Here is a 72089-nt window from a genome sequence, read left to right on the forward strand (position 1 = left end):
GGATTGGTTTATGCTGTTAATATTTTGTCACAATGTGGTGTTATATCATATTCCATGGCGAAACAAACCTTATTCTCTCTGGGATTAAACAAAAACAACTATAAATGGTGACAACTAAAAAAATCAAATGAAACACAAGGTGGCACTAGATACCTTGACCCTAACAATTTCCTCCAAATTATTTTTATTATTATATTTTTTTAGCATTTGTGTATTTGCATGTGTGTCAGTTGTTGTCTCCATTGTAGGACACTGATTACCAGATTGTCTTAAATAATCATAGTGATAGAAAATAATAAACTTTTTCTTACAAACATAGACATTTTATGACTTTTATCTGTCTGGAACAGGGAAAATGGATCAGGAAAATGACAAATAAATCCCCTTGTTTAATATTTCCATAATTTCATCTTAATTCCTCCCTGACGTAAAAATCTATTGTAATTCCAAGAGCATTTCCATGATGAACAGTCAACATTAACCTATTCTTAAACCAATAGCCTACTAAATCACTGTCACTAATACCATTGAACTGGCTATCAATCATTATCACCATGTTAACAATTCCATATAAAAAACAAACAAGTTTATTTATTATTTTCTCCCCATGAAGGGTTCAAATTGTTTATTCATTTAAAGTGATATCTATGGTTTTTGTTGACCTCTTTAGCCCACTGCTCAATATTTTTTGTCCCAAAACTCACCCAGACCCATTTGATTCAAATACTCTGCTTTGAAACATCACCTAAACTAGTGATTTTTATTTAATTGTGTCAAATCTGTCTCTCTTATGTCTATGTCCACAATATTTATTTTTTATTTTTTGCGTTTTATATAAAGTTGTTTACAAATAACCACTGAATATCAAACTGTTAATGTTGCTTTTATAAACATGACTTTTTCTTTTAAATATGTCATACACATGAGATCAAGGGAAATCAAATCAAAGAGAATGACCAATGAGCCTGTGTGTTCTTACTTATAGCATTCAAGCACTCACAGCTTCTATATTTAAAAGTGTTGGGGGGGGGCTGTTTTTAATTAGAATGATCAAATTATCCTTCAAACTAAATAAAAAAATATATATATATAAAGTGAATTGTAGACATCATTGTCAGAATCCTGCCCTGTGTTTGTTTGTTATCTGTCTTTCTCTGTCTCCCTCTGTCTTTCTACCTCCCTCTGTCTCTGGTTCCACGTCAGCAACCTCGCCACCTGTCTTCACCTTCCTTGTCACTCCTTGTATTTAACCTTTTCCATTCATTCACTCTGTCTCCGTCCGATCATTGTCTGTTTGTGCATACGGAATTCTCTTTTCCTATCTACTGTGTCGATTCCCTGCCTGTTCCTCGACCCTGATCCTCTGTCGGTTTCCCTAGTTCCCTGCCGATAAGTTTGCCCTTCGACTGTTCCACTGATTTTGACCCCTGCCTGTTCTTCAATAAACCCTTTACCCCTTCACCTACTCCCGAGCCTCCTCCGTGTCCTGCATTGAGGTTCGTCAGACTATATTGCAACAGAACAATCTAACCAAACAAGAACCCAGCGGAGCCGTTTTTTGTAGCTTTCACGGCGATCTCGGCCTGAACATTCACGTCCAACCTTTGGCCAAGCCTGTCTTGTTCCTGCCCCTGAGGATCCCCAGCAGTGGCCCTTCTGGGGGTCGTGTCTTGCCTATTTCTTTATTGACCCTCACAAGCCTCCCAGGAAGAGGCACAGTCCCAAGGATCCCCGAGGCCGCCCATATTCACTGCTGTCTGGCGCCCCCCAGTCTCCGTGGTCCTGCGGCCCCCCCAGTCTCTGCGGTCCAGCGCCCCCTGCTCTCTGCAGTCCGGCACCCCCCAGTCTCAGTTGTCCGGTGCCCCCCAGTCTCCGCGGCCCAGCGCCCCCCAGTCTCCGCGGTCTGGCATCGTCGGCACCCGGGGACTTCTGGTTCAGCTGGAACAATCTGGAGTTGCAGCGGTTGAAGGCCTCCGCACAGTCCCTCCGGACAGAGGTAGCCAAACTTGTTTCACTCACGCCACACCAGATGTTCTCCCCTCCCCGGGGTTCCCAGCAACTTGCTGTAGAGGCGGCTCTACCACCAGCTGTGACCAACCCCGTCTGGCAACCTCACCTCTCGCCTCCCATTCCCGAGCCGTTTGCCCCTCTCCCGAGGTCCAGCCCGTTCTTGAGGCATCGGCAGCCCCTCTAGAGGTCCAGCCCGTTCCGGTTCCGAAGCCATCAGTCGCCTCTCCAAAGGTCAAGCCCATTCGGGTTCCCGAGCCGTCTGCCACTTAAACCGAAACTCTGCCTGTTCCAAATCCATCGGCGGCACCCCAGAGGCTCCGTCCACCCCTGATCCCAAGCTATTGTTCGCCCCTGCCGACACCCAGCTTCTCAGCCGCCCTCCAAAGTGGACCCGCCTACAGTCGTCCTCTGGAGCAACTCCACTCCTCTGCCCTGAGCGGTCCCACTCCCGGGCCCTGCCCCCTGGTCGTCCTCCCGAAGGACTCCTCCTACCTGCCCTGTTCACTTGAGCAGGGTTCATCAGGCCATTCGCCTGATGCTTTGCTCCCTGGAGCCCACCTCCGGACCTCCTCCACCCACCCTGCTCAGTTCGTTCCCTCTTATTTCCCTGGCCTGCTCAGCCTGGTGGGACGTCTGGGAGCTGTCCCTAGAGGGGAGGTGCCCTGTGCTTGTTTGTTATCTGGCTCCCTCTGTCTCTAGGTCCTTATGTCCCTCTTTAGCTCCCTGTCTCTGGTTCCAGATCCCTGCTACTGTACACCTGTCACCAATCTCGCCACTTGTCTTCACCTTCCTCGTCACTCCTCTTGAATTTAACCTGTTCCCCATTCACTGTCTTTTTTAGATCGCTGTCTGTTTGTGCATATGGAATTCTCTGTCCTATCTGCTGTGTCGATTCCCTGCCTGTTCCTGGAACCCGATCCTCTGTCGGTTTCCCTGGTTCCCAGCCAATAAGTTTGCCTTTTGACTGTTCCCCTGATTTTGACCCCTGCCTGTTCTTCAATAAACCCTTCACCTTTTCACCTACTCCCGAGTCCCTCAGTGTTCAGCAGTTGGGTTCACCAGACTATATCGTAGCAATCATAACGTCATCATGTTGGCCTCTGAGAATAATTAAGCCTGCTTCACACCGAATCGAGTCCAAAATGTCCAAAAGCTGCGTAAACTACTCGCTGTTGTACTGGAAAAAACAAGCTCTCCCATATTATGTGATGCGAAACCTCTGTTCATCCTACGGCCACAAAGGGGGAGGATCAGACTGTCGAATGCGTTTTCGGATTCGGTGTGAATCTAACTTAAAATGGTCTGAAAAGTAATTAAATAGACTATCACATTATGATGACCTAAGTATGAGTTGAACTACAGACTTGGAAAAATCTTCTTAAATGCTTAAAATAAAAAATATATACAGTTATAACGTGAGTAATTGTAATTAGTTTGAGTTGTTTGTCCTGCCGTGCATATTCACCACATTAACAGACAAGTGGGTTCAAACAGAGCAGCGTGTGCCTTTTATTTTCTTTCATGAGCAATACACTGGATAAAACAAATACGATTACAACACAAATAAAAAGATTATTCTCCAAAAGCAAAATTTGGCCACCTTTATGTACAAGACACAAGAAAGGGATGGGAGGTCGTCTCGTCACATCATTTTCTCTATTTTGAATTATAAAAGAAAGCATTTCACTATTCACCAGTGGTTTCACATTCCGATAGAATGCTCGGTTCAAAGCCACCTTCATTTTTTTCTTTTTTTTTTTACCCATTTGCAAATGCAAAAAATCGTCAACAATAAATAATACTATAAAATGTACACAAAAAGGTTGACAGTCCACCACCAAGTTAAAACGTTGAACAGATAGGATTGGATTTTAATATTTTTGGGGGAAGTTTTTCCTGTCGTTTTCTTAGCAAAAATGTGACGATTTCATACAAGTTACAGAAAAAGCTGATTATCGTACATTGACACTAGCAAGATAACAAAGTTGTAATTTTTATGTATTTTGGGGGTTGTTTTTTGTACAAAGTGGGTGGGGGGAGCAAGCGTCATTGTCTTCATTGTAGAGATTATACAAGCAAGAGTTAAGGCAACTTCTCCGATATTTTCTGAAAAGTGTCATCAAGTCGTTTCTATGTCTTACTTTGTCTGTGGATCGCTTGTTTTTTTTGTCTTGTTTTTTTTTGATTGGGATGTGATATAGTTGTCATTGCATAATTCAGGCTGTTGACTACGCTTGGCCTCGTAGGAATGAATGCCGGAAAGATTCGTCAGTAGAGTCTTAACTATCGCAGGGCCTTCTACAGTGGTCCGTCGCTACCTTGGGGACAGTAGTCTTTCACATCCTACGCAACCAGTACAATGTCTCCTTGTGTGTGCCCCTTTTCTGATTGTGTCATATAAAAAAGAATAGAAATAAAAGCCCTACCTGACTCTGTGGCTCTGCTGATGGTACATGTTCTTATTGAATGCTCGGCTGACGGTGACTGTGACGTACAGTCGGTTGGACAACCACTGACAAATGTACTTCTTGTATTTAAGTCGCTTCGGATAAATGCATCAGGTAAATGAAGATGTGCGTGTGAGTTACAATTGGGTTTGCAATTTGGAGATGGACCGATTCTTCGCCCTGACAAATCTTTATCCATCTTAGGCAACAACGGCCTCGGTACCCGTCAGTCGTTAAAGGCGAACAATTTGGAAACCGTGTTCGATCCGCTGTCAAATAAAGGACAGGGTTGCTTTTTTCATGACTCCCAGGAAATAAATAATCTCTTGTGTCCAGTTTTGAAGGCTACATCTATGACCCGGACGCTGGGCTTTCAGTGAAAGACTAAGCAGCAGCAGTGGCCACAACACGGGTGGGCCCAGAAGTCTGCCTTGAGCAACGGCGGCAATGTCGCCGCTGTTGTCGTTGTCTCGTCTGTTTTGAAGTTGTGCTTATGGCACAAGGAGGGAAATACATAAAGTGACACGAACGTAGGGACCTGGGAAAACTACACGTGAAGACCAAACACCCGACTCGCTGGATACAGAATTTCCCAGTACGTCAACTGTGAACCAACACTCTAATATCAAGCAGACTTTCTCCTTGCACCTGCTTAGCACACACACATGCACAGGCTCGGATATGCTATGTATGTCGCACAAAGATGGTAGATTAAGGTGTGTGTATGTGTATGTGTGTGTGTGTGTACGTGCGTGCGTGTGTGTGTGTGTGTGTGTGTGTGTGTGTTCTGCAGGGTGTGCATGCAAGTGTGTATACATGTGAGTGTAAGTCCATAGACACGAGACTCGGATTCAACAAATGACCGTGACTGATCAAGACAAAATAAATAAAACAAACGATGGTTACGAATGTATGGATTGCGTTGAGGGAAGATCCTGGTATATTTTATGTAATGCTAACACTGCATTGAAATTGACTAATGGTCGGCTAATAATTTCATTTTGCCCGATTTCACAGTGCTTTAAATAAGAGTTTTTTTTATTTGGCAACTATAACCCGATTGAACGTTTAGGATTCACAATTCACAATCCTATCTCCACTATAAGAAAAACACAGCTCACAAGTTTTAGCAACCATTAGAAGTCTTTGGCAATTGGTAATGATATTAATTGGTCCATTGTTTGGACAACCTATTTCAAATAGTATCGAGGCTTTTGGATTTATTTGTTTGCTAAATTGATTAGAATTGGGTTTACTGTTGATAAAGTCGTTTATCTGTGTAGTTTCATTATTGCCTCTGTACTGCAGTGCACAGACAACCAAATACCAAATGTATAAAACTGGAGCTTGGACTATAGACTAAATGTACTTATGTGCTTATGTAGCTCCATTAACACACCACCAAAATGGTCTTTTACTGACCAATAGGACTGTGATGAACGTGAATAACCAAAATGAACATGATTTGGATTTGATTGGAGTGTTTGATGTATGTTAACAATTGTTAACTGTCTGTAAATGGGTTATTTGACGAGCTGCTGGGTCCGATCCCGGTATGTCCATGTGAAGCTCTATCTCCTTCACGATAAAATAAAAATCAGGCAACCTCAGGGGGAAAAATGGTAGCGGCTGCGTCATTCCATTCGTTTGCTGGTGATTTTCTACCCTGTTGTACTTCACTCACTTATCTCTTATTTAGAAAGATAATGGCACCCCGCAAGGAAGCCAAAAACCACCATAACCATCGCTCCAACATGCAAAAAAGTACGCCATTGAACAGAACGTGGGCACTTTCTTTTACAATGAAAACTTTGCAACCTCTGCATTTGCTAGTTACACGTTGTGTGACAAGAACGCAAGTGCAGACATATAACACAACTACTTCATTATTTGCTTATCCTTGATGTGACACCGGGTGGGTAGAACCTCTGGATGAAGTGAAGTTTTCTCCTCCACAGATCCCACAGCAGTAGCACTCAAATTGTAGGATAGCTGCAAAAAGGCATGGGGGGAGGGGCTGTAATTCTCCAAATAAGAAGCATCCTTCCGGGCTCTGTGTCTGCAGCTCTGGAGGTTCGAGGAATCCGTTTGGGCCGGCGTTGGAATTCAGTCAACATATATATAGAATGGATGCAAGTTCCGTGTGGTCCGCTATGTTACAGATCAACAAGTTTGGGTCAGACTCCCGTTGGGCCTCCCATCAGGCTGTTTGCAATGCTGGTAGAATGGCCTAAAGAAGAGGTGGTGTAGTGGGGTGCTGTGTGGTGCTGGAGATGGGGTTTGCGGTGAGGGGGTGAAGGACTAGGGTTGGGTGGACAGTAGACAGGCGAGGGTCGTTGATGACACGTCGTTACCTCAGAGAATATGCCTGTGGAAATATAATATATGAGTCACGTGAGTCACACAGAGAACTCCAAGAAGGTGTTTAATTGGCAGTTTCAATGCACCCTTTATCTCAAGGTAAGTGAGGTCGCTCATAGTGAGGACAATGAATGAGATCAGACAATGGAATCAGACAATGGTCCAGAACCACGCTAATGCTGGGTTTTAAGGGTTTTAAATTAAAGGTGCAGTGTGTTGAATTAAGTGGCATCTAGTGGTGGGATTGCAGATTGAAAACAACTGAGTACCCCTCCGCATGGCGGTGTAACATGGCGGCCTTTGTGGAAGAGACGGTGGCCGCGAAACTCGCGAAAGGCCCTCTCTAGAGCCAGTGTTTGTCTGTTCTGGGCTACTGTAGATACATAGCGGTGCAACATGGCGGCGCCATGAAGCATACCCACTCCCTATGTAACACCAAGACAACGATTCCTATTTCCATGGGATAAAACACAAATTAAAACCTAATTAAGAATATTTTATTCCATTTCTGCTAACGCCATTCCATAAATTCTACACAGTGCACCTTTAAAATACAATTGGCTGGCATTCATCGAATTCCTTCAGTCCATCTGAATCATCTGAATTCATATGCAGGACATAGAGATTTGTTTGGAACGCTTGGGGGCAAATTGAATATGAAATATTCAGTAAGTGAGTGTCTTTCTGAATGCTTACATTTCAATCTTTTTTGTCTTTTTGTTAATAAATGTCTTCTGAATCTGAATTGAAATTTGTTACCAACATGGTCAAACCCTAACCCAACAGCGAGAGGAAGCTTTGAATGCTTTTCCGTTCCACTAGCCATTTTTTTTTATTTTGCCTTAAATAATACTTTTTGGCCAGACCTAGACCTCTACAGGGCATACAAGTAATCTGCCAATGAACTGTCGCAAGTAATTCACTTTCACACATACACATCCAGTATTTATGGTCGAAGAGCAACCCACCTCATTTGTTCTGATTGCGAATCCGCAGGCACCTCCTCTTCAGTGGTGGCTCCAGGTCGGGGCTCCCAGCAGCTGACAACGGTCCGCTGATAGAGCAGGACAAGATCGCCGTCTTGTCTGCGTCAGGCTTTGGCACAGGCTGGATGACCACGCAGCCTCCGGCGGGCAGCAGCGGCAGGGCGTAGGCATGTTCGCCCTCCTCCAGGCCAGAGTCTGGGTCGGGCTTGCCCTCCCCTGTGCCCACTGCCTGCTCCTCCACTGAGCACCACTTCCCCTGCTCCCAGTCTGCCACCGAGCAGCTGTTCTCCTTCAGCGCCTCCCGCTCCAGCTCCCCATTGGCTGGCTCGTCCCCGACGACTGCTACTGCTACTGAGACTCCTCCTCCTTCTGTTGCCGCTCCGTCTCTTCTTCGGTCTGCGCAGGGTTCAGAGGTGGGCACAAGAACATTGTGCCATCCTGTGCCATTGACAATGACGTTACACGGGGTGGCGGGGCTTGCCTGGACCTGGGACAGGGACTGGGGTTGTGCTGTGCTAGGTAAAGGTGGTCCAGGGTTGTTGGGAAAGCCAAGGTCACAGGGCCTTGCCTGGGCCACTGGGAGCTCAGCAACGCAGGTCGAGCTGTCACCGCCACAGGGTGGGCAAGACAACTCCATTGTTCTTGGATTTATAGCCCCTTCCAGCTTCTCTGGCCCGAGGCACTGCAAGAGGGCCCCCTCCCTCCCCTCCAGTACATCACTCCCCATCCCAGCAGCATGTGGAGATCTTGAGTCTGCCTCTGCCTCCACCTTGACCTGAACCCCAGGCAATGTTTTCTGTATGACAGGCTGTTGGCATGAGCGATGGCCCACAGTTAAATCGATCACACCGTCCATTAGCTCCCGCCTGCTAGAAAGGCACAGGCCCCCCGAACCATCCTCTGCTTTTATAGTCAAGTCCACTACTGTCCTACTTCTGTCTGAGCCATTGTTGTCATGTACGGGGCTTTTACCAGGAGAAAGGGGCCTCTGGCCTACTTTCTGGTCCCTGCCGTCTCCTTCAGATGATTCTGAGGATTGGGGCCGAGAAGTGTGGGGTTCTGAGGACTCTTGTGCACTGGAGACATGGCCGCTGCTGTCAGGGTGGGCCCTGGACATACTTGGTAATGGGATGGGAATGGGTATGGGGATTGGGACTGGTAGGGGTACAATGACAGGATAAGGGACCAAGAGAGTGGGCGGGGGCACCAGGGGTGCTAGAGATGGCATACCAACGTTCATCATTGGAGGCATGGGGATGTGTCCGTTGGGTAGCATATTGACTGGGGGGAAATGCGGCAAGCCAGACATTGGGAAACCAGGGTATGGTGGTAGCATGCCTGAGTTAGGGTTAGTTGAGGTGTAGACATGCGGAGACAACAGAGACCTGTGCATGGGGCTGGGCGGTGGACCAAGAGTCCTGGGGGGTGGTGGGGGACCAATGCCAGGGATGATGGGGTTCGATAGGGGGCTATTGGGGCCGCCAGGGTGGGCAGAGGGGCGAAGGAAAGGCGGACGTATGTGCTGCATCATCTGATGCTCCATAAACAGAGGCAGCGGCATGGGTCCGCGTGGTGTCATCACCATTGGTGGGCTGCCTGGGGGGACCCCCATGGGCCCGTGAAGACCGGGGACATGCGGTGGTGGTAGAGTGGGACTCTCATGGGGCCTGGGCGTGGGCACCTTGGCTGAGGCGGAGGAAGATGGGGAGTAGACGGTGCCATTGTCCGAGGGAGAGGTGGCGGACGAGGTGGAGGGGGCCAGAGTAGAGGTGGCGGTGGGGCCCCCGGGTGACGGGGCTTTGCGTCGGAGGTCTGTCAACGGCGCCCCCCAGGATTCTGGAGTGAGCAGCTGCACCCCACCACCACAGTCTACTTTGCCCTCCCCACCACCGCCGTGTCCGGGGTTGCAGAGTGCCGCGGGCAGGGCGGCCTGGGTCTCCTTGTAGAAAATGTCCATCTTGTATTGGTTCAGGCATTTGGCACTGCAGAACTGCAACCTCCGCTCACCAGCACCAAAGTCCAGATATTCCTTGGTGTGGCGTATGTGTTTGCACCAGTCACACACCTGCAGCAGAAAACACACATGAGACAAACAACCCATAAGTACTTCTCACCTTGCATGCAAAGGAGTTACAATATGTTGTTGATGATATCCAATACAATCTTCTTTTGACGACAACGATAAAAGATCTCAGCCCATCTGGAAATTAACACATCAAAAACAGATTTTATTGTTCTCTATAGAGAACAGCTTGTGTCTAAGTACGCACAATATCCGAGTATGTGTGTGTATGCGGTTGGCATTGAACTAATTCCATTTACAGGAATTTAAATGTGCTGCTTTGTCTTAGTTTGGGTAAATATTGGTAAACAACTTTCTACTCTAAAAGATAACATACGTCCTTACCAGGAACATTTAGCTACAACCTTCTGCTCGCAATCATAAAACAGCCCTTCTCCGTTTAACGCTTATTGGAATTTGGCACCCACCACAGGCAGAGAAATATATAATTTACTTTTTTCTAATCCTAACTACTGCAGCTCATTGACATTGACACATCACATTGACATCATATGTGACATGGTCAGGTATTTATATATTTGAACAGCAATGCGTTCAGTGCTTACAAATGTGAAATTCGCATGGTGGTCTTTATGTTATAGTTCAAAATCCAATTCAGCTTCATGTTGACGGGGCACCAAATTACAAGACTACCTTATTTTTCTAAGTTAACGTTTTTAAACATTGGCTAAAACTGCATACATCTCATTAGTACTTCTTACTTACAAAGGCATTATCTCGGTTCTTTAATATTCTGGACAATATCGTTTTCCTTGTGAAGACTACCCTTAATTGGGAAGATTAGATAACAACTTTTAGTGGCGGTGGAATTTCATCAAAACTTGAATCAAAACATTAGCATATAGCATATAGTGAAATAACAAGGTCTATTGACAGTATTTTAACAGGTTGAAACGTCAAGCTAAAGCGACACCTAGGCACACTGTTCAGAAGGTCACACAGGAATTGAAACATCATTTGAGGCATGGAGCCACATGTACAATGTGAGATTGGATTGGTCTTTTTCTGTCATCGCAGAGCCTAAGACCCCCAAAACCCACTGCTGAACTGTTTCGCAACTGATACTGATGAAGGTACAAATATTTTTTTTCCACTGGAGGGAAAATGAATGTGACCCCCGCGAGGTGGATAGTAGTGGGCGAGCCCTGAAGACGCCGTTATTCGTTAGGCCACACACAGCTCACTCTGTCAGCTCTGGAAGGAGTGGCGGGTCCTCGCCGGAGATAATTAAGGCATTAATCAGCTTTCAGAGCCCTCAACGACATCCATCCATCACATGGACCCTTAATCCCCCTTGCTGAATGTTAATAAATTGACAGGATGCAACCAGGAAGAAGCATAAACTCATTTGAAGACCGCATAGCGGCATTGGCTAATTTGGTATGTTTGGGTCCGAGGCAAGCGGGGTGGACTCGCATAAACCGCTCGGCCGAATCCATCGTAGTCTTGGAGCGGACTTACGAAGTACACGGCACACGGTTTCAAAAGGCTGTTTCCTCACCGTGGTTGCCCTCGATGAGTGCAATGTACGCAGTAAGAAGAGTTAGACAAGTTATTGATCCCCATGGGGAACTTAGTCTTCTTGCATTTTACCCATCCTAGCTATATACTGTAGGAGCAGTGGGCAGGAGTGCAGGAGGGCAGTGTGGTGTGTCTAACCCTGACATGCATGTCTTCAGCGTGAGGAACATGAACATGGGAAGAACATGCAAACTCCACACAGAAAGGCAGCAGTCGGGTTCAACCCAGAAACGACCTGCCGTGAGGCAGCAGTGCTAACCACCACGACCATTAGTCACAACCATTAGGCCTCAAATGGACCTATGTGAGGTCTGGATGACGTTCTAGTGGCCCTTGGTGATGTCTAGGGTACCTCTCAAAGAAGGAAAGGAAAAGTTCCGCTCTTTAAGTGTCAGACACACGTTAACAACGGTTCAAAAGGGGACGGATCGGGAAGAATTTCTTCAAATAGCGCCCGTCTGACAGCATTCACAGCCAAACGGAACAGGTCTAATAAATGACCATACAGGTAGATCTTCGTGCCTCACTCACCGGGATCACCTCCATCCACAAAATGGTGACTATGACTTAGTCACCAAAAAAAAGTTGTTTTGCAAAAAAACTCACCGACAGGGGTGTTTTAAATAATAAATGCCCTCAAATCTCCCCCTGACTCAGACAGATGGAGAGCACTTAACGACGTTCTGCACGGCGAGTGAGAATTTCACCGCGCATTACCCTAATGGAGTTGTGCTTTCTCGGCTCTCCTGCTCTCTTGCCCCCCTCTCTCTCTCCTGCGCACAGATGTTTGCAGTTGAATGTAATTATGGTCATTTATTTCCATCATGACCAACGAGCCGGCCGCCGGTGTAGTTTTTTAAACCGCTTGCTTTACAACAATCGTTAAGCCGCTCGGCTCGGCGGCCGTCACCGAGTCGCCCTTGCTCTTCTTTATCCCTTTCCTTTTCTCTTTGCTGTCACCTTTCTTTTTATGTTCGCATTTTTTTTTCCAGATAGCAATGACTTTGAGATGATCGATTGATCAACAAGTTCCATGATGGATGATGTCATGTGTACATACAGTTGGTGCTCTTTCTTATCTTATTCTCTTTCTTTGACCGCACTGTTTTTGCCGCTGTCACGCCTGAATCCATCGCCTTGTATCTTATCTCATCTTGTGAGGAGGAAGGTGTTTTCTAGGTGATGACAAAGGCACCAACCTTGGGGACTACTGGAGCCGGGGGAAGAAGGGAGAAGGGAGATTTACAAGTTTTACAAGTTTTATGGGTGGGCGCTTATACTAGCAGGTTTGAGGGGGGGTCCGAGAATGCAGGGATTGTAGGGCGTTAACATATACATAGGTTTTTTTGTCAACTGTTTTACTGTTTCGGATAATTAAAAAAGGTGTTTGCGGAGCAGAAGGTGTTATTATAGGGTGGAAACAATCATTTGTTTTCGACTCCCGAGAACCTCGCAGTTAAAGTTGCTTGTCTGCTTCGTTATTTTCTTGTCGCGTTTGGTCCGCTCCCCAACTGGATGCAATGTCCTTTGTGTTGAAATTTCAATCTCACTCGGTTGACATTGACATACAATGGAGCGCACAAAAAGTGACACTCCGTTCTTTCGCTGCTATTTGTCCTTGTCAGACAGGTTCAGTCAAGTCAAATCTGAATGTTACGTATCGAGCGTTTAAAGTCGATTAGGAGAACTCTGAGATGTTTGGCGGCCTATCGGGTTGTGAGATGGTGTAGTACAATGGTGTCTGTCACAAGCGCTCATCTCCTTCAAATGTGGCACTGATAACTATCTGTGTCTTTGAAAACCGCTCTGTATATTTCCTGTTGAATTTCAAGCTTCAAGAGACCTTTTTAATTTTCTTAAATGGAGACCGCAGACTCAAAATGCCTAAATTAGCCCCACTTCCTGTTTGATAGTAATACTAAGTACTTATCGTGACTCACAAGTGTCAAATCCATTGGGTTTCACTGTCTCTTCCTATGTCGATAGTATCATTTGGGCTTGCTCAGGTCAATTCCAACTCAAATAAAGATGTTATAAATGAATATTTCACTGTATAAAAGTCTAAAGGATGATGGGATCATGGTATTTCCTCAGTAATCCATTCCAATTTGTGTTTCAATTGAAGTAATTGAGGCCAAGCCGCCAACTAAAGCTCTCCAAGATTGGGTGATATTTGAGAAGTGCCAAAAGCCTCGAAGAACCAACTAACAAATTAGTGAAAGCTGAGCATCAAAATGAAACGCTTGAAAATTCACAGTTGGTCTGACTAAACTAATCTAGAGGGGACAAGAGGCAGTTTTCAATTTGAACGAATGTGGCAAAAAATGATTATGTTAAAAAGTGTATCTCCAATGAACCATCGATGTAACCTAATAATCCAGAACACAACACTCCCACACACACACACACACACACACACAGACACACACACACACACACACACACACACACACACACACACACACACACTGATTTTAAGTGCAGCAGACTGATTTTCTTTACATTATCCTCCGCTAGATGTGTGTTATTCAATGAGCGATACCTTTGTTCATTATCTGTATTATTATCCAGATTTATTCTATTTATTTGAAATTGAATTTGCATTGCTAAAATTGATTACAGTGGTAAGATTTTGGTGTCAATATGAATGGTACAACAGGCAATTCAAAAAAATCTACTTTGATGTTCATGATGTTCGAATTTCGAAAGGATTTTGTGCCAAAAATCTGTTGCACTCTAGTGCTAAATTGGTTGATATTTGGTATTTTGTCTGAGGATCAGACAAACACAGACAAAGGCAAAATCAAACTTAATATCATATGCATAATGGAAATGAGAAAACAGAACTTTTCCATGAAGAATGAATAAAAAAACTTTGTTAAAATTAATTAATGCTAAAACAAGAACACTTTTGTGTAAAATAGTCCAAAAGACAAAGTTGACAACACAGATTGCCTCAAAAATGATGTGTAGCTTGTGAAGCAAGTTCTGTCAGACAACTCGACGGCACCACATGCTTCCACGCCCATAATTGGACGGCCTATTTAACAAGCCAGTCCCTCCTGCTCTCCCTGCTTTTCTGCCTGTTTGCTTGATGCGTTGCTGCTGTTGGGCTCTAGTCTTCAATCCAATGGGGGGATTCCAGCTCATCATTCCTATATTTCTAGCTCCCTGAGTATGCCTATGTTTGCTGTACACCTTGTCGGGAGTGATGAGCAGTAGAGCCCAGATGCCAAACTCAAATTAGTTTTTGTTGTTCCTGGCTTTGGCTCGGTTGTCATTCTAGAATTAATGTTATTAATGTTATTAACCATTTTTTTATTTTTATTTTTTTACCTGTCGGTTTTTTTTTTCCCAAGTCCAGAATCAGAATCGACCAGTGTTGTATTTGTGAATGCATGGGGAAACAGGAAATGGGGCCTTTTTTTAACCAATCATTCACATTTGAAAGCATATATCAGTGATGTGGCAGTTAGACTGGGTGTCGTGTTAAATGGTTATTTGTCCTTACAAGCACATCGCTGTTTGTCTTGTAGACAAGCCTGGGCGTGTCCTGAGCAAAGCTGTGCTGCGGAAATTTCCGGCCGAGGCCATCGTCGTCTCTCGCCTGGGGGAGGGGGAGGGAAGAGACAATGGCTTCTTTTTACGGATGGACAAAAAATAAACAGGTGAACAGAAAAAACAAGTGAACAGAAATAACTGGAAAACAAGGAGAAAAAAATACAGACAGACAAAAGAATGAGATCGGATGAAAGCAAACGGTGATTGCGGAATAGGTGAACATGCATTGTGCTGACGGGCTCCAATTAAGGGGTTTGTTAATAAAAAAAAGTGTGTGTGTGTCAGTGTGTGACAGAAAAATGTATAATCATATCTGCAAAAAAAACACTTATAAACTTACACCTGATGAGTTGAAATCGTATTAAATACTAATCTAATCGGAATTGCATCGGAATTGGTCTTACCAAGCCTCAACCGTTGATAAAACATGACACAGCGACATAGTAGTGCTGCACAACACGCGAACGATTCGTTCGTTGCGAACACCTCTTTTAATTGACTCGGGAGTCAGGAGTCACTAAGGGCAAGAGAGACTTTTGAGTCTTTGGCTCACAAAGTTAAAATAAATCATGAACATAAATATTTACGAAATCAAAACAAGAAATGATGTACTAAATGAAGGTCCAAACGCCAAGGCGTTTGTTATAATTCACGTTGAACGTGACTGATTCACACTTTCCTATTCCCTCCAAATAAATTATTTAATCAGAAGTAAATTATTTTTGTGATTCACACTTTATACATCTCCCTGCCAAAATAAATATTTTTGAGAAATTCAGCGAAAAGATTTTCCTGGGATCCATAAATAAATAAATAATTTAGACAGCATGAAATGACTCTTGTGAGATTCCCACAACCAACCGACTCTTTGGACTCTCTTTCATCCCTCCCTCACTCACAGTGCGTTACACCAATAGGATCAAACAAACAAAGAGTCAGAAAATCGAGCAACTCTTTCTTTTAATGGGTGACTCATCAAGAACCGAATCTGAAAAAAGGGTCAAACCCTTCATCACTACATCCTGTACTGTACTGTGATTACGGTAATGATTTTGTTTTTACACCTTTTACAGTAAAAAAAAAAACATGTTTGCCTTCATTACATTCAAAATTCCATGGCGGGTTTCTTCCTTTTAAGACAAAATCTTCGCTATGATTTGCAGGACACCAAAATCACTCTTCTCTTTCAAAACCAGCGAGAGAGAGATAATACAGGTAACAGACAATGAGTTCTGCTGCAATAGAGAAGTTAAGACTAAGAATTGCAATAACTTGGTTAGTCATACAGTAGTAATCATTTATAATAAAATATAAATTCTAATAATTTATCAATATATACTGTATATATACTGTGTATATATATATATATATATATACACACACATGTATACCTATATACCTGTACCAATAATTTAGCCTGTGCATAGAATCACATTTTGTATACTCTGTTATTTCTATATATATATATATATTTGGCTTTTTCTGTTATGTATTCTTTGGCTATTTGTGTATAATTGTATATTTTCATTTTATTTTTATCATGTTTTTTTTTTTTTTTTTTTTTAATCTAATTTAACCTCATTTCATTTCATTTCAGTTCTTTTATTGTATTGTATTTTATTTTATTTTATTATTTTTCAGTCACCATGACAAATTCCTTGTATGTGAAAATGTTGCGGAGCAACCTCATTCTGATTCTGATGCTAATGTCTGCAGAAAGTCAAAATTGAATATGACAAACACAAAAATCAATCTGTCAAGTTGTAATATCAAAATGTTTGAGTGCGCTTGGGCCATTCTACTACGTGATTTAAAACTCAATTTTAAAACTTGATTAATCATCGTCATCTGCTCCGAAAAGGACACAAGGGCACAAACCCCAGAGAAATATTTTCGGAGGACAAGTGGAACTTTGGGAAAAGCCAAACCCAGAATAATAAGTCACTTAAGTCGGAGGAAGTCATTATTATTCGTTATGCCGAAAAAAAATACCATACTTGTGTACGAGTGTTAATTGAGAGACTGATTGCATTATTTTTTTAGATTACCTGGTGTCACGCACTCATTTGCAGTTTATCTGTTCCATATACCTCTACCTCTCTCTTTCTCTCTCTCTCTGTCTCTCTCTCTTTCTCTCTCTCTCTCTCTCTCTTTCTCGCTCTCTCTCTCCCTCTCACACACACACACACACATAGACACACTCACTCAAACACCAATTCTTGTTTCCCTGTAAGCATAAATAGAGGCGCACGCTCGAAACCCATCATCTCTCTAAACGCACACACACACACACACACACACACACACACACACACACACACACACACACACACACACTCTGACAAAAGGCATGGTTGTGCCATTATTCTGCCTCCAGTTTGTGCTATGACCCTGTGGCCCTTCGCCAGTTCATTTGCATATTGCACTAATGAGGTGTTGGCACCGGGAAAAAAAGAAAGTGAGGGACACACCAGCCGCCAAACACACAGGAGAATTAGACTGACAGACAAACAGACAGACAGACAGAGAGACAGACAGATAGACAGACAGATAGACAGACAGATAGACAGACATATAGATAGATTGATAGATAGATAGATGGATAGATGGATGGATGGATGGATGGATGGATGGATAGATAGATAGATAGATAGATGGACAGGCGGACGAACAGATAGACAGACAGACAGACAGACAGACATATAGATAGATGGATCGATAGATAGATAGATAGATAGATGGATAGATCGATGGATGGATGGATAGATAGATAGATAGATAGATAGATAGATAGATAGATAGATAGATAGATGGACGGGCGGACGAACAGATAGAAAGACAGACAGACAGCATCATGCCAGCACACTTGCAGTTGCCCTCCGGCTGAAGTTCCTTCTAAGAATGACAGAGCAGGTCCTCTGGCAGCGCTGTGCGTCCTGAGGGGCTGGCACGCCAGCTGTCGCTACACCAGCTTCCATCTGGGCACGTGTCCTTCCCAGGTGTGCGTGCCCATCACCCGCCAATGTGGCTGTGTTGCCCCTCAACATAAAAAAAAAAAAAAAACTATTCTGATGGGTCGACCAAGACAAAAAAAAAAAATCCTTGGACAAACACAGTCATGCCTGAGAGCAGCTCTGTCCTCCGGAGGGTGAGATCACTCACCGCAAAAGAGGTTAGAATATTAATGTACCTCTATATTCCTACCGCCCCCTGTATGCACGTATATACATTTATATCTACGGGGTTATACAGGTTTACATGGTCTTCAACAAAAAAGTATTTCTCTTAAATATATGGGAATGGATTGCTTTTAGGGGATTCGGCTGGTGACTCCCGAACCAATGGTTGGCTATGAGCGAATCGTTCGCGACGAGCAAATCGTTCCCTATGAACGAACGGTTCGCTTTGAACAAATTGTTTGTGAGTCTTTCATCCCTCGTGCTCTCACATTTGGTCCCTGAGCCCTGCAATAGCAATTTGGGAATTGAAAAAAAAAAGAGTTTAACTGAATTTCTTGATATTTCATCGCTTAAAAAAGATCTGGATGTATATCCATGGAGACATCTTTTTACCCTTTGTCCACAAGCCACCAGTTTGCGTTGCCAAACACTCAGTGAAGTGACATTATCCAGCTTGAAAGCGTCACAGCAGTTGGTATCCACTGCATCGCGGTTAGTTTGAGCACGTTTCTGTGACTGGAGCTGCGGTGGCCGGTGGCTACGAGATAATCACCTTCTCTGCCGAGTCCCCCAGCCGTGGCAAGAAGGCCCGAAGGCCCCCTTACCCGCCGCTGAGCCTGAGTCACGATAGCCTGTGTCACAGGCATGCACGCACGCTGGCACACACACACACACACAAACACGCGCATTTTCACAGCACATTTTTTCCGGTTTTCTCTCCGTCAAATTGTCCCCCACCACATGCTGACCCGGAGCAGCCTACATTTGGTGTGGTGTCAATCCTTAGTTTGAAATTTTACAAAATGACACATTTTTTTCAAAAGTTGATCCAGTTTTACAGATTTCCTTTTCAGGGTGTTGCGAGGGATGGAGAACGTGTCAAATGACTGTAAATATGTACAATATGTTTCAGAAAACTATTTCTAAATGAAAGTGACAATATTCAGGTCTACACTATCTTTGTGCTTTACCACGGCCTCGATCAGCCTTTCAGTTTTATTTATTTTATTTACCTTTATTACACATATTTAGAACATCTTTTTGTATTTATATGGACAGCTTGGTATGTCACAGATTAATTAGGATATATTCTGGCTATCTATCTGTCACTCTGTCACTCTGTCTCCCTAGCGATCTGTCTCTCTATCTGTCTGTCTGTCTACCTATCTGTCTATCTGCCTGCTTGTCCATCCCTTTGTCTGTCTCTCACTCTGTCTACCTATCTGTCTGTCTGTCTGTCTGTCTGTCTGTCTGTCTGTCAACCCCCCCTCCACACACGCACACATACATACCCACACACAAACGCTGTGTCAGCATTGCAACTTGTGTTTGTGTGCGTGTGTGTGTGTGTGTGTGTGTGTGTGTGTGTGTGTGTGACTGTCTGTGTGTGTGTGTGTGCATGGGTGTGTGTGCGTGTTTGAGGTGAAGTGACATTTCTGGGCTGACATGAAGAGGCACTCTGCCTCCTCTCGCCTGGAGGGGAGCTTCCGGGGAGAGTCGCTGATGGAGGCCCCGGGGTCCTGCGGGGGAGGAGGAGGGGGGAGGGAGGAGGAGGAGGGGGGAGGGAGGAGCGGGGGATCCCTGCACGCATGCAAACAAAAAGCTTCACACTGCGGCAGAGGCGACCTGTAAAAACACAGACTGTAATACCCTCATCTCTCTCTCTCTCTCTCTCTCTTTCTCTCTCTCTCTCGCTTGTCTCATCACTTATGGGCTTTTGTGGGAGGGAATGTGTGTGTGCGCGTGTGTGTGTGTGTGTGTGTGTGTGTGTGTGCATGGGGGGGGCATGTTGTATGTAGTATGTGTGTAAATACTTGTGTGTTATCTGAATGTATATGGAAGTATAGTACTTTGTATGGTACTTACTTAGAATATTACTGAGTATATTACATTTCCGTTTAGTCATTTAGCAGACGCTTTTATCCAAAGTGACTTACAATTATTCAAACACTGACGGACGCAGCCATCAGGAGCAATTAGGGGTTAAGTGTCTTGCTCAAGGACACTACAGCATGCTAGCAGGAGGAGCCTGGGATCGAACCAGCAACCTTTAGATTACTAGACCACCAGCTCTACCTCTATCTCAACTCTGCTTAAGATGTACTTAGTCTGTCAGAAGCTGTAATTAACAGGTACTTAAATGTATAGAAAAATGTCATTTTGGCTGCTTTTGACAACCATAATGGCCCACTTTTAAGTGTATTACACTAGTAAGTATACTAAATACATCTGAAGCTATTCTAACCTTTCAATGTACCTTTTATAAGTGTACTTACACTACATGCCTTTCTGAGACGTTGCTTCATTTAAGATGAATTAGTTCTAGACTGCGACGTCCTAGACTAAGGTAGTTAAGGACTAGTCAGCTCCTTCGGTCAGGTCTTGGTGCTGGTCTTAGTCCAGATAATACATTTTCTCTATTGTCAAGGTCGACCTGGGGGGGTGTTCAATATTCGGATCCATGAATCCAAGTATAAAGCTGCCTCTCGCCAGCTTTGATTGAAACCTTCATTTCGATCTAGATCAGCTCTCATCTTCCTTCTGGAAAATCCATTTATTTAAATCGATTGAAATTTTACATTTATTTAGACGAGGACAAGTCTGAGACGATTTTAAACCATGACTGAGAAAGGTCATTTCAGTTCATCCAGGTTAAAAGTGTGATTTAGTCTTAGTCTTCGTAGGATGAGGCCTAATCTGTGTGTACTAATATACTTTCAGTATGGAGTGTAATGACTGTTGACAACAGACTGTGTAATGGGTTGACAACAACTGTTCTTTGTATAAAAATAATATCTCCAATAAGTAGAACTAGAACTCCCTCTCCTCCCGCTGGTGGTCGGAAATAAGGAATCGTGAATCTAAATTAGGAATCCAATTAAAAAGCAAACAAACGGTGAACCCGAGTGGTTTCTGCCATCGTCATATCGCAATACAGTTAAATGTGGTCTTTAAGGCGGCATTACAGTAAAGTACTGCAGCTTGTTGGATTCATAGAAATGTTCTGGATGTTCAACATCCCTAACTTCTTGGCCATAATATCCATGTTATTAAAGATTGTTTCTCAAATATTCCCCAAAATATCGTCAAATGATCCTATAAACTGTACCTTTTTTTCTGCAGGTGAGTGCTCATGCATATTGTGGTTACAATTTGCAATAAACAAAGTATGGGATATCATTATGATATCTATAAATATAAATCCATGTTTTATAAATGCAGTAGAGTAAAACATACAGGTATTTGCTTTGGAACACAGTGGAGTAAAGTCCAAAGTCTTCAAAAACAGAATATACTTCAGTAAGTACTTGAAATATATAAGAATTTGTGCTTAGTTACCTTCCACTGATGGATAGAATACACACCACACAAAGCAACACAACACACTGCAAACTCCCATGAACTGAAATCCTAAAATTAACCAGCAAAATCGAGCCAGACTAGAACTGTCCTAATTTCTGACCATTTCCACACATGCACGCACACACACACACGCACACACACACACACACACGCACGCACGCACGCACACACACACACACACACACACACACACACTCAACATCCACTGGTTGAAATAGGATTCCAAAATGATATAAACCTTTACTCTACTCCACCTCTACTCTACCTCTACTCTACCTCCCTCTACTCTACCTATACTCTACCTCCCTCTACTCTACCTCTACCCTACTCTACCTTTACTCTACATCCTTCTACCCTACTCCACCTCTTCTCTACCTTTGCTATACATCCCTCTACTCTACTGTACCTCTACTCTACCTTTACTCTATCTTCCTCTACCTCTACCCTACTCTACCTTTACTCTATCTTCCTCTACCCTACTCTACCTTTACTCTATCTTCCTATACTCTACTCTAACTCTACTGTTACTCACGCTCCCTCAACTCTACCTCTAACCGAAATTTAGTTTTTCGGCCTTGACAACATTTTTTTCTCGGTCCTTCTCCTCCTGCTGGAAGTAAAGGAAAAGGAAACAAAGAGAGGAGAGGAGAGTGTGCTGTTGTGGCCGACCTTGTGGGTGAAGAAACACGTGGGTGTCACTTACATGAATGGCCCCGTAGACGGAACAGCAGACGCTGTTGTCAGACGCCGACTTCATTCCCGTGTTCTCACTCGGGCTTAGCAACTGTGCGCCATGTTTATCTGGTTAGAGCAAACATCAAACGCCTCTGAAGGCACCGTTTCCCAAATGTGAGTTTCTCAACAAAATCCTACCACCGGTGGAGGCGTGGGATAATGGACGCTGCATTCTGTTTGCTGTTGCGGAGACATTATTTAGAGGCTGGGATCTATTTTTCCCTTTTTTTTCCATTTTCAACACCGATTGACTTCAATGCTGTTTCTTAAATGATGCTTAATCTTTTTTATACCGGTTGTCTTTTAAGGACATATACCACATTTAAATACAAATTACACTGCCTGCCTTTAGAGAAAATATAAATTTAATCTGATAGTTTCATTTTTGGCACACTGACACTGACAACATAAACCACTTAGTTATTGGAATTGGGATTTCAATGCCAAATACTCAATAGCATTGATGAAATACGCCATAAAAGTAGCTTTAAAGTAGAATGAAAGTCTACCTGTTGTGCATGACGTAAGCCTATTTTGTTGAATATCTGTGGATATTAATACAGTTCCACATCATTTAAACATCTAAACTCAATAGAAACCTTAAACTAGGGCTACAAGGTGCATGCAAACCGTCCTGTCAATCTGAATCTGGGCCTGTGCAGCATTTTTTAGGCGGAAGCTGTGATAAAAGGTTTTGGCAATAAAACTTGGCTCCATCTCCTTTACCTTTATTAAACCTTTATTAAATGCTTTAATGACTGAGCGTCGCAGGGAAACATAGCATAGAACACAACGCTTCACTTGTTAGTTGAACCATCGATGGAGCTACTGGCTTCCATGGTGGGACAATAATAGCCTCAGAAAAAAAAGGACACACGCACAATTATTATGTGACAATATTAAGAAAGGCAGGACAGAGATGCCATGTCATTAAATAAAGTTGTAATTATCACTAAAAATATCTGTGATCTTATTCTCGTCTCCTCCACGCTTCACCCACTTGTTACCTCGAAAGTCCTAACTCCCGTTGGCACACTCAACCGACCGCCTCCCCAAAAAGGTCATTTTAAAAGGTACAAGAGCATCGATAACAGCTGACAAGCTATCAAGAATGATTCATATCATAAGCAAACGTGGCTGGAGTCGTGCAGATTCTACAAAAAAGCTCAAATAAATGTTGTATTCCTAAAATGAAAATATACTGTCAGTTATTTCTCACTAACGCCCCCTGACCTGTTAATAATGACCGTTGTCACGGGCAACCACATCTTCCTGACGGTAATCATGTCCCATGTTTTTCGCCAGAAGACGTGGAGAAATGAATTTGTCCAATTTCACATTCATAACAGTGAATATGTCAGTCATACCCGCCGGTCATTATCGCAAAATAACCCCCTTCAGACGGATACAAGACCCCCATCCACTCCGTCTGGGATTATTTTGCGATAATGACCGGCTGGCTGCACATTATCCCTTACTTTTTTTTTTTAATAGTAGTTAAGTCTTATAGATTGGGTACTTGTGCCAAACAGAGATTCAATTACGACTTCCCCGTCTCCATTAGGCTACACTGACCGTGCGATGGTGTTGGTGACCTTGATGAACTTTGAATTTGAACAAAGCATGAGCTGCATATTATTTCATTGGAAACTGTAAAACTGAATTCCCGTTTTTTCCGGTTGCTTACGCCCTGTGTACTTTTGAAGCTCCCGGACCGAACCTTACCTGAACCCCGACCGCACCGGCGGATCGGAATTGTCTCGAGTTTCAAAAGGTGAAATTTGATTTTAAAAGGGAACCTGGAATTCCCCCATCGCCCGTCGTATCGGCGGAATAAATCAATCGTCATCGGCTGATCAAACATCTACGGGTAGGTGCAGGTGATCTCACAAGCCCACAAGAAGAAAACCAAAATAAATAAATAAATAAATAAATTGTGCATCTAAAAATGTGAACGAAAATGCAAAAATCAAATCAAAGTAAACAGATGTGGGCAACGGAAGAGCACAGCAGACACAAGGCCCAGCTTGATTCTCATGCTGTGGGCGGGGGGCGGGGGGGGAGGGGAAAGAAGTGTCGGCAAAGAAAGGAAAGAAAAAGAAGGAAACTGGAGACCACTAACTCCAAATGGACAGACATATGTGCATCCTTCCTTTCTCATTCCTCCTCCGCTACGTGTGCTTAGGGATAAGTGATTATGTTTGGATGAGCAACTGACTTCAGGACAAACAAGGAAAGAGAGATTAAAACACGTCATACTCACGGCGTAATTCCTTACATATCCAAGCTTTGGTACAAGAAAAAAAAAAAGAGGGGGAGGGGGGGGGGGATTATTTAAACTGCGGTCATCAGGGTGGGACGGACAGAGGTGATGATGTCACAATGTCAAAACTGTAATCGCGGCTGCCTTCCCTCGGGGCCATCGCCCGAGGATCGCCTCATCGCAAGCCAAGACTGGGCCGGATGCCGGGGCCGGATCTACCGCGGCGGGCCGGGTCCAGGGTCTGTAGAGAGGGTCTGGGCCGGCTTCAATTCAAGATTAAAATGAATGGCGTATGAGACCCCCCTGAAACGGATCTGATTTGAGAAATAAAAGGGGCTGGATCCCACTCCCGTGAGTCCCTCGTGCTCCAGCCCCAATCCAGCCCAGATATGGCTCGACTCCTGATTTGAAGATGCTAAACGGGCGAAACGGGCCAGAATCAAAGATTTTCTTTTGGGGGTTTGCTTACTTCAAAAAGAAAATAGGCGTGTTAAAATAAGTTCAAGCAAATACTTAAGGGACTTAGGGGCTACCCTAACCCGAAAAAGAGGGGTCTGGGAGGGTTTCTAGGTCTAAATCTAAGAAGCTGGTTCACCTCAGACTACCACTGTTACTGCTGAAACCTTAACGGCTGAGGCTGCCCTAACCAGTCAGAAGAAACTAAAAACTAAAAAAAAGAAGAAGCCTTCCTTTACCTCAATTCGAGGGATGTAATGTCTTTCAACAAAAGGGGATTTTGTGAGAACGGCAGTCGCCTGTGATTTGCCGCCCGACGCTCTGGTTCCAGCGGGGGGCTTACCTTGTTCCTCTTGAAGTAGGCCCTGCGGCAGGCGGCGAAGCACTTCTCGCTGCAGAAGCTCTTCAGCTCGCTGCCCATGCTCAGCGAGTAGCGCTTGACGCCCACCTTCTGGCACCAGGCGCACAGGATCTGCACGCCGGACGCGTCGTCGTCTGCGGGGGGGGGGGGGGGGGGGGTAAGGCACGGCGTTTAGGGATTGATGATTTTGGACTTGGCTGGAATGGGAGAACGGCAACGGGGTGAATGGTGAGGGATTCTGAGATGATGTCAAGGCAGAGCTTCACAACGGCTTTGCTCGAAAGGTGAGAGATCCGTGGTATTCCTCTTTCCCTGAACTCTAGCTCAACTCTAACTCCACTGAACTCTATCTCTACTCTACCTCTGATGTACCTCGACTCTACCTACCTCTGCTCTGGTTCGATTCCACCTCACCTCTACTTCCCTCTACTCTACCGACCTCTATCTACCTCTCCTCTACCTATACTCTATCTTACACTACTCTATTCTATTTCTATTCTACCTGTACACACACTCCCTCTGCTCTACCTAACCCTATTCAACTTCCCTCTAGTCTACCTTTGCTATATTTTACCTCCTGACTACCTTTACTCTGCCTCTCTCTCCTCTACTCTATCTCCACTGTACCTCTACTCTATTTTACCTCTACCTCTATGCTACCTCTAGTCTACTAAACCTCTGTTCAACCTCCCTCTACTATACCTACTCGACTCCACCTCAACTCTACCTCCACTCTAACCCTCTCTAATCTACGTCTACCCGACCTCAACTCTGCCTCTACCTCTGCTCTAACTCTATTCTACCTCCCTCTGCCCAACCTCAACTCTACCTCTACTCTACTCTAACTCTATTCTACCTCTGCTCTGTACTCTACCTCCCTCAACCCTGCCTGGAGTCTACCTACCTCTACTCTATCGCTACTCTTCTTGTCCATTATTTCATGTTTGCCTATGTGTTTTCGTTGGCGTCAAGTCTTGCACTGTCCCCTCTGAATCTACGTTATCTCCCGCTGCCAATAAAATGCTTTGTGCGGTGCTGAGTAATTGATCTTTCACCACTGGAACAAATTCTTGTACATTTATTGCACTTAGTGGATTCTGATTCTGATTGTGATTCTTGACATATTAAATTACGAGTGAGGAATGTCTAAGGCCGGGGGGCTTTAAATCCCGGGACCAATGGCATTGATCCTCCTGATTCACTCCAGCTGCCGGGCTGATTGAAACCAAACAAAACAAAACAAAACCACTGCCGAAATTGAATATAATGAGCTCCGCGCTCCGAACGGCTAGGACCCCCAAAAAAAAATGACGACATGTTTTTTGTCACGATTGCAGCTGGAGCGACTCGGAGTTTGGCTCTGGGCGGTGCCGAGGCACGGCGCACGGGCGAATGGGATCGAATGTAAGTGACTCATTTAGAGGCCGCGTGAGAGTTTGACGTTGCAGCCAGCCGGATTTCTGATGTTTCACACCATACTATATATAACCGTCTGAGCTTACGTGTACTTCCGGTGGCCGAATCTTCGACTGAGAACATTCTACACTCTGCTCACCCGCTGGCAGTAGTGCTGCTTGAGTGATATTGTTTTATTTAAGGTTATATTGTATTAATTTATATCGCCACTGCCACTATAACAACCCAATATCGCCACTGATTGTCTTTCCCTGAACTTGGGTCCAGTACACCCCCACATTACACTTATTCATGGTCGGGGTTCCGCCACCATTATAACAGAATGACCCCAATGTTATGAAAGCCTTTTGAGAGGGTGTTTAAAAGACAATAAACCTCCGTTCACTGTCAGTGAGACCTTTATTGGCATAATGTCCATAAGCTGCTGGATCTCAACTGGGAAAACATGAGTGCATTGATAAATTGATGAATACCCACAAGCACAATGTACAGTATATTGCTTTAGGCTTTCTTTTCCCCCAAGGTGCTGTTTCATCACACTAAACAAACACTAGACTTGTTGGCCTTTCTAGTGTGTGTGTGTGTGTGTGTGTGTGTGTGTGTGCGTGCGTGCGCACAATAAATCCCGCATGAGTCGCCAATCAAAATGTCTCTCGTGCGGTCGACCCTCACCGCACAGGATGATTCGTACATGATTTGAACCCCCCCCCCCCCCCCGTTTTCCACCGAGCGAGATCCTCTGAGATTTCCGACCAATAACTCTCAATTATCACATTAGGGCTGCGAGGGTGTGAGGGTGAAAAGAAAGCGGGCCCCATTAGCCCATTAGTCTCTCACCCCCCACCCCCATCTCCTTTAAAGCTCAGCAGGCTTTTCGTCTTGTGTTAAGCTTAATGGATATATGGATACTACGGGGGCCATCGGATTTTTAAATAACAACTCACACAATTACGGGAATAAGTCCCCCAGGGGGCTGGGATAGCGTGGCGGGCCCCTGCTGCCCACCTCCCTTGATATCGCTCGCTCTCTCTCTCTCTCTCTCTCTCTCTTTCTCTTTCCCTCTCTTCCTTTTCTGCCTTCCTGTCTGTCACACCCGGGGTCAGTGTGAAGCGGAGTGTTGAAAAACAAACAAACAAACGTCATTTCGCAAGTTATCTACATAAGCCGCGATCTTGTCGCTCCCGATCTCAAAGTCATGAACTCTGTTATTTTCATACAAATGCATGTCTGCGGTCGGGGCCGTCTGTTGTTTCCCCCCCCACACACCCTGGCACCTCATTACGGGGGCACTCGCTCCAAAACACTCACATCTGCACCAAGGAGGGGGAGAAGACGGCAGCAATTATGCAGCTTCCATGCTAAATGCCACTGTCATCCGCCATACCTGCGCCTAAAAAACCCCCCCCATTGTCGAATTTTTGCATGAATAATTCAGAGTGGGGGGTGGTGTTTGGTGAGGTGGGGGTTGGGCGGCGAAGTTGAAAAGGGTGTCGGTCGGCAAGGGCTGTTGGATTGGCGTCGGGGCTTTTAGCGCCATCTGTTTCCCCGCCTTTTGCAGCAGGCCTGTGGGGACTCCTCTTGGGTGATGCCAAGGCAGCTATCTCTCCCCCTCTCGCTCGCTCTTTCTCTCTCTCTAACTCCCTTCCCCTCTCTCTCTCTCTCTCTCTCTCGCTCTCTCTCTCTCCCTCCGCTGGGGGCGTTGCGGCGGCCACGCAGGAGATAATGAAGCTCTCTGTCTGGCCCGCGAGTGCAGACACGACGCAACACAATGTGGCCGTCGACGGGTTTAAACTGTCACTAGGGCAGTTTGAACACCGCCCCGGCAGGAATGCAGCTCATTATATCCTCTGATTTGGACGCGTTTGGAGCACGACAAAGTTAGAATTGAGCAATTTTGGCTTTATTTTCCACCTAAGGGTTTGCGGTGGTGGTGGTGATGGTGGTGGTGGTGGGAGTAGACTAAAACTAAAATGAAACAGCTTTTTTTCCCCAATGAATAATCATTGCTGTGCGGGGGTATTCGTACATAGCCGTAATGCAGCGTGCAAGTAAGATTGAAGTTCGACACTAGAGGTTTCCCAACCTGGAGGCGGCTTGATCAGCGGGGGTGGGATCATGGGCACCATGATGGGGAGGCCGCCATGCTCCTTGGGGCCGGGCACCGACGTGGAGGTTGTGCCGGACAGCTCCGTGACGCCGTTACGGGCGGCCAACTGGGCGGAGTGGGCGCCCACGGCCCTGTCCGGAGAGGCCGAGCTGCCTCCGACCTTTGGCAACGAGTTTTCTAGGAGGGCGACACAAACGTCGCAAACAAAGCGATTGCATCTGGTAAGAAGGCTATTTGAAACAAAATTAAACAAAATTGTCTATGGTTTTAATCCTGAGGGGAGAGGCGCATGGAGTGGGAGCGACCGGGGCGCAATTTACATCCGCGATCCCGCTCCGCTGCGCGTGCCCATCACTCGTCAAATTGTGATTACTTCAGAAGTACATTAGAATAAGTCAAAAGTCATCCCTTGCCATAAATGCAAGACAATTCAAAGGATTAGGAAATAAACAATTCTATTCTTATACAAGTATTTGCTTTCATGCATACGTGTTGACTGAAAGTATACTTTCTTTTACCAGTATAGAGTAAGGCTAGACCAATAAGATGACAATAAGACTCACTGACTCATTAAAAATTAGAATGTGTGCCCCGAGAAAAAAATGATAAATCATGCACAGAGTTAGTTGTTGATGCTGTTAAAGGAGACCCCACGGCCAATCCCAGGACCCTAAGATAAAGAGTCTCATGTACTATCAACTGAGCTACTGTAACCGGGTTGTCTATGTTCCTGCTTTGAACACTGATAAACATTTCCACTCTTTTGATAATCAACGCTTCCTTTAAAATGTATTGATAACGTACAATAGGAAATAGCAAAGCTGTAATTTCAGAAGCTGTTTCTCCAAACATGAATCGAGTGTGAGACACATGATTCAGGTTTTTGTCATAAGGAGTGTCGCGTGGCCGTTGTTTTTCCATTGGGTAACCCCGATCCCGAGATAGTCACCATGGCTGGCGTTACGGCTTCCGTACCTTTCAGAACAGAGATGTGCTGCGGCGTCTCCCCAATCTCCAGGTTGTCCGAGTCTCTCAGCTCCACTTTGTCGTAGCCGTACCAGCCCAGCAGCTCATTCATGGTGTTCTCTGCAAAGCTCTGCAAAGACACGTGCAACAACCGAGACGGCCAGATGTGAAACCTTTGGAAATTTGCGCTCAGAATTATAATACAATAAAAAGATGAATACCTTTTTTGAATAACGTTTTCAGTTATTTCGCTTTCTTTTCGACATTGTTTACCTACCGTGACCTGGACATAGTGATTTTGACAAAGACCCCCATTGTATAAAGATACTTATCAAAGTTGTTCTCAACGAAAACGTTTAAATTCATTGTGAAATATTTTGTGTTGGATTGCATTGTAAAAAAAAAAAAGCTCAAAAAATGTACATTTTTCTTTTCATAAACCACATCACAATAAGCCTTAAATGATACATTATAGAAGTTTAACCTCTTAAGTAACAGCACTATGTAAAATCATTTTTTCTTGCTTAATTACCATAATAGAGCCTGCCATTGCCGGACCAATTTCGCAAATGCATATTAGTCTGGAACCTCACAGTTCGTTTTCGATTTCCAAGGGGTTTTACCAACGGGGGCAGACCAAAATGTCCTTGGACGCAATTGGATAGACGTACAACCAATCAGAGCAATGAAACGTGTGACGTAGCATACGTCCCGATTTGTCCAGGAGGGACTGTCCCGGTTTCGAGCTGGGTGTCCCAAGTCCCGACAAATATCTGTAAAACACTAAAATGTTGTTTTCAACATTCTCTACCACATTTGCGACCCTGTCTCCCACTCCATGCACAATCAGAATCAGAATCAGAATTGTCTTTATTGCCAAGTAAGTTTGTACAAACAAGGAATTTTTCTTGGCGTTTGGTGTATATAACCATAGCAATAAAACTAATAAGAGATAATAACAATGTAAAACGCAAGTACTGCAGGTCAGGAAACATAAATGTAAAATAGAATAATAAGAAAACGATATGTGAAATATGGCTGTTTTTAAAATAAAGAACTGTACAGTTTGTGCAGGAATGTGCAAATGTTCACAGTATGAAGTATAACAGTTTGTGCAATGTGCAAGGGTAATGGTCCAGAAGAATGAAGAATGTGCATTAATGTAACGCATTGAAAGATGGGGGACTTATGTAAATTTAACGTGTAGTGTCTATGGGGGCGGTGTAAGAGTCTGTGTCAGGCGGGGGAGGGAGGGGGGGTGTCCCGGGCCTTGTTGACGAGGCCAGCTGTAGACGGGAAGAAACTGTTCTTATGGCGTGAGGTTTTAATCCTGAGGGGAGAGGCGCATGGAGTGGGAGCGACCGGGGCGCAATTTACATCCGCGATCCCGCTCCGCTGCGCGTGCCCATCGCTCTTCAAATTGTGATTACTTCAGAAGTACATTAGAATAAGTCAAAAGTCATCCCTTGCCATAAATGCAAGACAATTCAAAGGATTAGGAAATAAACAATTCTATTCTTATACAAGTATTTGCTTTCATGCATACATGTTGACTGAAAGTATACTTTCTTTTACCAGTATCGAGTAAGGCTAGACCAATTAGATGACAATAAGACTCACTGACTCGTTAAAAATTCATTCATTTTTCTTGTAATTATATTCATACTACTTTATAATAAAGTTTGTTTGGAGATCACATCAAGATGTCTGGATATATGGATATATTGTACACCATGAAAGGAAGTTGTCTCAATGTTAACAGTTTGTGTTAAGCCCGGCAAGCTTTATATTATCACATTACTTTTTATGGCCAATATCAGATTCCAGTGAGAACTGGTCACGGTCCTGAACTGACCTGCATGCGCAGAAGCAACAAAGACTTCAACTGCAGCACGCTGTCGTACGGCCCGGTGGTTGTCGGGCGGCTTGGGACCAACCGTGTACCTCCATGAAATCTTTAAATCCAGACAGGGGCACAGTGCTTTGTTTGTTTCGTTCAATAAGGACATTAGAGTATTTTTTGAGCTTATCGAGCTTGTGCGTAATCACCGGGAGTCATGACATTTCACTGCATATATGTACGACCGTATGTGTATGTATGTGACAAATAATCTCTTGAACTTGAACTTGAACTTGTAAATTAAAATACATCTAAAATAAAAACACGTGTGCAAATATTATTTTTTTTTTTTGTGTCCCGAGTTCTTGAACATTCTGTGGGCCTTCAGTGATGCAAGTTTGACAAACAACTCTTTTTACTGAGTGAATCGTCAGGAAGGAAGGAATGTCCCAAAAAAGAGTCAAACCTTTTAATCATGTATTTTATTTTACTCTGTTTCCTTATTGAACGAAACAAAAAAAAAAAGCACTGTGCTTAATGGCTGGAGCCGGGCCTGTGCACTTAAGGGTCCCGGTTCTGGGGTTTGAAAATGTGAACAACCCTCCCCAATTGGATAGACCTAAACCAGATCACCGGTTGTGATTGGCCAGGTCAACTGGAAATTGGTCTGAAAGGGCCAGACATATCTGCCAGGGCAAATAAAACATGAGCTTGCGGATTCGTCTAGTTCCCAGGCTGATCATAATATATTTCTTGTAAGTAATTAGGTCCCAGAAAATGGCCACGCTGTGTAATATTTTAGACTAGCTAGCTACAATATAGGTCATCTCACAGATCCTTTCCATTGTTATTGCTCTAATGTGACATGAATCAGAATCAGTTTATCCCTTTAATTTATAATAAATAAAATAAAATAAAATAAAATATCAATGAATAATGAATATTAACACTATAGTATAATATCATACAATTTTAATTGTTTTTAATGAATTGCCAAATTTACACAAATAGCTGGAAAATACAAAGCAGAAATAGTCAAATATATAAAAATATACAGAATATACACCCTATACAAAATGCAATTCTATGCATCAAGTTCAAGTTCAAGTTCAAGAGATTATTTTTCACATACATATACTGTACATACGTCCTGTGAGAATGTAAGCGTGCATCCACTCAAGCTAGTCTTGTCCCTGGATCCCACTACCCAGTAATAAGAGTAATAATAATAAAAGGAAAAATAATCTATCCCGCTATGGATGCATGGCCAGGCCATGCAGACCATGTAAGTCCTCCTGAGGAAGGATACCGAGAAAGGAGGCAAATACCCTACGAGTCAACGTCAGGACACAACACGTTTTGCCACTCGCCGCTCGGCACCAGCTTAAGGCGGTTTCGACGAAATACACGACCCCGCACCGAGCGGGAAGAAACTTGCGTTATTGCGCTCCACCCCTCCACGACCAAGATGGCAAAGATCCCCCCGCTGCAAAGTAAATAACCCCATGAAAGCGATGGATGGAACCTGGACTCAGGCCAGCCGTGGAAGTTCAGCTAGAGTTACAGTGAACCTTTGTTGCTGGAGTACCTTTGCTTTGAGCAGGACAGGGTCATGTGTATCAGGAGGTGTAATCAACAGCCTAACTGGAGGCAAAACACACAACGGCAAGCTCTTAAAGCGGAGGTCTTCAACCTTTTTCAGCCCATGGACCCCGTGGTGACAGAGCAGGGACCCCGTAGATTTTTCTATATTATAACCTATATTATAGTCTATATAACCTTTCAAGAATGAACTCGGAATTTGGACTTTAAAGTCTAAATTAAATTTTGAGAATAAAGTCGGAATTCTGGAGGTGGTGGGCGGGGGTGGTGTTCCTCAATGAGGAGCACTCGGTGGCCCGACTGGCGGAGAGCGGCCTCTGAGTGGACGGTGTCACCACCGGCGCTGCCCTCCACCAGGGTGGTGATATCAGGTAATTTCTAAAATTGTCAGCCCGTTTAAGACCATCCCGATCGGGTGAAAAACGAGGAGCTGAGACGTGTGCGATTGTTACGGAGACAGGTGCTCATGCCGCTCAGCTCCACGGAGCAGGACCTGGAAATGTTTTGAGTGGTTAACAGGATAGTGGTAGAGTGAAGTGGAATAATTTTATTGTACAAAGTGTCATCTGAGAACATCGGGGAATAACCTCAATGGTAAACTCAAAAGCAAGTGTGGAGCCACACAGTACACACACACACACACACACACACACACACACACACGCACAGATAAATACATGCACTAACACCCACAGAGAGCACAACTGAATAGATACAAAAATCGAGCTCATAAATCCTGTGGCCCGCTACCCTCTATCTCATCCTCGGTATAGTATGGTTTCATGTAAAAAAAAATAAAGCCAAATCCTGGAATTAAAAAAAAAAAAAAAAAAAAAACATTAACACAGTTCGACAAAGTGAAGCAACCGGTCGGGCGTGGTGAGTTCACGCTCCACAATGCCCCCCGCCGCACTTTGAGACTTGGCAGGGAGCCTCGGGCGTCATTAGGACCCGGTCCCTTCCTCGCCCAAGGCCAGCGCACAACGGATCGTTTCACCGACTCCACAACTCGACACCGCATTTAATTAACGCAACGCCAACATGAGGCTTTTTTGAGTATAAATTGTTTTGAATATATTGAATCTTGCTTGAGATTGTTAACTCTGTATATTGTTAAAATGTAAAATGCTCAATAAATATACAAAAAAAAAAAAAAACACGGGGTACAGGTTAGCCAGTGTGACGTGTGTGAGGTAATGATGCTCAAGGCCTGTTTGCAATGTTGAGATTGCTGTACAACCAAATAAATTGTCTCTCTGGGTCTTTTTTGGATTCAGTGAAGATTGTGTAATTTCTGGTTTTATTGTTACAACGAACTACAATTCAGGAAGATCATACATATACATTGATATCTCTGGAATGTCTATAAATTCTGAATGTGGTGTTATTGCGTGTCTCTCCTCAGAAGCGTGTATGTGGCGCATAGTATTTTGCGCTTTGTTTTATCCAATTGTCTTCTGGTAATACTTTGACCTAATTCTTTTCAAACATAATAAAGGTTAATAGTACGGAAGTTATACCCGTCCCTGTGTAACTTTGTATGAGTAGTACCAAGCACCAAGCAAACATAACACCCACCCCTTGTTTAACGGCGATTATCTGTCGCACATGCGCAAAGTGATAACACATCACCAGTGACTGTTGCGGAGATGAGAAATGCAGCCTTTTTTTACCAACATATCCTACAAAAATGGACAGATTTGGATCAAACTCAGATGTCCAGATCATGTCCGTTGGTACGTCGGTTCTCGGACTGTACCCGTCTCAAGACTTTTGTGACTCTCCCAGATCACCTCCTCTCCATGCGTTATGTGCAGAAAATAATCTTAACGAGTCTACGAGTCGTGCCCCCGATCCTCCGTGCCCCGCCCCCACACAGTTTTTAGTTAGTTAGTTGTATTTGGAGGAACGGGGCGCACGGAGAGCCATGTTCGTGTCAGTGTCCGGACGCGGACGATTCACACATACAAAATATATATTTATGATTCCTCTTATTTATAATTCCTCATTGAATGTTATCTCTGTGCATTTTGTAAGCTGCTATCTGTATTATCCTGTTATTGTTATGCAGACTGACTGACAAAAAAAACGGGAAAAAAACCCAAAATGATTGCTCGACTTGAAGAATCTCAGTCGACTGACGGGTTTCCAACTGATGATTCGACTCGTCGACTTTCAGGGGACAGCCCTAGTCGGATAGATGCCATCCATAGACTACGACATCCTTAGACGACGTAATTTTTTCATGGACAAAAACAATTTTTCATGAACAAAAAAAAATTAACAAAAACAATATCTGCCAGCAGCAATACATAGGGTCCAGGTTGCTGGCATTAGTCACAAATACAGTTTTCCAAGTTCATGTGAAACGCAGCATAGTTTCTTATCGAGCCGAATTACAATTTGCAGAGTTCCCATGGAACGCAGCATCAGTTCAGTTCAGTTCATTTTTCAAATCCTGTGCGAAGCAACCAATGCACACCAATGGGGTCTACACTGTGCACCACGCTCCACGCGAAAGCCCCTCCAGAGCCACACCCTGCACATATATAACAAATTGGATGATGATGTCACAAAATGCCCCGCTCGCCAACGTACGGCTACTTCCAGCGGATTGGCAACGGTTTTTCTCTAATTCCTCTTCCAAATATAGATTGTTGTGGATCAAACTTGGACCACAAGATGTCGTCAATTCCCCGAATACAATCGCACGTCATCGCTGGGTTTGGCGGCAGACACTTTCAGCCGGAGAAATGCGAATAAGGAGAAAAATAATAATAAAAATTGGAACAAAAACAATAGGGTTACGTATATAGGCTTATAATGGTTCAGGAACCAAAATTGGTGTAATTTCGACATTACGGCACACGGTCCCTTAACCATACGGTCCCTTTACTGTGAGATAGAAATATAGGTCTTAAAGGAAGGAAAGGAAGAACATTTAAAGTAAGGTATTTTTAACCTAAACCCTGTTTTTTGATGGTTGGGAATCAGAATCTTTTATATTTAAAGAATAGATTAAGCCGACGGCCGCGCAATGGAGCGATCTCCACCTCGTTCTACATTTCTACGTTCCATGTTCTGCTTTTTCTTCATTTTTAGGTGCTCACTGAAAATGTACAGCTTTATTGGGAGGTTTATCTTTATCATTGATTATTGCTAAGTTTTTGGTTTACTGTATAATTTAAAAAAATATCTTCTAGTTAATTTTTAGCTTTATTGATTATTGCCATCATGATTCTTATCACTTTATTATTATTGCCTATTTTTCGGTGTTAAGCTGCTATGACAATGCAATTTCCCTCTGGGAATGAATATCTATCTATCTATCTATCTATCTATCTATCTATCTATCTATCTATCTATCTATCTATCTATCTATCTATCTTTTTCAACGGCGATTGCCCCATCGCGGTCGATAATTGAAAAGATTTGAATCACTCGGATCGACTCCAAGTGATCGAAAACATACGGCTGCAGGTTGAAAGAGACGTTGGTTTTATAGTGAGCATTTCTTTAATAAGAAATAATCAGTTTTCCTTTAACCACAACTCCAACATTCCTACAGGTATTGTTTGGCAAAGAACCAGACTGCAAATTCTCGTTGGGGGCAAGCCGCTCCTAATGAAGACTGACAGCACGCTATCGATCCGTCCGCCACAAAATATCTCTGTGGTGGCGGTGGCGGTCAGCAGCCCGGAGCAGGACAGGAAGCAAGACAGGTATGGGGTCCAACTGAGAATGATAAAAGTATAAAAGAATGATAATGTATTGCATGTGCACCACATTAACACCTGCAGAGACATACAGTAAAGTCATGAAACGAGTGGGGCCTTCTCAAGGGGAATGGTGGGGAATACGCCTCTAGACCGAACGAGCCCCCAGAAAATCCAATGTAACCCAATTCACATTCTAAATATCAATTTTCTCTTTGAGCCTCTGTAATATATTTGACGTTCGAAGGTTACAGCCTTTTTCATAAGGCTTTACACCGAGAGTATAAAACGCTCCCATTTATTAGAATGTCCGGTGAGTTGTTCAAGCCAAAGGATCCATCCAAGTCCGACTCAAAGTAACTGACACGCGGATGAGCTGATAACTGATATTTCAATCATTAAACCTGTGAAGCAGTTACCATGGCAACTTTGTGCTAAACTCACACTTACTAAAATATTTACTTTTTTTTTTTACAAAATTGTGCATTGTATTCTGTATATCAGTGTTTCTCAAATTGGAGTACTTGAACCCCTAGGGGTACTGCAGGGGTACTGCAGGGTGTACTCCGAAAATAACAAATAAATGTGTTATAATGTGTTATAAATGTGTTACAAAATATTGGTGATATATCTTCTTCTTCTTCTTTCCGCTGCTCCCATTAGGGGTCGCGTTTAAAAACACACATGATGCACATGCAGTACATAATTTATGTTAATTTTCTTTGTTTTTCTCCCAATGCCAGTGAAGGGGGTACTCAGCTAAAAAAAAAGATCTTAGAGTACACTGCTAAAAAAAGTTTGAGCACCACTGGTGTATATGATGCTTTGCTGTCCTGTACCAGTAGTAGTCAGCTGGTACCCGCCATTTTTTCTGTCTCTCTCTCTCTCTGTTGTGCATCCAACTCACATATCTCTGGACTCGCATTCCCCACTGTGACGGACCCGAAAGCAGAAAACACTTTTACACACACACACACCCACACACCCACACACCCACACACACACACACACACACACACACACACACACACACACACACACACACACACACACACACACATGGACACACGGACACACTCACAGACACACATGCACACACACACACATGGACACACGGACACACTCACAGACACACATGGACACACACACACAACCCTTTCCATCATATATATATATATATATATATATAATAAAAAAAAAAATATATATATATATACATATATATATATATTTTTTTTTTATTATATATATATATATATATATATATATATATATATATATATATATATAATATAATGTCTATAAATACACATATATATATGTTTATAATGATTATACAGTATATTTATATACAGCATATATATATATATATATATATTTAGTTTAAATAAAATATATAGTTTTATTTTCATTTTTGGAGTTTGTCCTGCTTTTATGATGACACAATGGTGTCACAGAACCTCCAAATGGGGTTGAGTGGGTTTGACATTTAAACGTGAAAAATAAGTTGTATTAACAAAATAAAAGTGCGTACTGTTGCGTTGATGACACAACAAATCCCCCTCCACCCTCCACCCTCCACCCCCCAAGAGTGGGCTGTGGGAGTGGGGCGGGGTGGAGGGGTGGGGTGGGGAGTGGATACCTTGCGGCCAGAAACCAGAGTAGGCCACAGTACACTGATAAAACTCCCTGATCCACACGCCAAGTTTCCCCTCACCCTCCTCCTCCTCCTCCTCTCTTCCTCCTCCACCTCTTCTTCTTCCTCTTCGTCTTCCCTCGAAGGCTACTACTACTTTGCCACTCCCCTGTTCCCTCTCTCTCCCCCTCCCTCTCTCGTGTCTTCTCTTCTCTCAACCACTCCCTTTCCTCATCCCTCACTCTTTCTCCCTCTCTCTCTGGCTCTCTCCCCCTCCCCTCCTCGTCCCGTCTCCCCTCTCTCATTGTCTCTCCCCCGCTCTCTCTGGTCCTCTCTCTCTCCCCACCTCACTCTCGCGTCCCCTCGCTCTCCCCCCCCCCACTCCCTTATCCCACCATCTCTCCCATTCTGGTATTCCTCCATCGCTCTCTCTGCAACTGTCTTGCCTTCTCTATCTCTCTCTCTCCCTCTTGTCTACCTCCTCTCGCTTTATCTCCATCGCTCTTCCCCACACTCACTCTTTCTCTCTCCCTCACTCGCTTGTCTTCCCTTTCTCCTTTCCTGGTCCTGCCTCTTGCCCTGTCTCTCTCTCTCTCTCTCGCCCTCCCTCTCTCTCTCTCTCTCTGGCTCTCACCCTCACAAATTCCATCCCTCTCTCCCAATGCACCCGTGTCCCCCCCCCCCCACTCCTTCTTGTTTCCACCCCTCACTCTCTCGTCTTCCCTCTCTCTCTTCCTCTCTCCCTCTCTGTCTCTCTTGTATTCACTGTCTCTCTCTTCCACTCTCTCCCGCTCTCTTCTTCCCTTGTCCTCCCTCTCTCCATCGCTTTCTCCCTCTCTCCCCCTTCCCCGGTCCTGCCTCTCTCCGTCTCTCGTCTCCCCTCTCTCTCCTTCTCTTCCCCTCTCTCTCCTTCTCTTCCCTCCCTCTCGTTCTCTTTCCCTCCTCTCCCCATCTCTCTGCCACCTCTCCTCTTTCATTTCCCTTTACTTTCCTTGATATCTGAGCCGGCACAGGCGCTCGGGTTACAGTTTTTACAGCTTAGCCAGCCTATTGCTGTATACATTCCTTTCTCCCCTGTTCTTACCCCACTCCTCTCCTCTCTCCCTCACCCCCTCCCCAACCCCGCTCACCCCCATTCGCCTTGATTACTCACCGAGGCTTATTTTACCCTCGCTCACATTAAGCAGCCATATGAAGGAAACACTGTCAGCCTGTTTAGTTTTTAGGGTTTTTTTTTTCGGAGGAGTTAGATCCCTCAATAGGGCACATTGTGTCACCCCCTCCTTCTTCTTCGTCTTCTTCTTCTTCTAGATCCAAAGGAGAGATGAAAAATCACTTAGGAAATAAAGGGCAAAACGATTTTTTCGACGGCCCGAGGGTTAGTGGTATAACAGAAAAGTAGAACATAGAAAATGTTATATATATATATATATATATATATATATATATATATATATATATACACACACACACACACACACACACACACACACACACACACACACACACACACACACACACACACACACACACACACATACAGAAATGAATCCAATGAGTGTCATTGCAGATCATCCCAACTGCTGGATTTAATGTTCAGATGAAGGCTTGCTAAAGTGTAAAGTCAATATTTACTAAAATTGATTCGATGCACATTCAAAACAGACTGAACGTAAACAACTTTTTTTTTTAGTTTTTTTTCCAATTGTGCCAGTGTTCCAACAGTTTTTTGCATATTGCCATTCCACTGTACAAGGCGAAACAGTGTGTCATTGTATTCATAGGTCCATCCTTTTGGGGAATTTCTGTCTTAACATGGTGACCTACATTTGTTTTGTTTTTTTCCCAACTCCAGTCAGAGTGTGCATTTGTGCATGGTTACTGCTGTGTGTGTGTGTGTGTGTGTGTGTGTGTGTGTGTGTGTGTGTGTGTGTGTGTGTGTGTGTGTGTGTGTGTGTGTGTGTGTGTGTGTGTGTATTTGTGGGTGTGTGTGTGTGTGTGTGTGTGTGTGTGTGTGCCTGTACAATCTTCCCGTCTGTATTTTGTTGGAGCGGGACGGGGGATGAAATTGAAGGTTGCACGATGGGGGACGACAATCTAACTTGTTTTGCCTCTCACCGTCTCCTAACGGCATCGACAGATCCGCAGCCTCGTCCAGCAAAGTGCTTTGTATATCGATCGACAGTGCTCAAGCTACTGGCCGGAGAGGGATAATATAATAATAAATAAACAAACAAACAAATAAATTATGAAATAAATATATGGTACATATAATATAATATATAATATAATAAATAAATACATAGATAAATAAATTTAAAAAACAAATAATAAACAAATAAATATATAAAATATATAAATAATAATAATAAATAAAAAATGACAATAATAATAATAAAATAATAATAAGATATAAAAAAATTATAATAATAATAATAATAAACACTTTTAACTGCACTATATAAGGTTAACTAATCTTTGAGTGCAAGACATATTTCCATTGTTTTGAAGAACCTCACTGATTACTCTTACAATAGTTGACAATTGAGCATTTATAGCTGATTCTAATTACTTCCAATTCCTGCATGCATGTGCATATGTGAACGTCCCTTGGATTTCCCCCAAAAAATCTTCAATAAAACCATAGGTTATGAGGTGTGGCTGGAGCTAGTGAAGTGAGGAGACACCCAATGCACACACACACACACACACACACACACACACATACACACACACACACACACATACACACCTCTGGAACTGTACATTCCCCTACTGAACCCTATGGGTGCTCCCCGCTCTCTGCACCCTGTCCCTACTCCTCCTGTCACCCACAGACACAACAAACTGCAGGGCAGGTTACCCGTCTTCTCCCATCGTAAACAAGAAGGTATGTTAAATATTTTATGAGGAAAAAAATATATATATATTTTGGAGATCCACTGCAGGTGTGCGGGGACAGAAATTACTGTATTACTTGTCTGATTTCATACACGACTCCTTCGTTCCATCATCCTCTTCCACTTTTTCTCAAACCTCAAAACACCTGAATGATGAGAGGTTTGCATTACCTCCCCTCAAGGACTTTTTTTTACCAGTTGTATTTTGGTAGCACAGTGGGATTCACTCTGGAATTCTGCGGAAACCTATAAAATGTAATTGTTTTCACAACTGTCCAATTAAAGGATGTAGACAAAGAAACCCTCTCTCAAAGAAAGTATTTGGCTTCAACCAAATACAACATGCACCCTATTGAAAGCATTTATATCAAATTAAACAATCATCTCTACCCCCACAATAGTCTTTCCTTGAGCAGCAAATTTATTAGAGTGATAGTAACATTATTTAACTTGGTTGACATTTTACGCATTCAAATACTGACATTAAGAAATTATTTGAGAATCATACCACCACATCCTTGCCTCCTAAGGTGTCATATGTTAAGGAATATTATAGACCAATAGGATTTGGAAAAAATCGAATTTCACAATTTTTTTTGCATAAATATGACTATATCGGTCATTTGATTATTATTTTTTTTTTGGCAGGGAGGGGGGGGTATGGGTGACTATTGGTGCTTTCATAAGATAATTGCAAATATCTGAGGAATAATCATTAGTGATATTATGACCAAGCAGGGAGAAGCATTGATTAGAACAGCTAGAACAGTCTATGAAGTTCAGAAATTCGCATTACTTTCCTGTAACGCAGTCTAGAATGCAACATTTAACTAATATCGCGATATCGTATGGCCAAAATCACAGACAGACTCATATCGCGATGTCGACGCGATATCGATATTTCGCCCCGATGGGGACAATCCCTCAACACCCCGGCTCTACGCGCACGACAACTATATGCAAACAAACAATGAGCACATGCAGACAAAGCGGACACGGCCTCGTTGCAAAAATACCACGCCGCACTTCTCGCCTTAACGATTAACCGCGCCGCGTGTGGCTCGAATATCAAAACCCGAACCGCAGATTACGAACCAAACGCGTCGATTATTTCAACAGATAACCGGGCAACGTGCCGAAGTGTCGGGAGCGTTCGGACTGTGTGTGCACGCACGCACGCACGCACATCTGGAGCGCACGCACGCCCGCACGCACGCCCGCCTCCGCCGCTCCGCTCGCAGCTGGAGCCCGGGCGAGCTCACCGCGTCCGTTCGACGCGCCGCGAACGCGTCCGTGAGCGCGCGTCTTTCCGCGCAAAACACCCCACCGTCGTAGCGCGCCCCGGGCTTGGTTGGACGCGGGGGCAGCCGCTGATCCGCTCGTAATAGTAGCGGCTCTGTTGACGCCTCCACTGACGCACTGGGTTTTCCATTAACTCCAGGCGAGCCGTGGGAAGGGCGGCGCGCAAACAGGCTTTATTATAACCCCTCCGATAATTGTCATTGTAGACAAACTTACAGGCAGATTATAAACAATGAATGGGCAACGACGTCGGCTTATTATTATTTTTATTTTTTTCATTCATTTTTCCTCCATTGTCCCGACCCACACCGCTGCGCGCAAATAACGTTTAAACGTGAACGTGACAATGGAACTTGGCACAATTCAATTCCAAGTTTGCCAATTATTCTATGAAATAATCTCGCCGGGGTTTGTTTTTTTTCCACCACTATAAATGTCTAACGCGTGCTCTCACAGGCGCGCCGGTTCCCGTGCGTAATAACCGTCGCAAACCACAGCAGAGAAAGAGAGCGAGAGAGCTCCCGTTTACCTTCATCTCCTCGTTTATTTCCCTCTTGACTGGGTGCGCTGGCTTCCTGCTCCTCTTGTTTTCCGGAGGTCTGCCCTCCTTTTCCATCTCTGCCATTTTCCTGGGATACTTCTGTCAGTATTTTGGAGGGGGGGGGGGTGGTGGTGGTGGTGGTGGTGGTGGTGAGGAAGAGGAGGAGGGATGGAGGGATGGAGCGGCGCGGCTCGGCGCGGCGCGGCGAGGCGGGGCGGCTTCACAGCAGCGTCCAGGTGGCGGGTGTCTCGGAGCTCCGCAGCGGCCCGTGCGACGCCGGCGACGCCGCCGAGGGTGCGCGGCGACCGGCTCGGTCGTCAGCCATCTTCCTGCCCGGGGGTTGATCCGCGGTCCGCGCGCGTTGAGTTGTGTGAACCGCCTCCGTTGAGTCAAAAGAGGGGTTGAGTGAGGGTGGGGGGGCCGACAGTGGGAGGGGCGTCCGCTGAAACATTATATGACGCGCTGGTGATCATAGGTGGGCTATTTCTTCTCCTCGGTTTTCCACTGAGTTGCAGCCGGAGCGGAGCGGCCACAGCCCGACACGTGCTGTATTGTTCTGCCGACTGACCCGGAGTCGTGCGGCTCTTGCTCCATGTGGTCGGTCAGATATCCCAGTTCAAAGCAGTGCTTCTCAATGTGGGGTCCTTCGGGGAGTCCTTCAAACAAGAGGGGTTGGGGGGGGGGGGGTCCGCACCTCCAGCAAAATTATCTATAGTTCAACTGTTTCATTTTACAAGACATTAGCGCAGGTAGAGAGTGTGCAATAACGCCTCTTTATGATCTCAGTTTCACTGTCATCTCTCTAACTATAGTATAGAGAATGGGCGTTTGGACAAAGTCATATTCATCAATAAAAATCGAACAGTCGAACAATCGAGTTAGAATCTGATCAAATGGGGTCCGTGGCCAACTGCTGGTCCTTGATGTTAAGAATCGTTGTTCCAAGACCACCACAACCATAGAAATTAAACATGTGTTGTTCTATTATGGGAAAGAGGTCCTGGGTGATATAAGAAACGATAAGATAAGATAAGACTTGATCATTGTATGCCTTTAGGGCTCTGTGCTGTTCAAAAAAACATACTGGACAAAACAGCGGCATTGGACCCTTCAAATGTGAAGCAACTCTTACCTTATCTTAAGATAAGCCAAGCAGACGCTTTATCATGTATACATATAGTGCCCGGTGCTATTTGTTTTGCAGTTGTTATGCTTTTGTGTCATGCTGGCTGTGGAGACAAATCTTGAGGGCAATAAAGTATAAAGTACGCATCTGAATCGAGTGCCCAGTGCTGTTTAAAAGAAAAATACTGGACAAAACGCCTTCGAATGGGATGCAAGCCCCTCGAGCAAGTCATCAAAATTTCACGACACCACATACTGATGTTCCCGAATGCTCACGGCAATGGCACGTGAAGATATTTGACTTGGACTTGATGTTGGATTCAGAGAGTCCCTGGCAACTCAGGTATGTGCAGTATGCCACTGGGGGCTCATCGGCTTGTCGCTTTCGTCCGTTTGGGGACTGGGACCGCCCCTGTAGGTGTAGGGGTCAAGGGATGGTGAACCGTCAAGACCTCAACACAGACTAGGCGCTGTGGACTGGGGCAGGTGGCAGGTGCACAGGTTGCAGGTGGCAGGTGGCAGGTGGCAGGTGCCTTCCACATACGTACAGGGGAGGCTCAACCGTGAGTTGTCACTTTCACGCCAGATCAGTGGAGGAAATCCTCCGTCTCCCCGAAAATGAGAATTTCTTCAGAGAAACCTCTAATGATGGAGCGCTGCTCAGGATCTTTGGCCAATGAACAGCTGTCTCTCTCAGTCTCTCTTCGCATCCCAAGTCGAACCTGCACCTGTTTGTGAAAGGCGTCGTTTAAGGAATCTGTGAGGAAGGATTTAGTGTTTTGACTTTTCGAGGTCGTTGCGGGGTCTTTTTTCATCAATGAGAGGATTTGCCTTCATTTGAATCCTACAGACACTACGCCAAAGCAAAAGGCTGTGTCTGACATTGTCCCAAAACCAAAGCCAATACTGTCGTGTACACACTTAGACTAATGCGTTAAAAGTTATTATTTTAATATTCATCTGTTTCCACGCTTGACTTATACTCGAGTTAATAAGGAGTTGACGACGCCATCAGTGGCACGGCGACACACATGTGAACTGGAAAATGGTCTTGAACAGGAGTCATTCATCTGTGATGCAGGGGTCAAGGAGGGTGGTCGACTTTGTGTCACGGCACGTGTCCTGCCTTTCGCACTTTAACGCGTCGCTTATTTTATCACCACCTAGATTATTAAGTCTAAGACTCTATTAAGATCGTGTTTGATATGAACAGCATCACAATCCAAACCAAACAAAAGGATAATATAGATACAGTGTAACGCATTATTATTATTATTATTATTATTATTATTATTATTATTATTTTGAACAATGATAATAATAATTATAATAATAATAATTTAAATCATAATAATAATAATTGTATTCAAGTAGTATTATTTTAATAAATTACAATAAGATTATTATTTGTTAAATTATATATTATTAAAATTTTACAATGATAAAAAATGTGTAGCTTCATATGGGTTCCGGTTTAGTCACGTCAGGTGTGTATAACATGTTTCCAAGGTTCCGTAAATCAACACAAAAGAAAGGGACGGTTCTTCCAAAGGTTCTTCGAACTTCCAGCGGTGCGAAAACGCCTTCTGTGACCGATTATAGTTTTATGGATTTTTTGAAAAGCAGCATGAGTTACAGTTTTCCGAGTTTCCATTAAAAGGTAGCCTCGGCTCCGGTTGTCTGTCTACGCACAAGTCACTGGATGCAAATGACTTCCGAGAGATGAAGCTTGGACTTATATAACTTTGGATGATGATGTCACGAAGTGCTCTGTTCCTCAAATGAATCAAACCGCGCCAACGTTCTTCTACTATGGGCAAAATTGCAAGTTTTTCAGTAATTTCTGATTCTTCTCATTTCTTCTCTTAATGTACATTGATATTGATCAAACTCGAACAACAAGATGTCTGAAATGTCCCGGTTCCAACGAGGCCTCAACCATGTCCGTGGGTATTGGGTTAGATGCTTTTAGGCCCAAAAATGTAAAAAAGAAAAATAATAATAAAAATCTGAAAAAATGATCGCATTTTTAATTTTCTAATTGAATGTAATTTAAAAAAATATTACAAATGAAAAAAAACAAAAAACACAAAGGCCAGTAGGCCCTGTTACAGAGAGAAGCCAAGTATCCACAAGCAGGGAAAATGACACAGGATTAAGTGTTCTCTAACACTACAATAGAATTAAAGAAAATGATTAAGATGGCTGTGCTTTATCACTCCACTCAGTCTAGAAGAGGGCAGCTGTTGTGTAAGCTGTCCTTGACAGAGTCTGTCTCCCAGTGCCAATTACCAGCCACAGGATTCAATGAAAGCATAAATAGGCAAAAAGAAAAAGAAAAAATATGGCAAGATTAGCAAAAATATATAATTATAAAAATAAAACACTAGCAGCAGTTCCAAAGAATTTAAATATACCATATGTATCCTGATGGTTGTAGACAGAGTATGACTGGACAATAAAGAATAAAAATATGAAATATCATAAATATTAAGTGGAGGTGTGTCAATGAATATGTACATTAAATTTAGTTAATGTACATTATATGTACAAGTGACCAGAGCATATGTTGAAGTGTTCATGTGATCAATATGATTCATAAAATTGATATTGCTGGTTGAGAAGCCTGATGGCCTGGGGGAAAAAAATGCTTGTGAGTTTGGTAGTCTGTGTCTGAATGCTCCAGTAATGTCTACCAGACGGCAGCAATGTCAAAAGTCCATAGCCTGGGTGTCTGTAGTCTTTCATGATTTTCCGTCCTTTCCTAAGGCATCGTGTGTGGTAGATGCCTTGAGCGGAGGGGAGATGGCAGCCGGTGCCTTCTGCTGTCTTCACCACCCTCTGGAGGGCTTTGCGATCAGCAGTGGAGCAGAGAAGATGCTCTGGCTGCACCTGTGGTGCACCTGTGGGAGTTAGTGTGAGTTTTGGTATTCATGCCAAACATCTTGAGACTTGTCAGAAAATATAAGCATTTTTGGGGCAGTTTTTACCGTCGAGTCCACTTGCCTGAACCAGGTGAGGTCATCTTTGATGAACATACAGAGGAACTTGAAGCAGGCTCTCTCCACTCCAGCTCCACCTATACACATCCATGTGTATAGGTGAGTGACCCCTCCCCTGCTGCTTCCTGAAGTCCATGATCATCTCCTTAGTCCTGCAGACGTTGAGAGAGAGATTTTGTTGCCAAGTCACTGACCTCCTCTCTGTAGGCGGTCTCATCGTTGTTAGACATGAGACCCAGGATTGTGGTATCGTCTGCAAACTTTAGGGTGATGATGGAGCTGCGTGTGGTACACAGTCATGCGTGAACAGGGCATACAGGAGAGGACTGAGTAAGCAGCCCTGAGAGGGCTGCCCATCAGGAAGTCCAGGATCCAGTTGCAAAGGGAGGTGTTAAGACCCAGGATCTTGAGCTTGGAAACATGGTGAGCGGGCACAATGCTGTTGAATGCTGAGCTGTAATCTGCAAACAGCATCCTCATGTATGTGTTTCCCTTATCCAGGTGGGAGAGGGCGGTGTGTACTGTGAGGGTGATGGTGTTCTCGGTAGATCTGTTGGGGCAGTATGCAAATTGAATTCTCTCTAGCCTCTCGAAGCACTTCATGATGATGGAGGTCAGTGCTACAGGGTGGTAGTCATTCAGGCAGGTGATGGAAGGTTTCTTTGGTAAGGGGTGGTGATTTGTTTTAGGCAGGTGGGGACTGCAGACTGGTTCGGGGAGAAGTTGAATATAGAGGTGAATACCTCTACTAGCTCCACCGCGCACCTAAATACAAATTATTTTTATACAAGTTATTCGTTTCATATTGTATTTTATGATATAAATAACATAATAAATACAAAAAAAAAAAAGAATACAACTTGCTATGACAATGATAAAACGCATGGTTAAAGTGAAAATCCATAAGCTCACCTGTGTTGGGCGGCTTAGGCTACAAGTCCCAGAATTCCACACAAAAATGTATTTTTTAACATCCAGTTATGCTCTTGTCTTTGCTCTAAGACGGTGACTTTCTTTCCTTTTCACAATTTGGGCGTGCACGATCACTGCATCCTTTCCGGTGTTACACCGTAATCTGTGACCACCGAAATGTGTGACCGCAGAGGTCGCTGTTTCACATTTCCTGCTGGTATTTTGTCGAATACGAGCATGAAGTGGTTCAGAATCAGAATCAGAATCAGAACTACTTTAATAATCCCAGGGGGAAATTACTTAAATTACTTAAACTTACTTACTTATTACTTACTTACTTATGTTCATGTGCCCCTCTGTGACTGCTCAAACATTGTTTATGTATTTGTCATAATGTCCATATGAGGTCATCATTTCTGACAGCAGCTGTCAGAATGTGTGAACACACTGTACCCGCACAATAAATGAGTGAAACACTAACCAAATGTTTTCAGGTGATACACCATCATATCACCTTTATTTGGACAAATGTATTCATGTTTAGGATCTACAGAGAGCCAGCAACAAACAGGTCAACCTCTCTGACAGCAGCCGTACTGAATATGTGACAGCAGGGCCGTCCATAGGGGATGGGGGAGCTTTCAGGGCCCAGCCGCTAGGGCGGCGCATGGAGGCATTTGGGGAGAGCCCATTCGATCTCCGCTCCGCTGCGCAATAAGAATGTCTCCGCTCCACGTCACATCACATAAAAATATTAAACCGTAACTAAAATAAAAACAGCTAATAAAAACAGTGTTTTTATTGTAGATATAGATAGATGTATTTATTTGAATCAGTTCCGTAATTGAATGAAACAAAAAAAAAGCACAGTGCTTAACGGGAAGACTTTCTCAGTCATTCTTCCCGCCCGGACCTTTTCAGGGGCTCAGCCATTTCTGTGGACGGGCCTGTGAGACAGAAAACATACAAAACTTAATCGGTAAAAATCGAATGTATTTTTCCCGTTCAAGATATTTTCAAAAACTCTTAAAGAAAAGCAAACAATTGGCAAACATCAAAAAGAGCCAAGGAAAACAAAGAAACAAAGAACACTTCTAACAACTATTTGCAATCAATAATTATTGACAATATAGCAGAGCAGTAAGGCTGCCCGCTCTTAACAATGTGTGCATGCAGGACAGCTGGAGAGCGTCTCTCTGTCTGCTCTCCCAACACACTTCTGGTGCTACCACCTTTCACAGTGCTCACACTGGGTCTTAAACCAAGCTCATGTTGAATGGGACAAAAGTTCTGTGTAAATATCTATGTGAAATATACAGTATGTCTTTTCTAGTACCAGACAGGTTGGCATAAAGAGCAGAACAAATGTATTGTTGATTTAAAGGACAACACTATAGTTTATAGAATAGTTTGTTCCTTTAATACATTGTTCATCTATTTAATATAAACCCTGGCTGTTTTTACATACATTGTTTTGCGACGACACAGGGGAGGCTTATGTGTGTATGTCAACAAGACATGGTGTGAGACTGGTTCTATTGTAATCCGACTGAACAGCACATGTGATGTACAGCAGCTGTTTAACATTTAGACTCAATATATTCCCTGTGAATTTAGACAGCTCTCCCCGATACTTGTTCACACCACGCCCTCTGCCAACAACCTAAGCCAAGCACTCAGGCCGGACTGGGTGAGCTCTAAATGAGCAAAACAACTAGAAAACCATGGTGTTGTTCTTCAACAAAGAACTTACCCGGTCAGTGGTAAGATTTGGTCTGTGTTTTTGGGACCCTACTTCTCTCTTTGTCTTCTGCATTTTCTTTTCTTCTCCCTCTTCACAATAATAACACTGAGGTCATCTGGTTAAGATTTGGTATTGATTATATATAATGATTTATTCTTATTTCACACAAAATGGGGTGTCAATTGTCCATTGACTTGAAAGATGTTAACACATCAATAATAGACCTTTCACTGCACTACATTCTGTACAATATGTAATTTACAGCTCTCCTTGGTAAAATATACCATAAGTGATACATACATTTACATTTAGTCATTTATCAGACGCTTTTATCCAAAGCGACTTACAAGGGAGAATAACATTCAAGCTACATTGCAACAGAAACATTAGTGTCACAATAAATAAATACTGATAAGTAGTGCTAAGTAATTGTAAGTTAGGAGAGGAGGTGCTCTCTGAAGAGCTGGGTCTTCAAGTGCTTCTTAAAAGACAGAGAGGGAGGCCCCTGCTCTGGTGGTTTTTGGCAGCTCGTTCCACCAACGTGGGACTACAAATGAGAATAGCCTGGATTGCCGTGGTAGTGCAGCCGGCAGAGCCAGGCGACGCTCATTTGACGAACGCAGCATCCAGGGGGCAACATGTGCTCTTACAAGAGCATTTAAGTAAGAGGGAGCATTCCCAACAATCACTCTGTAGGCCAGCATAAGAGACTTGAACTTGATGCGAGCGGGTACGGGTAACCAGTGGAGCTCGATAAGCAGCGGAGTAATGTGTGCCCTCTTTGGCTGGTTGAGCACCAGTCGCACCGCCGCATTCTGTATCATCTACAGGCAAGCCTGTTAAGAGAGCGTTGCAGTAGTCGAGGCGGGAAATCACCAAGGTTTGTACCAGCAGTTGAGTGGCATATGTGGTCAGGTACGGCCTGACTATTAGGATGTTGAATAGTGCGAAGCGCCACGACTGAGAGACTGCGGCAACATGGTCGGAGAATGTCAGTTGGTCATCGATAATGACACCTAGATTCCTTGCAGCCTTGGTAGGAGCAAGAGATTAAGAGTCAATTTTAATATCAATGTTGTGATAAATACCTTGTTTGGCCGGGAAGACCAACTGTTCCGTTTTTGCCAGGTTAAGTTGAAGATGGTAATCCTTCATCCACGTAGATATGTCAGCGAGGTAATCCGAGATCCGCGTTGAGACAGTGGGGTCATCAGGCAGGAAAGACAGATAGAGTTGAGTATCATCCGCATAGCAGTGATATGAAAAAACATGCGAGCGGTTGATCGAGCCCAGCGAGGTGGTGTATATGGCAAAGAGGAGAGGTCCCAGCACAGAGCCTTGGGGCACCCCTGTGGTGAGGTGGTGAGGCACAGACAACTGGCCTTGCCATGTCACACTGAACGCCCAGTGAGGTAAGATTCGAACCAGGAAAGTGCACTGCCAGAGATGCCCATACTTGAGAGTATGGACAGGAGTATGCTGTGATTGACGGTGTCAAAAGCAGCTGATAAGTCGAGCAGAATGAGAACCGAGGATTGGGCAGCAGCTCTAGCAGTTTTTAAGGCCTCTGTCACAGCCAACAGCGCTGTATCAGTGGAGTGTCCGCTTTTGAAGCCAGATTGAAGTGGATCAAGGAGGTTGTTTCTTGACAGGAATTCTGCAACCTGTCTATAGACCGCCCTCTCTAAGGTTTTGGAAAGGAATGGGAGGAGTGAGACCGGCCGATAGTTTTCCACTCGAGTGGGATCGAGTGAAGATTTTTTGAGCAGTGGTGCTACCCTAGCCACTTTGAAAGCAGAGGGGAATGTGCCAGAAGTGAGGGAAGAATTAATCAAATGTGTGATTGCAGGGGTGACAGTCGGTGATATGGCTTGAAGGAGGTTAGATGGGATCAGATCTAGCGCATGGAAACCATGGGTGGGGTGGTAGAGGGTTGTTCTGGAAGCTGAACAGTGATCTGAGGGATGGAGAGGGGTGACCATAAAGTTGTCTGTGGTGCAGCTCCGAGCGAGAATGAGATCAAGCTCTTTGCCAGCCTCGTGAGTCGGTGGAGTCGGGACCTGTCTTAGGTCGTATGAGCGAACCAAAGACAGGAAGTCAACTGAGCTCGCACTGTCCAAGTGGATGTTCATGTCACCGAGGACGAGCATGGGACACTCATGCTCAGGAATTGATGACAGCAGGGTGTCAAGCTCATGTAGGAGGTCACCTAGTTGTCCTGGTGGACGGTAGATGACGACCACATAGGTTTTTACCGGAGCAGTCACAGAGATGGCATGATATTCAAAGAAGACAAAGTTGTTTAAAGGCAGCAGTGGATTTAATTTCCATGTGTTGGAAATTATCAGGCCAGTCCCACCACCACGGCCAGATGGTCGGTAGGTGTGGGAGAATGAGTAGTTTGTGGAAAGCACAGCCGGGGTTGCACTATTTTCAGGTTTAGAGTCCACATCTCAGTGAGAGCAAGGAGCTCCAAGGAGAGGTGGTTAGCATAACCAGAAATAAAGTCGGCCTTGTTAACTGCAGATCGACAGTTCCACAAGCCAACAGAGAAGGAGGTCTTTGCGGATGATGTTTGTTGCAGAGACCTGAGGTGACCCAGATTGCATCAGTGTTTGTTATAACAAGGTTTTCTGTGTGACCTTGAAAATACAGAAATGTGGTAGTTGCACATTGTGTATGAGGTGACAAAAACAAGACAGGTTTGTCTTGTTCGGTGTCCTTGCTTCGGTGGACTTGCACAGGTAGACTTGCAAGTCTTTACGCAATATCGTCTTCACACGAGAAAAGCTGCACACGGTGCTGACGCTTTAGTAACAGCCCCGTGAATGTAGCATTACCGCTGATTGAAGATGGCTGTTCTCGTGCTTGGACTGATTGCACCCGGCTGAAGGCATGCCCACACAAAGACAAGGACTTACCGATTCTTGGAGTGTCTAGAAGTCACACCCTTTGTTGATGGCTAAGCAATTAACAGTGATGGGTTCAGAGTGAAACCAGCAGTCCTAAGTTACAACAGTACAATACTAGATAACAGATACAAAGCAGTAAATGCACTTACACAACAGTCTCGGCACTGTAGCTTGTCGTAAGTAGGTGGAGTGGACGTGGCTGCAGGCGTAGAGGAGGTGGTTGTAGGTGGAGTGGAGGTGGCTGCAGGTGTGGAGGAGGTGATGGCAGGTGGGGTAAATCCTCTCAATTTTTTTCGAGGTGTTCTTGGGGTTTCCTCATGGTGCAGTTTCAGTGCTGACCTTATGGATGGATTTTCCTGACCTTCCCACAAGGTCAACACTTTTCCCCTCCAACATTTGCCACAGTAAAAGGTCCAAGGAACTCTCAATCTAGCTTTCCCCTTTCAATTGCTTTCCATGCCATTTTTCCTCCACACTATTTCCCCCACCTGAAGGCTTTGACTCTTTTGTCTTGAGTCCAGTCTCCTTCTTGCTCTCTCCTGAACCCTTTCAGCACTCTGCTGGACAATCTTTAAAATCTGGTCCTGTCGCTTAATGTCCATTGCCACAATCACTATATAATTCCCTCATGAAATGTATGTAATAAATTTAAATCATCTACCGTTTCAGGTGTAATCTTGAGAAGAAACACAAGCAATGTTATTATGACATGCTTGTGAATATCACGGCTAGAATTTTAATACTGTTTGAAACATGGTGAATGTGCCTCCCCTGCACAAATGCAAAGGAACAGTGATAAAAGCAAAAAAAGCAAATATTTACCTTTATTGGCTTTTAATCTGTGTCAAGCTTGATTTCAGCTCTGTTTTGCTGACACACAGTGCACACAGTGAATCTTGAATCTCTTGAATCTATGGTACCCATGACATATTAATTTGATTTACATTTTTCACGAGTGCTACATACAGTAAAGTAACGAGGTGAAATATGAAAGCCAAAACATACCCATTTTTCAACGTCGGAAGACGTGCCAGGCCAATAACAGAGTTGGGAAATGACATCTCTTGTTGAAATTTGCCCACAGTGTGCGCCAATGTCACTGATGTGAGACTGGACAAATATTGTGCCTCGGCTGCCCCACAGACAACTTTGACTTTAACCTCTTTGTAAGAGCCCTAGATACAGTATGACATAAAATCACTTATCATCCAGATCAGGAGATAGGATAGCAATTATTGAGAGGCCTTTTAAGCCTCGTCTTAAATTCAACATTAGGCCTTTTAATTACAATATGCCTTCAAAAATAACATAACTTTAATATAATAACATATGCAATATTTGCTTAAAAGTCTGTGCTAAATTGTTTCCTGATTTATTGCTACAGTATTACAAATTTTATATAGGCTAGCATACAATCGACACAGTAAATGGAGGCTTATCGTTGAATAATGAAGCGCTGACATTTCTCAGCATCCTTAGGATCTTCGCCTTTGACTAGGAATTCCCTTAACTCCATAAACATTTGTGTTGATGCAAACATCACTTATACATGCATACACAAATAGACATTCTTAGAAAATGTTAGTTCATAGTTTATTTCATAAACTGCAGTCATAAAAATGGTTGTTTCTAAAACTTAATTTGAAAAAAAAAAAAAAAATGTATGTATTGTTTTACCGCATGTGGGCATTATTGACGAAAACAACCGCAGTTTGAGCAATCAGAAATGGTTTAACAATTGATTATCAATTTCTGATCATGTATCCATACTAACACCATTTTATCACACACACACACACACACACACACACACACACACACACACACACACACACATATAAATAAAGAAATGGTGAAGTGTGGGTTTGCGTGGTCAGTGTGTGGATCTGGGGACTCCTCTGACGGGAGACGCGTGTGGGGGCGTGGCCACACGCCGTGACGTTTACAAAGATGGCGGCCCCCATGAGTCAGGTCGTATGTTATGGAACGCAGGCACTTCTCGATGCGTTCAATGGACGTGGAGCGTTTTGAGGCAGACTACCATTAAACGTAAACACCATGCCAGAGCGGCGTGCCTAGCCAAAGTAGGAACAACTCGTTAAGGACAATTTTCGGAGACCATGTTAGCTCTCCGGACGATCGCCGCGGCGTGTTCGCGCCTGTCCCGCCCCGGTCCGCTCCGCCCGGCACGGAGGCGCTTGAGTCTCTTCTCCAACGCGACCCCATCGAACTGGAGCAAAGTGGTGTCGGACGCGGAGAAAATCGTCGGTTACCCCACCTCGTTCATGAGTTTACGCTGCTTGCTGAGCGACGAGCTGAGCAACGTGGCCATGCACGTCAGGAAGCTGGTGGGGACCAGGCACCCGCTGCTCAGCACTGCCCGGTAAGAGCCGCCAGCACAGCAGCCTGTCCGCCTCGAAGGGCACACGCAGCTGTAGTTAACAACATTCATTTGCTTGGCTAATGGCGTCATTCGGGGTTCCTTCAGCTGTGTGGAACTCTACACCCCAAGCCCCTTTAACCATGGCATCCAGGGCACGTGTCGATGCAACGGCTATTAAGAGTGACTGAAATCATTTACTTATTGTCGCCAGAGCAAACCAACAAAGTCGGAAAATGAAGGGGGAGAAAGGGATCATTAGGAGGTTTTCTGCCAAATAACACAATGCTGTCAAGCATGGCTGGCAGTTAATGCAGAGCTGTGATTGGTATAGTAGGTGGTTGATTTAGTGAATATACTGGTTTTGGTATTCTGCTCTTTTTTCCCCTCCATAATTAGTTCCCTATAATATTCCAATAATGGTCCATGTATGCTATGGAGGACCTGATTAGTAAGGAAGTGGGCTGTCAAATGTGGAAAAGTTGAAACCGACTGCACTAACTATAATGCAGCTTTTGTTGTTGATTCTAGCATTGAGAAAAGTACAGTAATTGTTTTTCGTGGTGGTCCATGGCATCATATACTAAACACATACGATAGAAATCATTATACTGAGGCACCAATAGTAATTTTGCATAGTTGTTGACGGTAGATCAAAGCAGTAATTACATGAGAATCAGGTTTTTAAGGTGTTTTTCTTCCAGGAAAACACTAAATTAATGATCAGCCTATAAATAGGCACCAGGTTCATTCTCAGGAAACCACCATAAAACATGTCCCAAATGAATTGATGCACATATTCACAGAGAATGTGAAATAATACCTTGAGACATAAAAGTACACCTATTATAGGGCCCAGTTATTTGTTTTTAACTATGGTATTATTTTAGTGTTTGTTTCTGTGCTTTTCTTATCAAAAAATGTATTCCTGTAGTGCGTCTGGGCCAAAATACATTGTTATGGTAATGTATCCCTACATTAATGTAACGATTTAGCATCTCATATTTTTGAAAGAAATATTACATTTAAATCTGCATTGAAATTGGTCTGGGGGTTTCTTCCCAGGAGTTGAAATCTACTTCTCGACACACACACACACACACACACACACACATACACACTCACCACTTAAGACGCTTAAGTATTGAGTGACCAATCTGTCCAGTCATGTATGCAAACACTAGGTTTGCAATCAATAATCATTGTTTTTTGTTTCTCAATCAATGAAGGATCGAGACATCTGGGAGAACATGCAGTGTCATCAGCAATACTAGAAGTATGAATGTGTTGGGTCACATTTGGTTCCTTTCATACATTAACTGAGGCTCATTTAGGTTTCATTTAGAGCTTTCGACTGGGATTTTGTCTAATCCTCTCAGTGGGTATCTGCTATCTGGGCTGCATTACTATGATCCAATTTACAGAACTGATTCCATTTTCGTCACATAAGGAGAAGATATGACCTTTAAGATAGAAGTTAGATAACGGAAAGTTGGTTGAGAAAAGCTTTGTTTAGGAACCCTTATCAACTCAAGGTATTGGCACCTCTACAGAACAATTGTAGTCTTTACCCTAAACATGTACAGTATACAGTACAACCATGGAATGTATTCGCTGGATTCTTTAACATTCTTAGCTGGCTACTTTAACATTGGTTTTTAAAGTGGTAATCCGTAAGATTGTTTTGTTAAAAAAAAGAAAAGGGAAAAAAAAGGCAGTATTTAAACATTTTGTTAACTGCCACTTTATAAGAAAAAGCCATTCAATGTATTTGTGTTATGCATGTGCTTCATTGATGGTGGCAGGGTCTGCCTTTCCCGGGCAGATCAGAAATGCAGTGAAAGGCAGTCACAGTGAATGACTTCCAGATCTTCGATCGGATGGGGGAATCTCACACCAATCTAGCTTGAATGGACTTTCGGTGTGTCGTTGTTGTTTGTCGGATTCAGTGTAAAGCCAGCTTTTGAACTCAGGGTAAACCCGGGTGTTGCAGTTTTTAATGGGGTTCAGGGACATGTAGTGTAATCTGCCCAACACAGACGATCTTATGGATTGCTACTTTAACTATGTATGCAAATATTGACATATTGTATACAATTCCCTATGATTACTGGTGTAATTAATTATACTCAATTCATCACCACCATACCCTAATTGCGCTCCATTCGAATGGTGCATGCGCCTGAAACTGCATTTTGTCTCATCATGCTGAAGCGGCTGTCAATTGCCCATTGATAGAACACATTGCACTATTATGCAATCGGCTTAATTGGGGGAAAAGTTACCTGTGCTTTCTAACTCACAAACCAATTGGAAGCAGGAACTCGGAGAGAGAGTCCTCAAACTCAATCTCGCCATGCGGACGGGTGTGTTGGAAACACTAGCCCAAGGGTGTAATAACCTATACACCTAAATCTGATATATATATATATGTGTGTGTGTGTGTGTGTGTGTGTGTGTGTGTGTGTGTGTGTGTGTGTGTGTGTGTGTGTGTGTGTGTGTGTGTGTGTGTGTGTGTGTGTGTGTGTGTGTGTGTGTGTGTGTGTGTGTGTGTGTGTGTGTGTGTTGGGGCGGGGGTGTTTGGGACGCAGCAGACCTCTGACAGTCCGACTCCTCACTGTCAGCTTGGGTTCGGCTGGTTCGTATTTCCCACCACCCCCCCACCACACTGTGTCTCCTCCACCCTAGACTTGCGGCAGATAAAAATATCCACAATAGCAGACAAGGCAGACCCTCGTGGAGTCCAGTGTCGGTTTTTCCTTTCACTTTTTTATTTATTTATTTTCTTCATTCTCAAAAAAACGCCGCTCAGCTTAGTTTGCCCCCGAAGTCTGGAGTTACGGCCAAAGGGGGCGCGGCCCAGAAGGATAAACGTTTTTTTTTCATCCCCTACCCCTGGCTTTAAGAACAGTTCCTGAGATTCTCTACTTTAGATTTTATTAAAGTATCATCATTGTTAGCAATGTAATATTTGCTCATGAAAAAGCGAGTATAGAAATGGGAGATGACATTTTGGCTTTTTGAGTGTCAAATTATCATTCCAATCAGTTATCACTACAATAAACTAGCTATGAAGACGCATGTAAAACAGAAAAAAATCTCTATAGATTACACTCAGTTTGAAACCACTTTGAATTTTTCAAAAAGGGAATTCAATTTTGTGGCTTAAAAGTCAATGTTGCAGACAGTGAAAAGGCCTACAAGACTTTATTTACGGTTGTACCGCCTGACATTTTTATCAAATGATGTCAAAAATCGAACAAACAAACAAAACAATTTTTTACAAAATAAAAAAATGGTAAATGCATGTATCTCCAAATTGTTTATTCCCCTTTTAAAAACCTTTTTTGTAATTTGCCCATGAACAGAGGCTTAAAGGGAAGACCTTTAATGTCCAATTGGTGAACTGATGATACAGATGTTTGACATTTGACACAGTAAGTGGCTTTCATGGCTACAGTTCACTACATTTGGTCTGATTCGAAAGCAAGTTGCTACTTTGTTTCATAAGGTGTGGTTAGTGTTCACCAACCAGAATTTGTGAACAAATGACAACTGGTCGTTCATCTCTTGGACAGAACATTTCCATGGGAAAATCACTTTCTGTCACATTCACGTTGACAACAATGGAGCAAGAGCAGCGCATTGTGACGGCGATCCTAGCTTTCATTATTACAATTTGAAAATTGAAATCAGTTAAAAGATCATACTCTCATATGTAGTTCGATGTTGTTTTGTTTTGAACAATTTCAATTATGATCTGTTGAAGTTATTAAGATGAATTTGTCATTTATAAGATCAGGCCAAGGGAGAACAATTACTCAGAAAATGTTTATTGTTACAAATTTCTAAAGAACAATGTAAAACAAATTACAAATAAACGCTTGTTATGAGGTAACTGTTCAAATTGTATGCACATTATAGACAATGCAAGACATCACCAACCTCACACTTAACAGTTGTAAAATAAAGTGCAAAACTGAAATATACTCTCCTGGCATTGTTAAAAAACACTTACGACAGTAAAATGTATTTGAACAACTTTAAATTGTGGACTAAAACAGCTTTGCATCTAAACGACAAGTGTCAGCTAAAGAAAGCAAAATACAAATAAAAAATAGAGCCTGGTTTACTGGAATACTTGTTTGCATAATGGGAACATAGTAGCATGTAGTTTTAAGAACACTACATGTACGTATGCCCTACATGTTGGCATGCAACAAACCTACAGGTCAGAAAAATGTAGGCCTTGGTTTACGTGATGGAGAATCGAAGGAGGTCCCAGACATACTGTTGCTGTGTGAGCCAGATGAAGAGCCTGGAGGTCCAGCTTCAGCCCTCAGGGAACATGAGATGACCCCTAAGCTGCTGAGTCATGGATGGTGGTGGGATGAGCGGGTGGGTCATAGGCGGTGGTGGGATGAGCGGGTGGGTCATGGGTGGTGGTGGGATGGGTGAGTGAATTATGGATGGTGGTGGGTTGGGTGGCTGAATCATGGGCCAGGTACTTGGAGGCATCGTTGGATCTGTTTCAATCCAGTTTGGGGGCAGGTGGGCGAAGTGGTTGGGCAGGAAACAAAGCATTCATAAAAATCGCATTAATTGCAAAACCATTTCAGTATTGGCCTGCTGCTGTTCTTGCATTGCCTTGAACCGATGGTCTTCAGCTTCAGCTTCCTGTTTCATTTTCATATGATATATATTTTTTTGTTTTCGAGAAAGCACGCCTCCTGCGTTTGGCGACCCAGACCAGCCTCATTCATGTCTTTGCGCTGCCTCTTTAGTTCAGCCAGATGTCCTTGTAGCCCACTGTCACCCCTGAATTTGCCTGTCTTTTTTGGGATTGTGCACCATGAATAGCCCACTTTGGACCAGGGCTGCAGATATTCCTCTATAATCACATTCAAATTTGTATGCTTTATTATTTTTAATATTCAGTTATATCAAAAATTGCTTCTGAAAAGGTCCCACTTGTGTTCTCACGGTCCAGTGACAAGGGGTCCACGAGCCGGTGATTGGGAACCTCTGCACTAGAGGACATTCCGTCCGGGATGGTCGGATTTATTTCCCACTTTCATCACCACATCTGTGGAATTACTGGACATTCTGGTCAAATGAGCACTCTCCCCTGTACTCACAGTGACACACCGAAGGAGGGAAACGCGCCAGTGCGCTTGTGCGTCTCCATGGCGCAGACTTCGCACAACATTACCAGGAAAACTTCTCTCTAATGTGCATTTACCGTGCCGCAAACCTGATGGATTAACTTATCTAGAACTTTTTGCTCATCACATGGGAACTGATTTACTAACTTTAGCCAAAACATTTATAATCAGTTGTTTATTTATAAAAAATAAATACACAATCAAATAGCAATTTCAGCATTCGACTAGTGATTCTATTTAAATATTCAAATTCTATTCAATTTTCGTTCCTGCAGCCCTCTTTCCACTCCTTCTGCTCTGTTCAACCTCAGCAGTCCTGCTGAAACCCGTGTCACTGGATGTAGCGCTGTTTGCAGTGTTCCCTGTAAATGAAGGGCAAAATGTCGCATTGCGCTGTGTTGTCAAACTGAACATGTCAAGGTGTCTCCAATTAATGATTAACATGTGAGTAATAAAGTATTCAAATCATTTAACGCATGGCATTAGTAGCATGCAGAAGCCAAATCCTGTCTGTCCATACCATCTCCAGCCTCAATGCACGCATGCACCTAATGGAGTGGGGAACAAAAACACTTTGTTTTGACTGGCTCGATATCAGCCGAGCCGGCGTCATCCTCCTTTGTTGGTGTAGGAGTGGGAGATGATGTGGAAAAGAGTCTCTTCTACATACGACTCCACCACATTTTTTTGGGTTGCTCATTGGTCTTGTAGCCAGGATTCTATCCAGGTCATCAATCCATGGGAATTAATTTCCATAGAAAATTTTCCATAGAACATCATGTACTTTTATGTATTGCGTTGGTCCACTCTGCGCTCAATTCCCCTTTCTCTCCATTTATCACTGAAGAGTTTGAAGACCTCGGTGTTCTTATGTGTTTCGACGAGCAACTGTGTGTTTACGAGCGCACACCTGTCCACGAGGGAGGGGGCGGGGCTTAGTTCTATATCGACAAACGTGATTGGTCAGAGGTGAAGCTTTCCGATCAGCTTTAGATCGTCCTGATTGGCTTCCTGTTGCAACTTGCCGAGCGCGGAAATGAACTGATTTGCAGACTTTATTATCGAAATGATCCACCCAGCACTTATTCAAATTGTTCAACAGATCTTCCCGGTAAAAAAACTACCGCAATTACCGGATAACGGAAACGTCGATGACAATTCCAAACGATTGTGTGCCCAAAAATACACAGTAACTCAATCAGTATTTACTTAAGTAGTTTTATTTAGTAAACTACTTACATACTCTTAATCACATTATTTTCCAAGTAACTTTTTCTCTCAAAAGTGGAAAAAAATTATGCCATATAGTGATGCAAGACTCGTGAACAATTAGTTCCAAACAAATCTTTAAAATGACTCTGAGTCGTAAGTCCGGCAAAAGAGCTGTTCGTTCAGGACTCTGTTTCTGGACTGGAATCTCGACCGAAAAGACCCAATTGCCCCAAGTTGCGAGTGCCGCATGCGCCCCAAGCGTAGGCAATTGCTTTCTGACCCGATCACAAACGAGGATCCGTGAGTCACGAGTCACGCATGCGCAAGTTACACCAACCCAATCAAATCAAACAAAGGAAGAGTCAGAAAATTGAACAAATCTTTTTTACCGAGTCCCTCGTTAAAAGCCGAATCTTCAAAGAGTCAAATTTCTCATCACAAATGTAATACTTTGTCCCCGTAGACTAAATTACAATCTAATCGCCAATGACAATTTATACTAGTTAAGTAAGTAGAATTTTTCACTTTAGTAAAAATATATTTTAGACAATTTTTTGTTTTTAATTTATGACAAAGCAAGTACAGTATGTTCCTACAGAAGTATTCACATTTTCTCAGATGTCAGGATCGGTGCAATTCAGGGAGCTCAGGGCCACTTCGCATTTAGCACAAGCGAAGCATGCGCCGCAAAACAAAAAAAACGTCAGCATCATTTATTCATCGCCGGCATAATTCAAGACCCGTCCACGTTTATACGAATATTTATGAAAACATCGTATTTTCTTCTCGTTTTGGCCTCCCCGTTTACACGAGAACTGCGTTTAGGTCACTGAAAAATTAAGCTTTTGGGGAACGCCTTCCAGGGTGGAGATTTTTCAAAACATTTTTTTGCCGTGTATTTGTGTGGGCGGGTAAAAGCTGGAATACGCTTCTCCGTCTGCATGTAAGAGAATGTGTACAGGTGTGGTTCAGACACATTGCTGTGGCTGTTTGCTTTTATACTGGTACAGATTTTGTTCATAATGTTAGGGGTCCACTGGAGGACAGTGTCACATTTAGTGAACCACAATGTGCAGAAAACATCTTAAAAAGATGAAAAAAGAAATCTCTTATTTTTCAAAACTTTATTTGAAAACCCCTAAAAACATACAAATGCAAACGCGAGTCGCGCTTCTATTTTCTTTTCCGTTTCGAATCCGCCTCCCGACAGGAAGTTGGGCAATTCAACCAATCGGCCTCTTTTGACGTGCAGGACTGTGCAACGCGTTGCTAAGATTTGGGAGGTCGACTCCTGTGCGAACCTCTGCGACCTACGCTTACCCATAACCCCTTCGCATCGTAGCTCCAACATCTACCTATGCAGAAGCATCAACCGGACTTCAACGTAGCTTCTTGGAAACGCTCACGTCATCACCTCAACTTGCGTCAGGAGGCTTAAAATAACTTTTGTCGTTTAAAATCGCTAGTGCGTTTATGTGGGGAAAGAAAAATGTTTTAAGAATAATTCATATACGTGTGGACGAGGCCTGGGGCGGAACAATAGAAAAACAGACAGGGGATCGATACGAGGAAAAGCGTGAAGTCGTTTGCGAATACGTGAAAACGGAGCAGGCGATGGTTCCCCCAATTCCCTTGCACCACCAGCGCCGCCGCCTCTGCTGCTGCTGCTGTCGTGGGAGGGTGTGGTGACCTGCTCACAACCCTTTAAAATGACAGCAGTCAATTACTCACACATGGTTACTTCCCTACTCTCGGTCTCTCTCTGTGTCTTCCTCTCTTCCTCGCTCTCTCTGCGTCGCCCGGCCCCTTTGCGGGAGGGCGCTTGGTGATTGATTGATGTACGCTGGCGTGGAAACTGACATAAATATTCATCATGTACCGCCCTCGGGGCCGCAGACTTTTACTCGGGCTCCCCGCCAAACACGGCAAGCTTCATCACTTTAGTCTGTAGCAAAGAGAACTGAATGTTTTTTTTTTTTTTTCCAGACGTTTTTTGTTGTTGTTATGCTTATTGTTCTAAGGACCTGAGTGTCCGGTGCCTGGAAATTGTTTCAGTCCACGTGTGTTCCACGTAGTTTTTATTTTCCTCTATCTTCTTAGTATCACGACTCACCGAGTCATTCACCTTTTTCTGGCCATGTTTGATCTTTTATCTGTCACTTGTCTTCCCTCCCTCTCTCTCTCTCTCCCTCTCTCTCCCACTCTCTTGCCTTCCCTCGCTCCCTCTCTCTCCTTCCCTGGTCCTGCCTCTCTGGCTCTCTCCCTCACATTATTCTCTCTCTCTCTCTCTCTCTCTCTCTCTCTCGCTCTCATCTGCTCTGTGTTTGCTTGATGCTTTTGGTGTTTTGTTTTTTACTGGTTGGATGGTTTTGATGATTTTTTTTGTGCTTTACTTAATTATTTTATTTAAAACATTCTTTATTTTTTATATTGTGCTTGTACCAAATAAAGAGTTAAAAAAAACTCTAACTCTCTACCAATTCAAAAAGCTGCTGGCACGGGGAAACTGGTTTGCATCGCCAAAGCAAATGAAAAAGAAAAACTATAATGAAAAATTCAAAAGAAAAATGTAAATGTCGCAGTGAGAAAATATGCAAATGAAGGAAGGTAACCTCAAATAAAAATATAATATTTTAAGCATTCCTGTTAAAAAATAAAAGAATTAATATACAGATGAGTATAAATATACCTAGAATAACTCTTATCTCTCTCTATCTACTCATTTTTTCTTCAATTCAAAAGGCTTTTTTGGCATGGGCAGACATACGTTTACATCGGCAAAGCAAATATAATTTAAAAAAAAAATGTAAATGTTGCAGTGAAAATAATAAATCTCTGCTTCTCTTTGTCTTTCTCTGTTTTTATCCCTGCTTTCTCTATTTTTCCCATCTCCTCTACCTTTATCTCTCATCCGTCCGCTCTTCTGTCTCCTGTTCCTCTGCACCACCCTCCACCCTCCAAGTGGTGCAGGGCTGGGTTGGGACGGGGGGACGGGGGGTACAAAGAGGAGGCCAGTGTCTGGGCAGTGAGCGCAGTGGGGGGCGTGTCTGCTCGTCTGCCTGGGAGCCCCTAACGAGGATGTGATTCATGATGTGGAAGCGGGGGTGGGTGGGTGGGGGTGTGGGGGGTCTGGGTGGGGGCAGGGGGTGGGGGGGTGGGTTCCCCAGGGATGGGATTAGAGGTGCTCCTTCTAACTGCTCCCTGGCGAGAGCGAGGAGATATTTAATCTGCCTACCACGCTGGCGGGCTGTGTGTGTGTGTGTGTGTGTGTGTGTGTGTGTGTGTGTGTGTGTGTGTGTGTGTGTGTGTGTGTGTGTGTGTGTGTGTGTGTGTGTGTGTGTGTGTGTGTGTGTGTGTGTGTGTGTGTGTGTGTGTGTGTGTGTGTAAAAGGGGGCGGAACCATCGGGGGAGAAAAAGTATATAATGGCGTAACTGATCCATTATATCCCTCTTATGTGCCCCCCCCCCCCCCCCATCGTGTACCTAAAGTCTTAGTTTAAAATGGTGAAGATGAAGTCGTTTTTTAGGAATTTCTACAGTGGGTCTGGAAAAGTACTGCAGTTTTTGGGTTTTTTTTAAAGTTACCTCAACAACTGGTATTTATGGGGCTGGTCTATCATCTTTGGTGGTTGTTCCTAACGAACAGCGATTGTAATAGTAATTTATGAACTTGCACGGGCTGGCATGCCATTTTATTTCTGACCTTATAGCATCTGTTACGTCCATTTAGCCCCTTCAAAGAACTGTAGCAATCATATTGCATTCCTAATGGGTTATTGTGTCGCAAAAGGTCATCAAGGTTTTGTCAGTTATAATAAAACCTTTGCCCTGAGATTAGAGGGAACCTAACCTTGGTTCCTAGGCTTCAGGGTTTTCAGTCTTGTAGCAAACAAGCTGTATTATCAACAATTCTCTTTAATCCAGGACTATTGTGGCCACTGAGGAAACAAAAGACCGTGAAACCGGTGCCATTCTAACCCTTGCATCCATTTCTTTGTGATTTTCAGAGGTTTCGTCTACGACAGCAGAAACAATCTTCAGATGAGGGGCCTGGTGGTCCTGCTCATGTCTAAAGCGGCAGGACCCAGCCACACTGCACAGCCTGACCTCCTGATCCAGGACATGGTCAGTGGCATCTACCCCAGGTAAACCCCGTTAAGTAGCCACAATCTCAAAGAGATTGGTTGCTCCTACCGTGGCCGGAATGTTCACCAAGATTTCCTTTTACTTGCTTTTCTTGGTGGCCGGCCGTACCCTTGTATTACAGTTGATTCTGTTGATCCAGTCAATTTTTGGGGGGGTTCATAATATAAGTATTGTATTGGAAGTCATGTACTGACGAGCATTCTACAAAAACAGGAACTTGATTTGGCTAATAACAAGGTAGCAACTTGCTAACTCAAGCGCAAAACGTCCTCAGATTTCTCTTCAAAGTGCACAATTACGTGACCGAAGACAGAAAATTAAATTAAATTCTGGCTGTGACTAATGTCGGATGGTCCTCTCTTGCCCACCCCTTTATGTGGTCCCAATTTAAAAAATCAGATTCATATAATTAGACAATTAATGTTGCTACAACTCACGGTATGCTCCGAAATTATCAAATAACTTACCGGCTCAGCTTTGCAACTAAAGTAGCTGTTGTTGTGGTGTTGTATTTTTTGCACTGCAAGTCGTGGAATTAGCATTAGGGTTAGTTGGGAGTAGATGTTGCGATTCACAAGAAAATTATACCGACTGCTACCATTCCGGTGGTTACCTGGGAGTGTGGTAGTCTCTGCCCACAGGTAAGAGTTTAGGGAGGGAGACAGAGTCAGGAGAGCCAGGTACCACTGGGTGATCCGTTGTGTCCTTCATGCGGTGGAGCCACTGCAACAGGGTGTGGTCCAAACAGATGGTGAAAGCTCGTCCCAGGAGGTAGTGGAGGGAATCAACCGCTCACTTGATCGCTTAGCACTGGTCACTCGGTCCTTTACATCTCCTGGGACAGGACCGCGCCCAGCCCTCTGTTCGACGCGTCTGTCTGCAGACAGAAAGGGAGAGTGAAGGTAGGGTTAAACAGCACTGGCTTCCCACAGAGAGCTGACTTTCCCCTCTCAAACGCCTGCTGGCACTTCTCTGACCACTGGACTGTATCTGGAGCACCCCTTCGAGTTAAGTCGGACAAGGGGCTGGTTAGCTCCAAAAAGTCGGGGACAAACCTCCTATAGTAGCCGGCCAGCCCCAAGAACTGCTTTACCTCCTTCTTGGACCGCAACGGTTTTATGACCCATGTGGTACCCCAGATACTGTACCTCCCTTCGTCCCACGGCACACTTCTTTGGGTTGGCGGTGAGCCCAGCACGCCTCAGGGACTCAAGCACAGCGCCCACATGCTGTATATGCCGCTCCCAAGTGTCGCTGTGAATGATAACGTCATCTAGGTAGGCCCCGGCGTATGCTACATGCAGACGCAGGACGTGGTCCACGAGTCTCGGAAAGGTGGCAGAGGCACTGAACAACCCAAATGGAAGTGTGCGAATGGAAGTGTGCGAAAGTGGTATAAGCCAAACGGAGTGGAGAACGCTGATTTTTCCTTGGACTCCTGAAACAAGGGAATCTGCCAGTATCCCTTGGTTAAATCCAGTGTCGTGAAAAAACGAGCCGTACCTAACTGGACGAGAAGTTCATCGACCCGGTGCATCGGGTAGGCATCGAACTTTGACACTGGGTTCACCCTTCGGTAGTCTACGCAGAACCAGACCGACCCATCGAGCTTACCCACCACCACGATGGAACCAGACCAGTCACTTGACCAGTCACACGCCTCTATTCGGCCCATGCTCAGCATGGCCTCTAATTCCGCCTGCACGATTTTGCCTTTATGTTTGGGCAGGTGATACGGCAGAGGGCGCACCTTCACCCCCGGGGTCCTCTCCACATGGTGGTGTATGAAGGACGTGAGGCCTGACAGGGAGGAGAAAACATCAGAGAAGCAATGCTGAAGTGCAGCCATGTCCCTCCTCTGGGATCGAGAGAGATGGTCACTTAACAGGGCCGCAGTATGATCGGCTGCTTTTTGAAACTTCGGCTAATCCCGCTCAATGACCGACATGACCAGAGCCACGGAGCCCGCCGGTTGTATAAGAGGCGCTGACGTTCCTGAGCCCGGAGCAAACTATCCTGTGATAACAGCCGAATTAGTGCGTGTAACTTTTCTCTCAGGTGCATAACATACTGTATTTCATTCTTACTGGTGCTCGGACCTTCCTTCCAGTTTTCTTTAATTAGGTCTAGCACCCCCCGGGGTCTCCTGCCAAAGAGCAGTTCAAAGGGAGAAAGTCCCGTGGAGGCCTAGGGAACCTTCCGCACCGCAAACAACAGGGGGTCCAACCACTTGTCCCAATTACGGCTGTCGTTGTGAACAAACTTTCGAATCGTGTTTTTCAGCATTTTATTAAAGTGCTCCACCAGGCCGTTGGTCTGGGGATGGTAGACGCTGGTCCAAATTGAGCGAACGCCCAGTAACTCGTAAAGTTCCCGACGTATGCGTGACATAAATGTAGTGCCCCGGTCGGTCAGGATTTCCTTTGGAATCCCAACACAGGAGATGACCTGAAAGATGCATACGATCAACTATTTTGAATGAGTACAAGGCCTCTACCTGTAGAAGGGGTATTTTAAAACATTGTCTTTGTTTCCCCAGAGTTTATGTAAAGGGAAATGTTCTTTCTCTCTACAATGTCAATTCTAACATGGAAGAACCAGATCACATTTTGTCCTGTTTACCTCGTATGGAGATGAAGAATAACCACAGGGGAGCTTGGAGGTGCATTGTAAGGGATTTTAATCCGGGTCTGCCAGTTCAAGTGTACAAGTTCCTGTGAATTCACTGTCTGAGGGTAACATCCCAGAGACAGTTGAGGGGCACAGATTTGTAAAGGACTTCAGACCTAAGCCTCTTTATTCTGCAGAATAAATATCTTGAATATTCTGGGGTTTTTTTCTTGTAGCGGGCAGATTAACCTCACCATTCATTGCAGAAGAATTTCTCCCACAGTGCCTGCGCCACACTTTTGGCCGTATTACTGCACTGCTTCGGGGTACCAGGTTGCGTAATCCACGCGTACAAACTCAAAATGATACCCCTGGGCACTGCGGCCTAACGGCCCGATGAGGTCCACACCGAGTCTTTCGAACGGGACCTGGACTAGGAGGGGCCTCGACGGCGCTCTTGGTGTAGCCGGAGGGTTGACTAACTGGCACTCAGGACTAGCAGCGCACAATTTATGTACATCTGCCCAAATGTCCGGCCAAGAGGCAGGCCATTAGCCGCTGTCATGTTTTATCGTGACCAGCCATCGGGTTATGGTGAGCCGCCTAGAAGAGCAGGCAGCTCTTCGGCACCAACAACTGGGTTATCTCCTCTCCTGAGTGTCACGGCTCACTCGATTTTACCTGTCCCTAATCACTGAAAAATACAGGTGAGTGAGCACGGCGTCTGGGCGTATCAATACGCCATCAATTTTAAGTACCCCCCAAAGGCCCTGTGTAGGGTGTCGTCTAGCGACTGCTTCAGCGGACAATCATTGATAGGGAAGGTTAAAGGTGACCGGGGGAGATCCTATTTGAGATCCCGTCACCCCTGCACCTGGCTCGCCTGCCGACAACCCCTCCACGTCACCTTGCACCATGCAACACTTGCATCACTCTACCAACCGTGAATGCACTCCCCCAGTCTCTCTCATTGTTTCGTCAAACCGTGGCCAAATTTAGGGAGTGCGACAGGCGGGAACTAACCGCAGCCTGTATCTTTATGCTTTTTTCCCCATGTAATGAATTTCGAGCCGGACCACCTGGAAGAGTTTCATCCGGGGGTAGTCCCGGATTGCCCAGCCATTTGCACAGCTCCCTGATTTCCTGTGGCAGCACCGCCCTTGGAGCTGAGGGAGGACAGGGAGGGGACAGCACGGGAAGGGGAGAGAGCGTCCTGCGGCACCACAGGACCCGGCTGGTAGACATCCGCCCTCCCGCCAAGAAAGGTGGCGTCTCCCGATGCTCATGGGTGTGGCGGAGCTCCGGTCATTCTTCTTGGGGGAGCCGGGACAGGCTGGGGACCCGGTGAATCCCGCCTGGGTCCTGGGTTATGACGCAGCGCCCCCCCCCACCCCCAGACATTCTCCTCCGGGCCGTTGGGACGGGCTAGAGACCCAGGGAATCCTGTGTGGGGTCCTTGAGTCGGACCTGGGCTCACGGTGTGCTCCCAGGAGCTCACGCTGGTGAGGACATGCTCCAGGTGGCAGCGGAGGTAGTCCCGCTCCTCCTTGAGGTCCGCAAGGGGTTTCTGTAGCCAGCGGATCGGCTCCGGAGCACCTTTCCCTCGGCGCCCTGCGCCTCCCAGGTCCCTGTTCAGGCGCCACTTCTGGGAGTCTCTACCCACAGGTAAGGGTTTAGGGAGGGAACCGGAGTCCTTTCTGTCGTGGTGCACCAACATGGCGAAAGTTTTTATTAAAGGTTCAACAGAACGGCTCGCTGGCCACACGTATAAATAATAATTAATAATAATAATAATGGTGAGGATAATTTTGGGCGCAGGAGGAATGGCGTTCCTAACTTTCTCCTGGTCGGCTGACGAGCCTGTGCAGCGATCCCCTCTGCAAGACAAACATTAAGAAACTCCCTGCCTCGAGTCGGACCAATCAGTGCCACGAGGGCGCCGTTTGATGTTACATTACATTTAGCAGACGCTTTTATCCAAGGCGACTTACAATTGTTCAAACACCGACGGACACAGCCATCAGGAGCAATTAGGGGTTAAGTGTCTTGCTCAAGGACACTACAGCATGCTAGCAGGAGGAGCCTGGGATTGAACCAGCAACCTTTAGATTACTAGACGACCAGCTCTACCTCCTGAGCTACCACCCCCCTCGGTTTGGACCGATACGAGGCAGCTTGGCGACCGCAGAAAAGGGAACCACACTGTTGTCTGCAGCCGGTGCTTGACCACTCCCCGTCTGCCACAGGGAGATAATTATCAACCTCTCACGTGTGCAACTTTTCAAGTGCAACTTTTCATATAACACAAATGTGTTCTCGGGGGGTTGCATAAAAAGACAAAATGTTATATTTTATTTATTTGTTTTTGTTCTTTTTTTGATGCGGTGTAGCTCAACTCAAAGTTGCCTCGTCCCTTCAGCGTTACCATTTCTGCCAAGAAATCAAAGCACCCTTTAGGTAAATCTTACCTAAAAACAACCATGGCTTTTTGAAGTGATTGAAGTGCTTGAATTTCGTCCTCAGAAATTGAAGTACTGGAATACCTTGAAAATAGCCCCCTTTGTGCTGACGTGCTTCAAAGATCCTTGAAAAAAAATCTGATCATTGAAAACCTGTGATATTCTGCCTGGTTTTGTTATTCAAATCGTTATCTAAAAAAAAAAAATATTTTTACAATGTAGATTATGCCAGTGAATTTAATGCAGCATGGTTGGAAATAGACGTGTGTATATATATATTAGGGTTCGACAGATCGGATTTATTATATAAAAATGTGTCCTGCATGCCTGTTCAAAATGGCACAGATTAACAAAATGAAGGGATAACTTTGCAATAAAAAATAAGCACCAAATGTCAAAATAAAGACATTAGAACATCGGGAGGATCAGTCGAGCCCAGGTTTCTTCAGTCAATGGTTTAGTCTTGTTTTTGTGGACTGCCAGGCGTTCTGCTCACCGCACAGGGGTGTCCTTCTCTCGCGTGCGTGTGTGACGTTGAAGGTCACACGCCAGGCGCTCGGCTCACCGCACAGGGGTGTCCTCCTCTCGCGTGAGTGTGTGACGTTGAAGGTCACGCACCCAGCGCTTGGCTCAAATCTCCAGCGCTTCCTCTCGTGCTTCACGTATTGGATGAACGCGGGATGCGTTTTTTTGGGCTTGTTACGAAAATCTGACAAGCAACTTTGTTTTTTTTTTGTTTTTTTTACATTTATGGTCACTATTTTCCCCACTGCAGAGGTTGCCAACAACTGGGTTGGGAGCATTTGCCACCAGGCTGTGAAAAGATGGGCGGTAATCTTTTCAGAAGCGATCTCTGCTCCGCCGCGATCAAATCTGCTCTGATCACAGGCTCCGCTCCACAGCGTGATCAGAGCGATCTTTTCTCCAAACAGAGCAAATAAAAACAGTATGTTTTTATTGTAGATGTATTTAATCCCCCCCCCCCCCCCTTCCTATTTTGTGAATATCGCCACAAATATCAGTCCTGGTCAAACAAATATTGGTATCATATCAGCCCTTAAATACCCAAA

The 72089-nt window shown here is 44.2% G+C and overlaps 2 protein-coding genes across 3 annotated transcripts in view; one reads left to right on the plus strand and one right to left on the minus strand.

The window, feature by feature from the left end:
• Positions 1 to 6376: 6376 nt before the first annotated feature.
• Positions 6377 to 43436, minus strand: sobpa (sine oculis binding protein homolog a; the record flags this gene model as incomplete). The annotated part of the gene is made up of 8 exons (XM_080012305.1): positions 6377 to 6825; positions 7787 to 9869; positions 14920 to 15015; positions 24510 to 24533; positions 25309 to 25460; positions 28826 to 29026; positions 29825 to 29945; positions 43341 to 43436. 7 exons carry the CDS (start codon positions 43434 to 43436, stop codon positions 7788 to 7790), a joined length of 2772 nt encoding a protein of 923 aa, XP_079868431.1. The 3' UTR covers positions 6377 to 6825; position 7787.
• Positions 43437 to 55007: 11571 nt separating this feature from the next.
• The window catches only part of pdss2 (prenyl (decaprenyl) diphosphate synthase, subunit 2), a 50144-nt gene continuing 33062 nt past the window's right edge, over positions 55008 to 72089 (plus strand). For both annotated transcript variants that reach the window (XM_080012310.1, XM_080012311.1), the window contains exons 1-2: positions 55008 to 55430; positions 65812 to 65949. In XM_080012310.1, the coding sequence (XP_079868436.1) occupies positions 55168 to 55430; positions 65812 to 65949 (401 nt within the window). In that variant the 5' untranslated portion in view covers positions 55008 to 55167. The remainder of the gene's footprint in view (positions 55431 to 65811; positions 65950 to 72089) is intronic.

This window comes from Zeus faber, assembly GCF_960531495.2.
Source record: "Zeus faber genome assembly, chromosome: 13".
Lineage (NCBI taxonomy): Eukaryota > Metazoa > Chordata > Actinopteri > Zeiformes > Zeidae > Zeus > Zeus faber.